Raw genomic sequence first — 72089 nt, 5'->3', positions numbered from 1 at the left:
TAGACAATTTCTGTGTCTAAAGAGAAATGCTGTGGGGTAATAAATATTACAGACCATCCTCTTCTCATCAAAGCTGCAGGACCAGTGCACAGGCCTGACAAGCTTCCCTTTGATTAGTTGAGCTCAGGGTTGCTGACACTCCTAGCTGTGCACAGATCATAACGTATGGAAGATGATGTATATTTATGGGATAAAGAGATCTTATTGATTAGTGCATATGGGATCAAAATATATTAAAGTCAGGTAAATTGTTGGAGACCATCAGTAGATTATTTTTTACAGAGAGACTATACATGCCTTACTCCTGCTTGGAAACCTCTGCCTGTTCTGTTCCCTGAGCTTGGAATGCTCTTCTTCCAGATATTGCTCTTTTCCTGCTTTCCTACGTTTCTTTACTCAAATACCACTTTCTCAGTGCCGTCTCCAATCTGCCTATTCTATGGTAGGAGTTTCTCAGATGGCCCTGAAAGATCCTCATCCCCTGGTCTTTGTGTCCTTCTATAGTCTTGTCCTTGAGGGTGGGCAGGATCTAGTGACCAACTTCTAAGGAAAAGAAAACAGCAAGAGGGATGGCATGTCACTTCCAAGATTAGGTAACAAAGAATCTGGCTTACTTCCGGCTTGCCCTCCCTTCCTCTCTCACCTGCTCCCTTTGGTGAAGCCAACTGCCCCGCTGTGAACTGCCCTAGAGAAGCTGATGTGGCCAGGATAGGAGGGAGGATTCTGCCAACCAGTTGATAAAGAGCTGAGAATCTTGGTCCAACAAACTGCCAGAAATCGAATCCTTGTCAACAGCCATGTGAGTGATCTTGGAGGTGGATCCTCCCCTATTCAAACCCTGAGATGACTGCATGCCTGGCCAGCACCTTGATTACAACCTTGTGAGACCTGAGACCCTGGCCCAGCCTGCGACTTCCTGAGCCAGAGGATCCTGGGCATAGCTAAGCTGTGCCTGGATTTCTGAGTCACGGAAACTGTGATCATAAACGTTTCTTGTTTTAAGCCACTCATATTTGGGGTAGTTTGTTATTCAGCAAGAGGTAACCAACACATTATCAACAATTATAACATCTCACTCTCAGCTGGTGTTTCCTATCCTTCACTCTCACCACACGCCATTGTTCCTCCTTATCACTTTTCACTATATAACACATATTTTTTACTTACATATGTTGTTGTCTGTTTCCCCTAATAGAATGTGTGTTCTATGAGGGCAGGCATTTTTGGCTGGAAGTATACTTAGAACAGTGCTTGATACACATTCAGTGCCCAATAAATACTTGCTGAATAAATGAAGGATGTGAAAATGGGAATGGGAAGAGCATGCCTAGAGTTCTGGTGGCATTTGAGAGAGCAACTCCTGGATATGCTACCTAGACACATTCCGACTCACCTTTCCCACCACTGTGAGATCATTCTCCATATCCCTGCCCTACCTCCTATACTTCCCTTGACCTGGGCAAGCAGGGCCCCTGTCCCAGACCCCATACCTCAGCAGGGATCCCATCTTAGAGTGTCTTCCTCATATTTGTCTAAATCCTCTTCCAGCACCAGCACCTAAGAACAGCCTAGATCGGTAGTGCCTCTGTTGGGGTACCCCAAGCCCAGACTGCATCCCATGTAGACCCAGACCTCATTGCTCTTGTTCAGGTGCTCTCCAGCCACCACCCCCTCAGAACCCTGACCACCCCCAGTGAGAATCATTACAGCAAGGCACTGTTAGTGACAAGAATGCTCTGGCCAGGAGAGTAACAACAACAATAACAATAATGAAGGTTATAGATTGAAGGAGAACTAATAAAATAAATTTTAGTTGAATCCTGGTTTGAAAAAATCACATCCACAATGCCCTTCCTTACATTTTTCCCAGCCGTAAAACAAAGTCCTCATCAAATTGATGAGTCAGGAAAGATATAAAGGACATAGTTCTCTGTCCCCAGTTTCCTGGGGGTCAGGAATTTTTGTCAATTTCAAACAAATACACAGTTGATCGGTTTTCCTGGAGCCTATATACTTGTCATCATGAATGGGCCCCTACATGATTTAAGCCACTTCACAACAACAAAAGAAGGATGTTTCTTCCTTTTTCTTTATCTAAGCCTTTAAAAATAATTGAGATAAGCCCTCAGCAGGAATGCAGTCGACATGTGTGAGGCCTCTGCCAAGAGGTGACTTTTGCCCTATTTTGTTCTTGACTCCCACTTATCCCAGCCCTAATGTAGCACAAGATCTGGTTCTAAACAGCCTGGGTTGAAAATGCAACTCTAACACTTAGGTATATGACCTTGAGCATAACACTTCTCAGTTTTATCATTTGTAAAATGGTGTATAATCAGTTCATTTTCACACTGCCGATAATGACATATCTGAGACTGGGCAATTTACAAAAGAAAGAGGTTTAATTGGACTCACAATTCCACATAGCCAGGGAGGCCTCACAATCATGGCAGAAGGCAAGACGGAGACAACCACATCTTATGTGGATGGCAGCAGGCAAAGGGAGAGCTTGTGCAAACCATCAGAGCTTGTAATATTCATTCACTATCACGAGAACAGTGCAGGAAAGACCTGCCCCATAATTCAATCACCTCCCACCAGGCCCCTCCCATGGCATGTGGGAATTGTGGGAGTTACAATTCAAGATGAGATTTGGGTGGGGACACAGGCAAACCATATCATTCTTCCCCTGGTGCCTCCCAAATCTCATGTCCTCACATTTCAAAACCAATCATGCCTTCCTAACGGTGCCCCAAAGTCTTAACTCATTTCAGCATTAACTCAATAGTCCACAGTTCAGTGTCTCATCTGAGACAAGACAAGTCCTTTCTACCTTAGAGCCAGTAAAATCAAAAGCAAGTTAGTAACTTCCTAGGTACAATGGAGGTATAGGCATTGGGCAAATACAACCATTCCAAATGGGATAAATTGGCCAAAACAAAGGGACTACCGGTCCCATGCAAGTCCAAAATCCAGCAAGGCAGTCAAATCTTAAAGCGCCAAAATGATCTCCTTTGACTCCATGACTCACATCCAGGTCAAGAGGTGGATTCCCATGGTCTTGGGCAGCTCCACCTCTTTGGCTTGGTAGGGTACAGGCTCCCTCCCAGCTGCTTTCATGGGCTGGCGTTGAGTGTCTGTGGCTTTTCCTGGTGCATGGTGCAAGCTGTCAGTGGATCTACCATTCTGCGGTCTGAAGGACAGTGGCCCTCTTCTCACAACTTCACTAGGCAGTGCCCCAGTAGGGACTCTGTGTGGAGGCACTGACCCCACATTTCCCTTCCATACTGCCCTAGCGGAGGTTCTCCGTGAGAGCCCCATGCCTGTAGCAAACTTCTGCCTCGACATCCAGGCATTTCCATATATCCTCTGAAATCTAGGCAGAGGTTCCTAAATCCCAAATGTTGACTTCTGTGTACTGGCAGGCTCAACACCACGTGGAAGCTGCCAAGGCTTGAGGCTTGCACCCTCTGAAGCCACAGCCTGAGCTCTATGTTGGCCCCTTTCAGCCACAGCTGGAGCAGCTGGGATGCAAAGTATCAAGTCCCTAGGCACCACACAGCACGGGGACCATGGGCCCAGCCCCTGAAACCACTTTTCCTCATAGGCCTCTGGGCCTGTGATTGGATGGGCTGCTGTGAAGACCTCTGACATGCCCTGGATACATTTTCCCTATTGTCTTGCAGCTTAACATTCGACTCCTTGTTACTTATGAAAACTTTTGCAGCCAGCTTGAATTTCTCCTCAGAAAATGGAATTTTCTTTTCTATCACATTGTCAGGCTACATATTTTCCAAACTTTTATGCTCTGCTTCCTTTATAAAACTGAATGCGTTTAACAGCACTCAAGTCACCTCTTGTATTGCTTTGCTGCTTAGAAATTTCTTCTGCCAGGTATTCTTTTTTTTTTTTTTTAAATTATTATACTTTAAGTTCTAGGGTACATGTGCATAATGTGCAGATTTGTTACATATGTATACTTGTGCCATGTTGGTGTGCTGCACCCATCAACTCGTCACCACCCATCAACTTGTTATTTACATCAGATATAACTCCCAATGCAATCCCTCCCCCCTCCCCCTTCCCCATGATAGGCCCCGGTGTGTGATGTTCCCCTTCCCGAGTCCAGGTGATCTCATTGTTCAGTTCCCACCTATGAGTGAGAACATGCGGTGTGTGGTTTTCTGTTCTTGTGACAGTTTGCTGAGAATGATGGTTTCCAGCTGCATCCATGTCCCTACAAAGGACACAAACTCATCCTTTTTTAAATCATCTTTCTCAAGTTCAAAGTTCCACAAATCTCTGGGGCTGAGGCAAAATGCTGCCAGTCTCTTTGCTGAAACATAGCAAGAGTTGCCTTTGCTCTAGTTTCCAACAGGTGCCTCATTTCCAACTGAGACCACCTTAGCCTGGATGTTGTTGTCCATATCGCTATCAGCATTTTGGTCAAAGTCAGTCAACAAGTCTCTAGGAAGTTCCAAACTTTCCTACATTTTCCTGTCTTCTGAGCCCTCCAAGCTGTTCGAACCTCTGCCTGTTACCCAGTTCCGAAGTCAATTCCACATTTTGGGGTATCTTTTCAGCAGTGCCCTACTCTACTGTTACCAATTTACTGTATTAGTCTGTTCTCATGTTGCTGACAAAGACATACCCAAGGCTCGGCAATTTACAAAAGAAAGAGATTTATTGGCCTCATAGCTCCATGTGGCTGGGGAGGGCTCACAATCACGGTGGAAGGCAAGGAAGAGCAAGTCTAGTCTTACATGGATGGCAGCAGGCAAAGAGAGAGATCTTGTGTAGGAAAGCTCCCATTTTTAAAACCATCAGATCTCATGAGACTCATTCACTATCATGAGAACAGCAGAGGAAAGACCTGTCCCCATAATTCAATCACCTCCTATTGGGTTCCTCTCACAACATGTGGGAATTGTGGAAGTTACAATTCAAGATGAGATTTGGGTCGGGACACAGCCAAACCATATCAAATGGACACAATAATAGTGTGACAGGAAAAATAATGGCCCTTAAAACTGCCCATGTCCTCATCTTCAGAGCTATGACTATGTCACCTTACCTGGAAAATGAACTTTGTGTGTTTAAGGTTACATGCAGACCTTGAGGTGAGTGATTAACTTAGATTATCTAGGTGAGCTAAATACATTTGCATGAGTTCTTAAAAGCAAAGAACATTTCCTAGGGGTGCTCAAAGAGAAAGATGCTATGATAGCCAAAGGACTTTCTGGGTAATTGTGGAAAAGGACATAAATATCCCTGAAAATTTACTTCATTTGATTAAAAATTTATGTGAGTTTTCTGGTGAAAAGATATCACCAGAAAGTACTGAAGAAGACCTTCCCGAACCTCAGAATTTTATATTAGCCACATTTTAAAAAAGTATTAAACATACTTTAATAATATATTTTATTTAATCCAATGTGTCTAAAAATAATCCCAGCACTTTGGGAGGCCAAGGCAGGCAGATCACGAGGTCAGGAGATCAAGACCATTCTGCCTAACACGGTGAAAACCCGTCGCTACTAAAAATACAAAAATTAGATGGGCATGGTGGCACGCACCTGTAGTCTCAGCTACTCAGGAGGCTGAGAGGCAGGAGAATCACTTGAACCTGCGAGGTGGAGGTTGCAGTGAGCCGAGGTCACACCACTGCACTCCAACCTGGGTGACAGAGTGAGACTCCATCTCAAAAATAAATAAATAAATAAATAAATAAATAAATAAATAAATAAATAAATAATAAATTATTGTAATACATGATATATATAAAAAAATTAGAGATATTTTACACTATTTCATACTAAGTATTTGAAAGTATTGAGTACTTGACACTGACAGCTCATCTCAATTTGAACTAGTCACACTTCAAGTGCTCAATAGCCACACGTGGCTGGTGGCTACTGCGTTAAATGGTGCAGCTTACAGAACATAATCTGGACTGAGGGATACCGGGCATAATTGAAAGCAAAAGACCTATACTGAAAATGGGGTCTAAGTAAAAGCTTAAATCCTAAACGTTGACACCTGTTTTCCTACTGCACTATCCCCCTACAGCCTTCTTTCTTCCATTGGTTTTCAAAACCCAAGTGGCCAAGTTTGTAGCTTTAAGACAGTTCTTAAGTATAAGTAGATAACCAAGGATTACTAAGCCCTCGAGGAAAGTGTTTAATATGAAATATAAAAACAAACAAATGTTGGGAGATAATTCCCTTTGGTCTTTCATATTTATGCATATCTTTCAAGCAGAAGCACAGAATGCTTTTCTAGGCTATTCTTTCACGGACCTTTGTACAGCAAACAGCCTTGAAAGAAGCAGTATGCCCTACCACAGCAAAGGGCAGATTCATTTGCTGTTCAGTATACTGTCTCACTCTGGAACAAAAGTCAGAGAGGCTCACTGTCCATTATAAAAGACTGGAGTCCCCTAAGCTTGGGGTTCCTTTTCTATAATGACCTACTGTGCATACAGGCATTACCCAGGCTTCTTTGTGTTGCCCTGTGGGAAGTAATGCTCAGGAAACTGATACAAATGCTGAAACTGTGCTGTGGCCATCGCTGTGAATAACATAGTCCTATCTCTGACCCAGAAGTCTAATGCCTTCTTAAAGCATCCAAGCAACTGTAGTAGGCTAACTTGTTAGACTGAAAGTGGGCTAAAAGTCTTAGACTCTTCATAATTCTTGACAAAGCAAGCAAACAAACAAACAAACAAAAAAACATACAGGAAAAGACAAAAGCAGCTTGGAGAAAACAGAAACTGTAAAGGTAGATACATTTTTTTTTAAATTAACTAGATCCTAGAGAGATTTTTTAAAATTATTATATCCATGAAAGGAGAATAGGATGCCACAGAAACAGAATAATCATGGACTAAGAAAGAAATCTGGGGAGTTAAAACTGTGATGGCAAGAATGTAAAATGCATTAGAAAAGTTGGAAAATAAAATTGAGGAAAACAGGAAAAAAAGAAAAGAAAATTAAAGGACCCATCCAGGAGATCTAATATCTAAATAATAGGAGTTCCAGAATGAGTATAAAATTGAGGGAAAGAAATTAACAAAGAGAATAACTTAAGTAAATTTGAAACATGAGTTTTGAAGTTGAGAGTCCCACTGATGCAAAGCCCAATGGACAAAAGTAGATCCACACCAAGGTATGTCATCATTAAATTTCAGAGCACTGGGAAAAAACAACATCTTGTCAGTTTCCAGAGAGACATAACAGTTCCTGCATAAGGCCCAACAATTAGCATTGCTTTGAATCTCTAAACATCCTCAGTGGAAGTTAAAGGACAATAGAGAATTTGCCTTTAAAATTGTGAGAGCTCTCTTACCCAGCCAAACTTTCAATTTAATATGAGAGCAGCATATAAATATTTTCAAACATGCAAGGTCTTAAAAAGAGAGAAGTAAAAGGGACACATGGAATTATAATGAAGAGAGATTCTCAAGATGACAACTGTGTACTAAGGTAGAGAGCAACCAGTCTAGAATAGAAAATATCAGAACAATTCCATCTGGAAAAGATGTCTTCGAGAAGTTGAAATTAATAGAATATTTGATACATTTGAAAATATAAAGAGAACATTTAAACATTATGAGAGTATTTGGAGCTGAGGTTTGTGAAGAGTTCCAGAGGCACTTTTTGGTGATATCTATTTACATATTGGTTCTAATTAATGATAAGTACATTGCAAACTAAGCAAATTATAAAATAAGACAACTAATCACTAACTTTTAGGAAAACAGAAAATGTATAAGACAGAAAAAGTAAGAGTGTGTATATATATATATATATGGAGAGAGAGAGCGTGGTTCCATGGTGAGCAGTGTTTACATAGTCCTAATTATATAAACACTGATTATTGATACATTCTACATTATCCTATAAATATACTGTATCGAGAGAATAAGGGGATGAGAAGTGGGCTTGTAGGAGGGGGTTGATGCTATGAAAAAAAGTTAAATCTTGATTCTTTAGTTTTAGACATTATGGGGAATGGACTAGCAATATAAGCATGTTACTCAGAAATATGAAGGTAAGTATCAAAAGTAAGACTTAAAATTGCCGCGTTACTTACAGAAGACATCATGGCTGAGGCAGACTTAGAGGCAAACGCAAGTTTCCCATAGGCAAAAACGGTGGGAGATTTCAGCCAATAAGAATACACTGAGTCAAGATATAGGTATTTGGAAAGAAAAAATTCAGCTGGAATACCAACTATGTGTCATTATCAATATCAGCCTCATATGGTGCTAAAGACCAAGCTTCCCCTTCTGTAAATCTACCCAGAATCACCTATTAGTCTGTGGCAGGACCAGGATTCAAACCCTGGTCTGCCTATGCAAAATTTGTGTGTTCCTACCATCCTGTGCTGCCTCTTATATAAACATAACACAGTGTAAAGTTATTGGAAAAATAACTTTGGGTTCCCCCCCAAAGCCAGACCAGATAAAACTCAAGTGCAAGTAATTTATTTTGCAGTTGATTCCAGGAAACTTTGGTAAAGGAATGGGGAAAGGAGACAGAGAAGGAAAGAGAACTGATAAAGCATTCTTTATTAAGCAAGTTGCCACTATAGCTAGAGCTCAGTCCAGCTGCAGAATTCAGGGATTCAGTGCACACAACCTGCTCCTCCTGGCTATACCTCCCCAAGGGGGTGAGGGGGCTGGGGAGTTATGAATTCCAGTTACTGGCTAAAGGATGCTGAGGGGGTTGTTAATTCTCTAACACTTTAAGCAGCCTGCCATATGGGTGACAAAGTAAGCTCTGTGGCCCAGAGAAAACCCCCAGGTAAAAAAAAAAAAAAAAAAAATGCAAGCACTGTAAGTTGGACAGACATATTGAAGTGGTGAGGGGAGATGAGTAGGAGATCAATGAAAGCTCCATGAAAGCAGGGACTGTATCTGTTCTATTTACCACTGTACATCCATTACCTGACACATACAAGATGCTTACTAAATAGCTGTGGAAGAAAGGAAGCAAGGGAAAGAGGTAAGAAAAGACAGAGGATTAGCAGAATCAGGGCAACCACATTGCACATCTCCAGGACACTAGAGAAGAGGCCAGAAGGAAGAACATAAAGGTCCTGAAAGACTTTGTTCGGTGTGCATGGAGGGCTTGTGAAAGCTTTGCAGGTTAGAAAGTTTGCAAGAACTTTGGAAAGTAGAGCAGAAATATGACATGACCACAGCAGAGTTTTAAGGAAATGAATCTGCTACTCTTCTGTTCAGCAAATGTTTACCAATCTTTTGGAGTCAAGAAGCGGATGGGGCAAAAAGTAGAAGATCTACATTGCTGGAGAACATTTTTAAGTTATCTCAATTATTCATGGAGGAGAACAACTGCCAAATATTGTCAGCTTTCCATCTACTTCTTAGAGCTCGTTTGAAAGTATGAAGAGTAGCACTTACCAAGAGACTAGGGACTGTGAGGACAGAGACTGACAAGGCCCTCTGCTGCCAAGATCAAAGAGGAGGCAACAAGAAGCATGTCCCAAGTGATCTGAGGGTTGTCTCTGGAATAACATCTGGTACATCTCAAATTCACACTTTTTTCCCCGTAGTTGTAACACTGGTAAACTGGTAGAGAAGAAAACAGGAGGTGACGCTTTAGGAAATATTGGGAATAGAACGAGTGTGAACTCCACAAGGGAATGGAGTCTACATGGGGATATTTAATTTCGTTGTATCACCTCCCTAATAGGCGATTCACTCAGAGTCCCCCATGAACTTCAAGTCCCAAATCCCTTCTCCACAATTCAAAAAATCCCAAAACTCTAAGCACTGATTTACTTTCATAAATTTGCACAAATTCATCTGACATCAAAACTTGACCTTGCTGTGAGTTCATTCATAGTCTTCCTTTTCCTGTCCTACTTTGGGTGAGTATTCATTTTCCTCTAGAAAATTTTGTGGCTCTGAATTCCAAAACACATGTGGCCCCCAAGGATATCAAACAAGGGATTGTGAACTGTAATTAAAAATCAAGTATTTGGCTTTTTTGCCTGCAAATAGGCAAAAACGTTTGTTGTTGTTGCTGTTGTTGAAAGGCAAGACATGGAGCATCTGTTTTACTGATGTTGATTATACCAAATGTGATATACTCCTGGCACTTGGCAGCAGTAGGGACATCTCCTGACCAGGGAGGCTCCTCTCAATGGCTGCAGTGGTGACAATGATGATATGGTTTGGGAGCCAGCATTTTCCCGATCTTAAGAAAGGTAGATAACTTCTTGGAGGCCTGATCTTGGGGTATAGTTTTGGGAGTCACTATTGGAAACACAACCTGAAATTTGTTCTCAAACCTCCATTTTACACCCTGTAATAAATAATTTCTTGCTCAAACTAGCTAGAATAGAGTCTGTCTTCTGTAACTGAGCCTGAAATGGTATCCCAGCCACACAGCAACACCGATCCAACCATACTATAATTTTTTTTTAACTCAAACTGTTGTCAGATACATAACTGCCAGACCTCGTAGCCATAAAGTAAAATAACAAGATAAATGTAAAAATAAGGCAGGTGGCATGTGCCTGTAGTGTCATGTGCCTGTAGTCAGGAGCTGAGTTGGGAGGATTGCTCAAGCCCAAGAGTTTGAGGCTGCAGTGTGCTGTGATAGTGCCTATGAATAGCCACTGTACTCCAGCCTGGGGAACATAGAGAGACCCTGTCTCAAAAAATCAATCAAATCAAATCAATCAATCAATCTATCAATCTGCTCACAAAACAAATGTTTCCTGCTACCAAGACTGAGACTGCCCAGTGGAAGCAGATGCGGACAAAGATCTTTCAGCAATTGTTGAAACCACTACATTGCCTCCAAAAGTGATCCTGTTAAAAGAGAACTATTCATCCGGATGTAGGCTTTCTGTCACTGTGTTAGTCAATAGAAATCTATTTGGTAACCATTGGAGAGAATGGAAGTAATACAGAGAAAGATAATACAGAGTATTTATTTCCAAAGAGTTTCTTCTCTCCTAGGCTTCTGGTCAGACACCCAGCCAAGCATTATGCCCACTCTAAGTGCTGTAATGGGTATGCACAAAGTGCAATTACTTAGCCATCTCCTCCACTCAGCATCCAGGCGTTTCACAGCTTGTACAGCCTGAATCCACAGCTCACTCCTACAGACAGATGCTTAATGTAAACACTTAATATCCATGTGTCTGCAACAGTAATAACATCTTGAGAACCCTAAAGGCAAAAAGCCTGTAAGGAGTAGCTAGGCAGAGAGTAACAGATTTATACCAGGAAAATGTGTTTAATGGGGAGTCTGAGTACATGAAAATAACATCAAATCAACCTTATCTCTAAAAATGAGAGAAAAATTAAATAAGTAAGACCGATACTTGAAATATTAGTGTTTATTAGCAGAGTTTTTAGTGCACAAACATACCCACCCCAATTTTGTCTTGAGAATTGGATTCTGAAAAACTGTGATCAGCACAAAGGCGTGTCGGTACTCTGGTACCCTGAAAGCATTGAAAGGGAGAAAAATGATTGGATTGACAAAAGTCTTGACAAGAGAGGCCAACAGAAACCAAAAGGCTTCGCAAGTGTAACACAATTTGTTTTTGAGCTCAGAAGAGAATGACAGTGTGCTAGATGTATTTCAGTTTTCCTTCCAGATCTGCTCTCCACTTCTCCACACGGACCCGCACCCTTCATGTGCTTCTCACAAAGTTGAGAGCCACAGAGGAGCATGCAGGGTGAGCTGTGATGAGTGATTTTCATTTACCTTTCCAGATCCTCTGTCCACTCTGCTCTGCTGATAGACATTTACGGACCATAGCGACAAGCTCCTTTGTCCCCTGGCTTCTGGTTAGATGGCCAATGAGATACACAGGCAGAGACTGCATGGAGGGGGAAAAGTGAGGTTGGGGCATTGCCTGCTCTCCCTGCAGGGCTGTGAGTCTGAGTCCGTGTTCCACCATCTAAGGCCAAGCACCTGTCAAGCAGGTGGCTCTCTTTCATACCTTTCAGGTCCAGTGACCTTCCCTCTAAAGGTTGTAACAGCACTCCATGCTTAGCAATCACTATTCCTCGCTGGTTTCTTTTAACCCAGTACAACTTTGCAAATTAGCCCTTTTTGAAACTCTTCAGTTTCCCTAATTCGACTGCTTCACTTGTTTCTCATGGAAACCCTGACTTGGGGATTATTATTTAGTGAGCGTTTCCACAGTATTTTTGAAGAGCTAATGGGAAGTTAATTTGCCTACCCTTTATACACCTCAGTTAGATCAGCTTTTGTCTGGAAAGGAGTCTGGCAGGGCTTGGCTTTGTATCTTGTTGGGATGATCATCTCTTCAGTGTGATGACTAAGGGTTGCATCCAGTTAGTGCACTAGCAACTGAAGTTAGGAAGGCTGGGGTGCATGCTGCCAACCAGCAATCCAATCTGCCTGATGGCCAACCCTCTGACCACTGGGAGCCTGGGGCTTTCTGAATCAGACAACTTCCAGACTTCACATGTACTGCCAAGCACAAGGTATGAAAAAGATTTCCTTTCTTTAGATTCTGCTTTTTCACTAAAGCTGCATCTTTATCCAATTAATTAGAGAAATGTTACTCAAAGCGTAGCCTGGGGACCACTGCTGGTATGCACAGCAGTGGAGCTTGCACCAGAATAAGTTCACTATGTTCCACTGACAGACGTTTGTTGTTGTTGTTGTTGTTGTTGGTGGTGGTGGTGGTGGTGGTAAGACTTTTTTTGATGACTTGTGGATTTACAATTTCATAAACTTTTTTTCTTATCACAGATGAGGAACAAATATTTATCAACCTGCAACCTGGTGTTTGGGTACTTGCAGTAGCACTGAATTAGCAGACTGTGAAATCAAGCCTAGGCAATAAACTAGGTCAGCATTTCCCATGTTGTGCTCCATGGAATCCTAATCTTGTGATGGCCTATTAAAAGGAGGAAATGCTTAGACAGTCACAAAGGACATGACCATGTTAATGGCTCTGATAAGTCCTGCAGTTAAAGAATGTGCTTATTTTTGTTCAGCACAGAATTTCCCATACTTGTTTGAAATAATTATGTTATGTCATGGCTATTGCCACTTGTGAAATGAGTGTTCTGTGAAACTAACACTGTTGGCAAGAAAATACTTCAGGAAGTGCTCAGCCAGAGGATCTCTAGAGTCTCTTGGGAAGATTTATCTTCTCAGGGCCCCTGTTTCCTTAACTATCAATTAATGTCTAACATCTGACTAGTGGTAAGCATTTTCATATGCATGTCCTCAATGAGACTCAGGGTTATGCTGTGAGAAATCATGCAGGAATGGTGCATCCCAGTCCACACAGGAGTAATTGAAGGGTCAGACAGATTATGTGACTTACTCAAAGTCACACAACTTGGAAAAGGTATGAAACTAGAATTTGACACTCAGGTCTTCAAATTTTAAAATCTATTGTTTCCTACTATACTGCATTGAATCTTTGAGCTGGAAGGACTCTTAGAGCATAATATGTCTAATCAGGAAAGTAATACTCTAGCAAAGGAATGATTCAATGTGAAATCAGTGCTGGTCATTTAACTTTTAGCTGAAGTTTAAACTTGTTTCTTTACATCATTTTGACATCTTCCTCTTGTTATGGTCAAAGGGAGTTTTTCCAATGTCCTGTGTGCTCACCGTCTCTGGGGATGGGTCACATTGTCATATTCTTCTTCTGAAGTGAGTAGAAGACTGCCTGCCACAAACATTGGACCTCTGCGTTTGTTCACAGAACAAGGCAATGACATTGGGGAGACAGGAGGGCACTCTACATTTATATTCTGTATTCCTCAGTCAAGAAAAAGGAGTGTGGCATTTAATAGCACTTGGCTAAAACAATTAAGTCACAGCCTATCTACTTGTGGTCAACTAAAAGAAAAGAAAGTGGGATTATTTTTGTATTTTTAAAAACAAAGGCTAAGAAATAATCTGGTCACAATGTTCTCCATTCTGTATGTGTGTGTTTCTAACTAGTTTTTTAAATTCTAATGATTCATTAATTCATTTGTTCATGTATTCAGTAAGCTTTTCTTGAGTACTTACTTTGGGCCAGGCAATGTGCTAGGGGTTCAGGAAGCAGAATGAATAAAATTAATTTGTCACCCAAGTCAAACATGAATCATCATTACCATCATAAACAAATATTGAGCATCTTCTGTAAAAGAGGCCAGTACTGGGCACTTCAGGGATCTATAATAAGATATAGCAAGGCACGGTCCTTGTCCTCCAAGAGTTCGGTCTCCTTCAGGAAATAGCCATGCCCATAAAAGGCTAAGCGTCATTGTGCAATGCTGAGTGCCAGCCCAGTAGCATGAAGAATAAGAGTAATCAGCATTCCAGGGATAAGAGGTCACTCTTGGTCCAGGCAGGTGGGAGCTGTCAGAGTGGCATAATTGTGGCCAAAGCTAATAATAACTCTATTATAAACCACAGCATTGCAAGGAAGAAGGAATAATTTTTCTGAGAGAATGAAATCTTTTTGGTTTAAATCGACCTCACGGAAATAAATCTGGCACTTAAAAGAGTTTCAGCTTTCATTTATGTCATGAGGGTCCATTTGTGGGTGACTAGCTCCCGAAATAGAGAACTCGTCTCTCTAGGCTGGACTAATCTTGAATCTGAGAGATGAAAGTTCATAATTCTTTTGAAACTTAGTCAACGTTAATTGTGTTTGGCACTTTTTAGGTAAGGAAAATTATCCTACACTGGATGGTTACAATTACATTGTTATGTCTGAGAGGCTTTTCTCATGTAATTACTATGTGCTGACTCTCTAATTATAAGGAGGGCCTGAATTTTCTTCCTGTCACTGAAAATGATGTCTCTACTATATTGAAAAAATAGTGAACTTTCTTATCCTCAAAGAAGGTATCAAAACTGGTAAACTATGAAGAACTTAAAAATACCGTTGATGATATAGATATTTCTACAGCTTTGTTTTAAAAGTTTAGGTATTGTATGCTATCGGATTGGGAGAAATTTTGATAGTTTGATATAAAATTTTATGTTTATGTTGTTACATTCTAAGTAGAAAATCAGATCCATGCTTAGTATGGGTCTTAAATTTTATTTCTAAATTCTTAGAAAAATGCACAGCTAATATATGACTTACTTGACCTCAACTTCAACAAGCAAAAGAAGCTTGTAAATTTAAAGTATTTAATAAAATGCCTCCCCACCTACCTTGAATTCTCATAGAAAATACTACAGGGTTTGACTATAAACAAGAAACACTAGAGGTTTCTTCCTTCCCAATAAGGACAGTTTTTAAAAAGCTAGGAGAAATAATTTTCTTACTTATTTTTTTCTTAAAAAATCCAAGAGTTAATAAGATAGTGAAGATTTAATCTACAAAAGTATAGAAGATAAAATCCCAGGAAGGTAAGTTGAGTACACAAAGCTACTTTGACCCCAATAGCATTTTCCAAACCTGAAGAAACATGCAAAACTGAGGTGCTGTCTTGGTGGCCTCACAAAGCAAGTAGGAAAAAGTGAAAGCTTGGGTCCACCCATGGTGGGGAGCCCATTCTCTTCATAGATATTAAACTGGGTCCGAGGTCTATGCCCTCAGGGAAATGGAAAGCCTAAAGGAAACCAACTTTTGCTTGGATTTGCCGTCCAGGTTTGCATCAACTGGATGGTCCAAGGAGCCTCAATCCTTGAACTTAGACTAAGCAGATCCCTTACTGGTAACGCTCCAGGAGCAAATAAGAATGGTCTCCAGAGAAAAATTCTGTCATCTCAGAGTTCAATCATTCTCAAATTATTTTTCAAATACAACAACTGGTCTACAGTCAAATATGACCAGTTGCACAAACATGACAACATAAATGAGAACCAGCAGAAAAAAATAGACAATAGAACCAGATCATAAAGACCTAAAATATTAGAATTATAAGATACAGACTACAAAATGTGTATTATTATTATTATTATTATTTTTTAGATGGAGTCTCGCTCTGTCCCCCAGGCTGGAGTGCAGTGGCCGAATCTCAGCTCACTGTAAGCTCCGCCTCCCGGGTTCACGCCATTCTCCTACCTCAGCCTCCCAAGTAGCTGGGGCTATAGGCGCCTGCCACCTCGCCTGGCTAGTTTTTTGTATTTTTTAGTAGAGACGGGGTTTCACCATGTTAGCCAGGATAGTCTCGATCTCCTGACTCAGTGATCCGCCCGTCTTGGCCTCCCAAAGTGCTGGGATTACAGGCTTGAGCCACCGTGCCCAGCCAGTGTATTATGTTTAAAGAAATAAACATGTTTCCAAGGAATGAGAAACTACAAAGAGTCCAATAGCACCACCCAACTTTTGTAAAAACAAACAAAATGCCTTTAAACACTTCCTGGGTTCCTTCCTGGGTGACTCATATCCAGTGACTAATGAACATGGGGACATAATATCCCCTTTCTCTCCTCTTCTCCATGTGGGGCACCTCTAAAGATGATTTCACCTTCAGAACTCCCTGCAGGGTTGACCGTGTCTTCCATTGAGATATCCAGCATCACAGTTCAACCGTGCCCAGTCCTACTTTCTTCTCTTCTCTTACACATGTTCAATCCCCAAAGCACTCCTGTGTAAACTTCCTGTGTTCAAGTCTGTTATTCAGGAGACTCAGCCTGTGACACTCGAGTCTTCATTGAGTTGAGCCTCTGTACCTTATTGGGGTACAGATGTTTCTTCTTCAGACATCCTCTAATTTTAAGAACCTTATCTAAGGGACAGGAAGTCTTTGTTCTTTCTGACAATCTGGACAAGCTTTCAGGACATTTCCTAGAAGTCACTCTGCAAGGAGAGTTGTGATATATGCCCTACCAAACTCATCCCACTTCTTCCCATATTTGACAATGACTTCAGAGAAACCAACAAAGTCCAGATTCTTAGGAGGGGGAAGCTAGTGACCATCCCTCTTCACAGTCGAAAACACTCAATTGATTCAAAGTATTTGCATTTTAGCTTTAAGAACCCAGGCCATTTCTCTTAATGACAGTGGGCCACTCTAATGCCAGCAGCAGCTATAACGAGGTGGAAATTGTAGGAATAGCACTAAAATAGGGACATGGGGGACAAGCCGCTGGCTATCCCATGGAGAGCTTCAGATGTGGTGCCCCTAGAGAAGGCCACTGTATGACCAAGTTGCTTTAGCTAAAATCACTAAGTGACTAAGGGTCACTTACTATGAGCGTTGGTAGAGACAAAGTTTTATTCCTTCCCCACAACAATGCCCCATCCCCCAAACCACTGAAAATAGACTCTGATTAAATTAGCCTATATTCGAGGACACTCACACATTCATATCATTTTGAGATTAATGTAATCAAGTAGAAACGACAGCTGTGGGAACCACTTTAATGCAGAGCCCATTTCTTCTTGTCCCCTCCAGATCAATCTAAATGCAATTTCTTGGCATTAGGTTCTTTGCTGGTTTGCAAATAAGCTTTTAGATTTTTTAATTTTAACAAACACTAAATTTAGAAACATCTATTTTTAACAAGAAAAACAGACACTCTTAAAAACAGAGCTGGCTATTTTTTGGTTTTGGGAGTGGAGGTAGAAGAGCAGTGGGGAAGTTTAACTGACCACGGCCTGTTTTACTGGTTCCAGTATAACATAGGTGTTTTCAGTTATGAGCTACCTCATGGACTTATTTACCTTTAGATGTTTTTATTGGTTTGGGGAGCCATTGGGTTAAAGGAAAAGAGGGAACAAGTAAGTTAAAGCCTTTTAAAGAAGACAACCAGTGGTGTCATCCAGGCATCCCAGCATTAAAACTAAATAGGATTCTGTAAAGTTTCCCTGCAAATTGGTTACTTGGAACCCAGAGCCCTGGAGAAAGAGACTTGCCCAGGCTGCCAGTCAAAGGAATACATATGCATATGAATTCCCTGCAACTAATGCGAGGGGGAAAGTCTATTAGGATTGTAAATGATCTAAGTGCTTAATGCACTTTCTTGACAGATCCAAAGCAAAATTGTTTCCTCAAATTCAGGCCTCAAAGGCTGTGAGCCAAGCAGTTGTCAGTGGGTCTTGTAGTTAGTAGATACTTCTTCCTCTCCCCACACCGACCTTCCCCAGCTTCCCCACGCCGTCCTTCCCCAGCTGTAAAGCTGAGAACCTTGCCCTTTTGCGCTCTGGCCTGCTGGCAGCAGCAGCTCTGCACTTCTGCCTAGAGGGCAAGAAAAGGAGGGGCTTGAGGCTGACGGGACTCACAGAGTTGGAGGGGCGGGCCACTTTGCCCGTTTGCTTATTTCATCAGTGACTGGTTTTTCGTGAGAGAAGGAAAAATGAGAGGCGAGAGTGAAGGTAAAAAGGAAATTCTGCAGCCTTGGGAGAATGTGTCTGAGGGACATTCTGATTCCGGAGTTTACAGCTTGGGCAGGTTGGCACTGATACTCACATGATGCATGAGAACCAGGCTGATGAGTTGAAAATTAGCTTCTGTTTTGATTTTGTCCCAGAATACGAAAACATTCACTTTCCTCTTGATAGAAAGCAGAGTTGAGAAGACTTTCTATCTGGCAATATTTATAAACTTTATGGGATCCTTACATAGTGAGATGAAACAAAGTTTTATTATCTTAATAGCTGTTGCTTAGAAATGTGTTGGGACCCCAAGGGCTTGGGTGTTTCTTGGCCACAAAACTTCAAAGTATAATGTAAAACTGGTTTGCACTGGAAATGAGAGAAATTCACATTTTGCTTTGAGGATAAAGGGAGAAGATACACAAGAAGAGAAGAAATGCAAGGAGGAGGGAAACAGAGCATGGAGCCAAGTGGACAGAGAGGACCAGGTGCGGGTACCGGCAAGTGAAGCACGCAGTCATGGGGGTGGCTGAGGCTGTGGGAGAGGCATGGTGAGGCTGCTCTTCCACATGAAGTTCCTTACCTTGCTGTGTCATGAGACTCCATTTCTGCTCCAGAATCATCCATCAAGACTCTTCTGTTCATATTTTCTTTTCCGTGGAACTCAGAAAGGGGGCAGGTGTTCTGTTGTACGGTCCTCATGGTACAGCACGTAGTGTGGGACAAGCATAGGAGGAAGACCTCATGAGAAAGTAGAGACTCGTTGGACTCATGGGCTCCTGCCAGTGGTGGATTTGGGAGAGCAGGGTTGAGTTAATTTGATCCAGATCTCCAAGGGCCAGGGACTCAGTACACAACTTTTGAGTAATAAAGACGATGGGAAGTAAAATATCATTTGGTAAAATCTGTATGACGTCCCAAACAGTAGGATCCAGAATACGTGGGAACACTCTCTTCCAATACATTTAGGCTTGCAATATCATCAGTGCTAGGCCCTGCCTGGCACAGAGTGGAAGGACACTGACCCTGCTCTCAAGTAAGAGTGGGTATGTAAATAAATGAATACAAGAAGACGAGTACACTGATACAGCAATGAGGAAAAATGCAGCGGTCGTAGAAGGCAGTTCATGCCTTATCGGGTATAAACACACTACAAAGGACCTCAGCCTTGATGCGTCAACCCTTCTTAGTGTGAATTTTGTTAAGAACCTGTGTCTGAAGTACCTTTCTAGGCACTGCAACTTTCTGAGTGTTTCCCTTCAGGACTGTATGTTAAAACAAACAAACCCAAACAAACAAACAAACAAAAAACACTTTTGTATTTCCATGGAAGTGATTTTTTAAGAAAAAAATAATAATAAAAATGAGTAACTCTTGGGTTGCCGTATCAAGGCAAAAATAAACGAAATAATGCCTAGAAAGGGATTGTGAAGGCAGTGGCACCCTCTTCAAATGGCACCTGTTGCTACAGGTACAGGATTTCTTGGGGAAGAAGATTTCTTTCTGACAGGCAGGTCCACAGTGCAGTGCAGTCCATGCTGATACAACCTGGAACATCTCACCATTAAGGGATATTCCACATTAGGCAACATGGACATTTAGAGATTTTTTTTTTCTATTCTTCTAACATTTATACCTTGCATACTTTTGCTTTAGAAGATATAATTGACATAATTTTTTAAATGGCTTGCTGTGTGCTATGATGACAAGACAGGATTTAGAGCCAAAAGTCCTGGATTTTTATCCCAACCTTTTAACAAACCAGTTACCGGCCGGGCGCGGTGGCTCAAGCCTGTAATCCCAGCACTTTGGGAGGCCGAGACGGGCGGATCACGAGGTCATGAGATCAAGACCATCCTGGCTAACACGGTGAAACCCCGTCTCTACTAAAAAATACAAAAAAACTAGCCAGGCGAGGTGGCGGGCGCCTGTAGTCTCAGCTACTCCAGAGGCTGAGGCAGGAGAATAGTGTGAACCCAGGAGGTGGAGCTTGCAGTGAGCTGAGATCCGGCCACTGCACTCCAGCCTGGGCGACAGAGCAAGACTCCATCTCAAAAAAAAAAAAACAAACAAAAACAAACCAGTTACCTGAACTCACACAAGCCACTGCTTTCTGAAGCCTCAATTTCCTCATCTATAAAACCGGCTGCTAATAACATCTGACATTTTTACAAAAGCCTTTCTCAGGCTCAATGCTAAGTGTCATGCAATTGACAGTCTTTAATTCAAACCTCCTAGGCCTCAGGAAAGCAGTTTGTTAGTTTATTATTTATATAATCCTCTCTGTCTTTTTGAAAACTTTCTATACTTCAGGCACTGTATCCAGTGTTTGAGTTGATTGTCTCCTTTCTTTTCACCACCACCCTATGAATTTGGCACTATTATGACCCCATTTTACAACTAGGGACACTGGGTCTGAGAGGTCAAACAGTTGGCCGTGATCACCCAGCTGGGATCCTGGCCTGACCCAGAGCCCACACCTCAGAGCCCCCTCCAGGAAGCAGTCACCTAGTTCTGTATCTGTCTTGAGTTCCTGTCTAAAGCTGTCCTTACCCCTCCTCCTTTGCCTGGAAAGACAGAAGTTGCCCAGCGCCATTCAACCACTTACATTTACTATAACTATGTCACCAGCATCTCTACTTTATGAAACCTCTGAGTGGTATCATCTTGGGCCCTCAGTGCATAGATTTGCTACAGAACCCTCGAGCACCCTTCAGTGTTTGGAGAGCTCCGTGTGATGAATAGTACCATTGGTCTTTGTGTACTTGACGCTGGAGCCCCTGATGTTGATTAGACCAGGGCTGATGAGCTGCTTGGCTCCTGCCCAGCTGGCAGGCACTAGCCCCCACTTCTCACACCTAATTGGAACCTGCAGCAACACAGCCCAGGCTCTCCAAGACCACTCGCTGCCAAATGATGAAAAATCCTCTGACCTGCTTCCTGATTGTTTTCAAATTAAAAGGTACTTTGGGGACAACTGAAATTCCCCCAAGTGCTTGTCTGAGTGATTTTGGCAGCTTCTCCCAAAGTGCTCTGGCTCCCAGCACAACCACCCGGCCTCAGACTCTCCACCTAATGCAGGGCCCAGACCCTGTCTGTTTTCTGAGCTCAGGCCCTAAGCACTATGCCAGCTCCTTGCCTGCTGGGGGCTTCCTTCTGCCACAGCGGAACTGATACCTTTGCCCCACATTGATATGTGGAAAGAAGAGCAAGGGGAAGGACCCTGGAATCTGCTCTGGGCTTCTGGGGGAGCAGCTTCTAGTACCACAGCTGAGGAGCAAACCCATCAGCACTGGGCATGGGATGCTTGGGGGCCTGTGCTTAGTCCTATCTGTCAGGGAGGACCCTCACTGATTGAGGGATGCACAGAATCGTTAGTTTTCCTCCTCACCTTCAAGGATCAGATCCACAGAGAGTTAGAGCTGAAAGGGGCACAGAGGAGCTTGCTTTTCTCACTCAACCATATGTTTTGAGATTTATATCTATAGATACATGCATCTCTTTATCCATTTTAACTACTGTAGATGTGTCCATTGTGAATATGCGGCGTTTATTTATTTATTCTTCTGTTGATGTACATTTATTTTCATTTTTTTACAATTATGAATATACCACAAATGAACTTTCTCATTGATGTATCTTTATATGTGTATGGGAGTCTTTGAGGGGTAGATAAATAGAATGAAATTTCTGGGTCTAAGAGTAGGCACATCTTTATTTTTCTGTGTCGTCAAATTCTCCAAATTGATTGCACCAGTTTGGATCATCTCCCACATTGTGTAAGAGTTACCATTTCACACTCATTAGATTGACAAAAGTGGAAAAGTCTAACATTCCCTAGTATTGGAAATATTGTGGGGAAATGGGAGCTCATGGCTGTTTTAATTTGCATTTTCCTACTCTTAGTTGATTTCACATTCTGGTTTCTTTGTGTGAGTGTGTATGTGTGTTGCTGGTTTATATCCATTGCCCATTTTTCTATTGAATATTTTGACTTTTTATCCTACTGATTTATAGAAAGTATTTTTATGTGTTGGATACTTTTCCTTAGATGATTACACGAAGATCAGTTATCTTCCGCCAGTCAGTGGCTGGTTTTTCACTTAGATTATATTAAATTTTAAAACTTAAAACAACAAAAACTCTATAAGTAATCTTTTGCTTTGCAGGTGCTGCTTTTGTGACTTATGGAAAAAATCCCTCTCTATTTGGAGATCATATTCTTCTTTTTTTTATATACAATTGTAATCTGATCTGGCTGCAAAACGAACTATAGCAGTTTAAATAGCAGGAAGTAGTCAACAACTCATTAAAAGCAAACAGAAAACACGGAAATGTGCATCAGAAAGTCCCACCAGTTTCTTCCAAGTGTTTAACCTTGAGAAGATCACTGAACTCTGTAAAGCAGGCAATATGTTTCCCTGTGTTTCTCACTGGTTAGTTGGGAAGCCCTGAACACATATCATGTAGGGTTGCTATTCATGTGGCCTGCCCTCAGCTGCTATTGTAGTCTTGTCCTCTGGGATTTTCTGGACTTGTAATACCTCAAGCTGCAGTTAAAACACCATCCTCCACACCCTAAGCCAGAATGCCTGGTGCTCACCTGGCTGACTCAGCTGAGACATGGCAAAAAACACTCAACACTTTGAATCTGAGCCGGCTTCTTTCATTCAAGTAAGGGCCAGTTTACAGAGCCCCTCCTAGGGAGATGGTGCTTGGAGTAGGGAGGTAGAAAAGGGTTGATACGGTTTGGCTCTGTGTCTCTACCCAAATCTCATCTCCTGTTAGGGAGGTGCCTGGTGGGAGTTGATTGGATCATGGGTGCAGTTTCCCCCATGCTGTTCTCATGATAGTGAGTGAGTTCTCACAAGATCTGATGGTTTTAAAGTGTAGCACTTCCCCCCTCGCTCTTTCTGTCTCCTGCCACCATGTAAGATGTGCCTTGCTTCCCATCACCTTTTTAAGTTTCCTGAGGTCTCCCCAGCCACACAGAACTATGAGTCAATTAAACCTCTTTCATTTGTGACTTAGCCAGTCTCAGGTAGCTCTTTGTAGCAGTGTGAAAATGGACTAATGCAGGGGTCCACAATGAAGTCCTGGGTTCCTCAGAAGGAGGAGTGGGGAGAAATGAAATATTAGTCCTCACTGTCTCCCTCAGCCACAGAAATCCCTGTAGGCTTTCTGGAGTAATTGATCAAGACTAAGTCTAGGAAAATTGGAGATAGAAGAGATGAAATTTGTTTTGAACTGAACTTCAGCTTTTGCTATTCTGCAACTCTTAGCTCCTTTTTTGGTGCTCTTTCTCTTTCTCCCATGTCATGCTCATAGCAGTCCCACCCCACCACCAATCTCTCCTGTTCTGACTACCAAAACTTGCACTTGGAACAGCATCTGGCCTAAAAGGCCTCAGTAAATGTGGCCATTATTAGCAAGGAGTGGCATCCTTTTGTAATGTACTTTACATGCAGGTACTATGATCATCACCCCCATTTTATAGATGAAGAAAATGAAGAAAGAGAGGATACATTACCAGCCTAGTTCATGGAAATATTAATTAAAGAAGCAGATTCACATTAAGGTGGAGCCCACACTCTAAACAACTCTGGCTTCTCAGGCCATGTTGGCCTGCAGGTGCCTAGTTCCCTCCTAGGGAAATGGGTGAGTTATCCTTAGTGGAGTCTCTTCTTGGGGTGTGTGTGTGTGTGTGTGTGTGTGTGTGTGTGTGTGTGTGTGTGTTGTGTATATTCAAACAGAGGAATAGGGATGAAGGAAATCAGAGAGCAGTGAGAATAGAATTTGAGAATGTTGGCTCTGTAAGGATCAGCTTTGAAAAAGAATTTTAAATAATAATGGGAAAAGAAAGGCCTTATCTTATTTAAAAGGCATTCTTTAAAAATCACCATAACCCACAATAACAACAGATAAGGAGAAGGCAGTAAATACTGATGGATTTCAGAAAAACTTGGGAAAATGTTTAGGAACAGGGAGTCCATACTCATGCCCCTACTGAATCTACCCACATGCATATCACCAGCCAGTTGTGAGCAATTGCCCCAGAGCCTCTCTGCAGGGAGCCCTAAAGGACCGGAAGATAGATGGAAGAGCAAGCTCCTCCTGCCCTGGGTCCAGTGGTTCAGATTGTAGTCACTGGTTCTAGAAGCCTTGTTAGGAACTCCTAAAGGAGAAGGAGCCAAAGTCCATTCCCAGCTGAGTGATTCCAGGCTCTGGAAGGTGGGAAGTTTGAGGGGAAAGAGGAGCCTCACCAGCTCTTAAATCTATCCCGAGACTCTAATTCTTGCCTTTCCCATGTAAAGACCCATAACAGAGAACATCACAACATGGAAGAGAGAAAACATCCACCTCAGCCTAGAGAAAGCTTGATTTAGAGATCATAAAACAATTGCGTGTGTGTGTGTGTGTGAGTGTGTGTGTGTGTATGTTTCTTTTTAACACCACTATAGTTGAATTCTGACTCATTTTATAATGTGGGGTGTTCATTCAATATTTTAAAGTTTAAAAACCAGTGAGTGGGGCTTCAGGTTTTCAGCCCAGCACATAAGGAGCTTAGAATTCATCACTCCATCCTAACAATAAGCAAAAAGCTGAACTAGCTGAAAAATTAGCATCTCTTCTTAGGTCTGCCAAAGAAGTGAGGTCACAAGGAAAACCACTGTCCCCAAAATTAAAGAGACAGACAACCACATCTACAGAGAATCATAACTTAACCGTGGCAGAAATCCAGAAGTAGAAACGTCTATAGGAATCAGTTCTGTGTAGAGAAACCTGAACTGTAATTGATAAATTGCTGTAGACTGGATGTGAACAAGTGTGAAGATTAAAACTCCAGGAGGACCTAGTCGTAAGGGAGGTGGCACACTTTCATGGGTTTTACCTCCAGGAACTCTACCACGTTCTTACCGTAAGTATCAGAGAAAAATCCTCTTGGGTTTCTGGTCAGGGAAGGGGAAAGGGTACCATCTTAACATATACCAGAGCATTCTGTTCTTCTTAACAAGGCCTGTTCCCAGAAGAAGCTATTGTACTAGAGTCTCACTTGCTGTGGTTTTATAACAGCCTAAACCTACTGGAAGAAGGAAAATAACTCAGCTGTAGCCAGCTCTAGCCTTCTACCTGGGGAAAGGGAAATATACAACTACAGTTCTTTCTAGCCTTTCACATGCGGTGAGGTAATTACCCAATTCCAGCTCACTCTAGCCTTCCAGGTGGGGAAAGAAAAATACCCAATTTCAGTTCTTTCTAGTCTTTCATATGGGGGAAAATAATTACTCAACTCTAATCCACTCTTCCCCACTCGGAGAGTGAAAAAGAGAGAGAGGGGGAGAGAGAGAGAGAGAGAGAGAGAAACTAAGAAACACTGGCAAAATTCACAGCCCAGGGTCACAGACTCACCAAAAGACTGAGATCTAATTACAGGGCTGTAGAATACCTCCTCTCCCCTTACACCTTACTGCTACATTACTAAAGACCTACTTACCATAGTTTCCTTTGCCCAGCACATTGTGTCCCTTTTTCAAGAAAAAATTATAAAGCATACTAAAAGCCAAAATACACAGCTTGAAAAGACTAAATAAGCAATGGAACGAGTGTCAGATATGGCAAGAATGTTGAAATTATCAGATTCAAAATTTCTTAAACCTATAATTAATATGCTAAGAGCTTTCATGGAAAAACTAGACAACGTGCAAGGACAAGTGGATGATGTATGCAAAGGGATGGAAATTCTAAGAAAACACAAAAAGAAATTCTAGAGAAAAAAACATTGCATAAGGAATGAAGAATGCCTTTGATGGATTCATTAGTGGACTGAACACAGCTGAGGAAAAAAATCTTTGAGCTTGAGGATATGACAATAGAAATTTCTAAAACTAACCGAAAAGCAGGGATTAAAAAAGAAAGGCGGGGGGCGGGCGGGGGAACGTAACAAAATATCGAAGAACTGTGGGGACAACTACAAAAGGAGTTATTCATATTTACATAAATAACTAAAACAAATTAAAGAAATGCCAGATGGAGAATAATGAGAAAGGGGAATAGAAAAAGTATTTGAAGCAATGGTGACTGAGGGATTCACCCAAATTAGTCAAACACCAAACGACAGATCCAGAAAGCTCAGAAAACATGAGGCAGGAAAAATAAAACATACAAACAAACAAAAAACCCAACTACATCTAAACATATCATATTCAACTTCAGAAAATCAAAGATAAAGAAAAAAATATTGAAAGAAACCAGGGGGAAAATACATCTTACCTACGGAGTAGCAAAGATAAGAATTACATATGACTTCTCCTCAGAAACCATGCAAGCAAGAGGAGAGCAGAATAAAATATTTAAAGTGCTGGGAAAAATGACCAGCTTCGATTTCTGTATCCTGTGAAATTATCCTTCAAAAGTGAAGGAGAAATAAAATCTTTCTCAGGGAAAAAAAAAAAAAAAAAAAAACAGAGGGAATTTGTTGCTAGCAGATATGTTTTGCAAGAAAAGTTAAGAGAAGCTCTTGAAATGAAATGAATATAATAAAGGTCAGAAACTCAGGTTTCCAAAGAAAGAAAGAGCATCAAAGAATGAATAAGTAAAGGCAAAACGAAGACTTTTATTTTTCTTATTCTTAATTGATCTAACAGATAACAGTTTGCTCAAAATAATAGCAATAATGTATTCAATAGGTATGCATATATCCACAAGTGAAATGAATTACAGCAATGATGCAAGGGATGGGAGCAATGAATTAGGAATATTTTCTTGTAAGATACTAGTACTACCTGTGAATTGGCATAGTGTTATTTAAAAGTGGACTCAAATTAGTTGTAAACTTCAAACTCTAGAGCAACCACTAAAAAATGTTAAAGAAATATAACTGATATACTAAGAAAGGAGAGAAAATGGAATAATATAAAATGCTAAGTTAAGGCCACAAAAGGCAGAAAAAGAGTGGAAGACAAGGAAAGGAACAAAGAACAAGGGCAACAAATAGAAAAGAGTAATAAATATGATAGATATTAATCTAATTATATCAATCATTTTAAATGTCAATCAATGGTCTAAATACACCAATTAAAAGACAGAGGCTGTCAGAGTGGGCCAAAACATAAAAATAAAAACATTAAGATTCAACTATATGTTGTCTATAAGAAATCTACTTTAACTATAAAAACCATGACATGTATAGATTTAAAGTGAAAGGATGGAAAAAGATATACCATGCTAACACTGATCATAAAAAAAAGAGAGCAGCTATATTAATATCAGATAGAACAGACTCCAATGCAAGCAGAGTTATCATGGTTAAAGAGGCACATTATATAATAATAAAGGGATCAGTACTCCAAGAAGACATAACAATCTGTAATGTGTAAGCTTCTAACAACAGAGCATCAAAACATGAGACAAAAACTGACAGAACTGCAAGGAGAAATAGATTATCCGCTACTATAATTGGAGATTTTAACACTCCTTTACTAGAAATGAACAGATCCAGCAGGCAAAAAATCAGTAAGGGCATAGCTGAACTCAACAGCACTACCAATCAACTGGATATTATTGACATCTATAAACTACTTCATCCAGTAACAGCAGATTACACATTCTTCTCAAGCTTACATGAAACATTCACCAAAATAGACCACATTCTGGGCCACAAAACACACCTTAACAAATTTAAAATAATAGAAATCACACAATGTACTCTAAGACCACATTGAAATTAAACTAGAAATTAATAACAGAAAGATAGCTGGAAAACTTCGGACCTCAGGTGAGCTACTCACATCAACCTCCCAAAGTGATGGGATCACAGCCATGAGCCACTGTGCCTGGCCAACAACACATTTCTAAATAACATGTGGGTCGAAGTAGAAAAGAGAAAGTTAAAAATAATTGGAAGCAAATGAAAATAAAAATATAACTTTTCAAAATTAGTCAGATGCAGCAAAAGCAATACTTAGAGGGAAATTTACAACATTGAATGCATATATTAGAAAACAAGATTTAAAATCAATAATCTAAGCTTCCATTTTAGGAAACTAGAATAAAAAGAGTAAATTAAATATAAACTCAGCAGAAGGAAAGAACTAATAAAAATTAGAGCAGAAATCGATGAAATTGAAAATAGGAAATCAGTGAAGAAAATTAACAAAACTAAAATGTGGTTCTTTGAAAAGATCAATAAAAATCAATAAGCCTCTATCCAGGCTAAGAAAAAAAGATTGAAGACACAAATTACTGATATAATTGACAGAGGGAGCATTACTGCAGATCCTGTGGATATTAAGTGACTAATAAAATAATATTATGAACAATGTTATGTCCACAAATTTGATAACCTAGATAAGATGGATCAATTTCTTGAGAGATATAATCTGCCAAAACTCATACAAGAAGAAGTAGAAATCTAAATAGGCCTACATCCATTAAAAAAAAAGGAATCAACAATTAATAAGCTTTTGAAAGAGAAAGCACTAGGCCAAGATGGGTTCACTGGTGAATTCTACCAAATATTTAAGGAAACAATTATACCAATTTTCTACAATTGCTTTCAGAAGATGAAAATATAGGGAACACTTTGTAATTCATTCTATGAGGCCAGCATTACCCATTACCCTAGTTACCTATTACCCTAAAACCAAACAAAGACATTATAAGAAAAGAAAACTACAGACAAATAACTCTCATAAATATAGATGCAAACTTCTCAACAAAATATTATCATATCAGTTCCCACAATGTTTAAAAACAATTACACACCATAACCAAGTGGGATTTATCCAAGGTATGAAAGACTGGTTTAACATTAGAAAATCAATGTAATCCATTGTAATAATGAGCTAGAGCAAAAAAATTACATGATGATATCAATAAATGCAGGAAAAGCATTTGGCACAACCCAACACCCATTCATAATAAAAACCTTCAGCAAACTAGGTAGAGGAAAGCTTTCTCCATTGATTAATAATATTTACAGGAAGCCTACAGTGGCCAGGCATGGTAGCTCACTCCTGTAATCTCAAAATTTTGGGAGGCCAAGGCAAGAGGTTGGTTGAGCTTAGGAGTTCAAGACCACCTGAGCAACATAGTGAGACACTGTCTCTACAAAAAAAATCAAAAAATTAGCTGAGCATGGTAGTGTGCACCTGTAGTCCCGGCTACTCAGGAGGCTGAGAGGGGAGGATTTATTGAGCCTAGGAGGTTAAGGCTGCAGTGAGCTGTGATCATGTCACTGCATTCCAACCTGGGTGACAGAGTGAGACCCTGTTTTTTTGTTTTGTTTTGTTTTGTTTTTTAAAGCCTACAGGTAACATCATACTTGATGGAGAAACTAGAAGCATTCTCACTAAATCAGGAGCAAGATCAGAATGTCTCCTTTTGCCATCACTTTTCAACATTTGTACTGAAAGTCTTAACTAATACAGTACAACAAGAAATGGAAATAAAAAGTATGCAGATTAGGATAGAAGAAATAAAACTCTTTTTTCACAGATGACATGATTATCTATTTAGAAAATCCGAAAGAGTTGACAAAAATAAATCCTGAAACTATAAGTGATTATCACAAGTGATTATCATGCTGGATGAAAGAGAAATATACAAGGCCCATTGTTTTTCTATATACCAGCAATGAACAAATGGAATTTGAAATTTAAAACACATTACTTTTTATATGAACACCCCCAAAATTAAATACTTAGGTATAAATCTAACAAAATACGTATAAGACCTATATGTGGAAAACTACAAAACTCTGGTGAAAGAAATTTTAAAAGAACTAATAGAGAGATGTTCCATATTCATGGATAGAAAGATTCGATATTCTCAAAATGTCATTTCTTCCTTACTTGATCTATAGATTCAAAGCAAATCCAATCAAAATCCCTCCAAGTTATTCTGTGGATACTAAAAAATTTATTCTAAAGTTTATATAGAGAGGCAAAATACTCAGAATAGTCAACTCAGAACTGAAAGGGAAGAACAAAGTTGGAGGGCTGACCCTACAAGACTTACAATAAAGCTACAGTAATTAAAACAGTGTGGTATTGACAAAAGAACAGACAAATAATCAATGGAACAGAATAGAGAGCTCAGTAATATAAATATAAATATAGTTAACTGATCTGTGACAAAAGAACAAAGACAAAGCAATGAAGAAAAGATAGTCTTTTCAAGAATGGTGGCAAAAGAACTGAACATTCACATTCAGAAAAACAAAAATAAAAAAGAATTTAGGCATAATCTTATACCCTTTACAAAAGAGTAACTCAAAATAAATCATAAACTTAAACATAAAACACAAAATTACATATAAAACTCCTAAAAGATAAAAAGTAGGGAATAACCTAGATGACCTTGGGTATGGCAATACCTTTTTAAATATAATATCCAAGGCATGATTCCATGAAATAAATAATTGATAAGCTGCACTTTATTAAAATTAAAAATTTTTGCACTGTGAAAGAAGATGTCAAGAGAATGAGAAGTCAAGCCACAAAGTGGGATAAAATATTTTCAAAAGACATATCTGATAAAGGATTGTGATTCCAAATATACAAGGAACACTTAAAACTGAAGCATAAGAAAACAAGCAACCCAATTAAAAAATGGGCTAAAGATCTGAATGGACACCTCACCAAAGAAGATATATACATGGCAAGTTAGCATATGAAAAGATGTTTAACATCATATGTCATTAGGGAATTGCAAATTACAACAACAATGAGATACTACTACACACCTATTAGATTGACCCGAATCTAAAACACTGACAATACCAAATGCTGAAAACAATGAGGAGCAACAGGAATTCTCCTTCACTGTAGGTGGGAATGCAAAACAGAATAGCCAATTTGGAAGACAGCTGGGCAGTTTCTTATAAAATTAAACATAGTCTTACATTTGATTGATAAATTGTGCTCCTTGATATTTACCCAAAGGAGTTGAAAATTTATGTCCACATAAAAATCTACCATGGATATCTATTGTAAATAATTGCCAAAACTTGGAAACAACCAAGATGTCCTTCAGCAGATGAATGGATAAATAAACTAATATACATCCAGATAACATAATATAATTTAGCACTAAAAAGAAATGAGCTATCAAGCCATAAAACACACGGAGGAAATTTAAATGCATATTTCTAAATGAAAGAAATCAATTTAAAAATGCTGCATGCTGCGTGAATCCAACTTTCTCTGATGAAAGATCAGAGGTTGCAAGGTGTTTTAGGTGGAAGGAAGGATGAACAGGCAGAGTACAGAGGCTTTTTAGGGCAGTGAAACTGTTCTATAGGATACTACAATGGTGGATACATGTCATTTTATACCTGTCCAAATCCATAGAACGCAAAACATCAAGAGTGAACCCTGATGTAAACTATGGACTTTGGGTGGTGATGTTGTGCCAATGTAGGTTCTTCAGTGTAACAAATGTACCACTGTGGTGAGTGATGTTGATACTTGGGGAAGTTGTGCACCTGTGGGGACAGGGATGTACAAACTCTCTGTACTTTATACTCAATTTTGCTGTGAACCTAAAGCTGCTCCAAAAATAGTTTATTAATTTTTTATAAAATGAGACTTCAATTTGCTTTACAAAACTCAAGCTCTGGATAGTTTGCCTATGGGTCTTTATTTATACTCACGCTGACTGGGTAAAAGGTATGCTAACTTTTGAAATAATTTTTCTTTATGGAGAAATGAGGAATGGAGAATGAGGAGCTCTGTGAGTAGGACTTAACTAGTTCCTTCTTTTCTCACTTCTGTCCTCCAGAAAAATCTCTATACATCCAGCAGTCACAGCAATTCCAGAGCCCATTGATGGATGGAGCCACTCCATAAAGATTTGGGGCCAACTTTTTCTCTAAAGCCAGCTTTTTCTCTTTGCCAGTTTGGATTTTCATCTTGTCTGTCCTCAATGAAAATTTAAACTAGAGTTTAAATTCATTCCAACCTCTGATGCTTTCTAATTATAGGATGGCTTAAAGAAATTTCTTGATTGTTCAATATTCAGAAGAAATGACTCCATACTGGAGATTGCCTTTTTAAAATAAACATCCCACCTGGCTTCAGAAAGCACTTAACAGATAAAAAATAAGAGTGACAGGGAAATCAGTGTGTGCTTGGATCCATTGTGGGACACTGTGTTTAATGCCAAATTATTACATTCTTCAAAAATCCAAAGAATCAACATTGTGAGACACTTAAGAGGAAAAAATGTAAAAATGGAAGGATAAAAGTCAGTTGATCCAAAATAAAAAGTAATGAATTGGAAAATAAGAAAATTAGGATGGTTTAGATTAATGTTCTCCCAAACTACTCCTCTCAACTGAATACAGATGATACCAAGAAAGGAGGATTTTTTTTTCTTTTTAATTAAAACCATTTGGCAGGAATTATTTCCCTAAGCTACAAATATATGAGGCGTTCCCAAAGCAAAAATGCTGGAGTTGTTCAAGAATGAGCAGCTTTATTGGTGAGGAGAGATCAGAAGGCAGATCACCCTTCCGAAGAGAAATGTTCCCTCATTCGGGCTTGTCCGATATTCACACACTCACCGTCCATCACGATTATATTCCTGAAAATGTTCTTGTCAGGTGAATTTTCGGACAGCTCAATCTGGGTCAAGATGACCAAATGTACTTTGATTATAGCACTGTTTTTGTCCTCGAAATCCAGGACAAACATGGTGAAACCCCTTCTCTACTAAAAATAGACAAAATTAGCCAAGTATGGTGGCGGACACCTGTAATGCCCGCTACCCAGGAGGCTAAGGCAGGAGAATTGCTTGAGCTCAGGAGGCAGAGGTTGCAGTGAGCCGAGACTGGGTCACTGCACTCCAGCCTGTGCTGAATAACAACAACTGTACTGGTGAAAAGTACCAGTGCCTGCCACACCCACCTTTGTTGAAAGTTTGTTTTGGGGTTCAAAAGTGAGTTGCCAGATCAAGCAATTAGAGAGAACTGAGCTTGGCATTTGGGAGTTCCTGGATTTAGAGGAGGAAAACAGTGCTAGAATCAATGTACATTTGGTCATCTTGACACAGATTGAGCTGTCCGAAAATTTGCCTGACAAGAAAATTTTCAGTACTATAACCTTCTAGGCATTAGTAGGATTGCTCTTCCCAGCCTTCCTGATGTTAGACACATAGCCATATGATTTGCTTTAACCAATGACATTTAAATGGTAGTCATATGTATCTCTTCCAGGTGGAAGTCTTTAAGGGTTTGCCAGTGATAGTTTGCCATGGTCCTTTCCCCCTTGTCAATGTGATCAGCAATGTTCCATTTAGTGGAGGCCCATCAGCCTACCTCCCTGAGTGCCTACGTGGAGCAGAGGCTCCTACTGGAGTGCAATGGACATGTGGCCTGAGTGAGAAATGAACTTTGTTGGTTTAAGCTACTGAGAATTTAGTTTGTTACTGCAGGATAATCCATTCTATTTTTATTTAGAGTAACTGATCAGCAAGGCAGCAATAACTAAAGCCAAAAACTATTTCATACTTCTTTATTTTCAGAGAAACTTATTTTTGGAAGAATCAGACATTTTCCCATTTACTAGGGACCCTGAAAAGTCAATCACTTTAAAAATGTGATTCACCTACTGCAAATGTTATCAAAGTAAATGTTTATGACACTAGCTAGGCTTGTGAGATATTATATGCATGGTTAACTATTGCTGCCTAATCTATCCTAAGTCTTGTCTGCAAAATCTTGCCTTGTTTTCGAAATGCTTTTCTGATCTTTATTCACTGATACTATACTGTCTATTAATACAAGAATAACTATTTGTACTTCAGTGTGTAAATATGGAAATATTTTAAAGCCACCACAATTTTATTTAAAATGTTTCAGCCTGAAATTAACCAAATCCCCTTAGAAAGGTAATTAGATAATTAGATGGTTATAGTGATAAAGATAATTATTACAGATATTTGAGTACAAAGATATTTTCTAAGTGAATGGAAATGTGGGGCTACACATGGATTACTGTCACCCATAGTAAATTTCAGACTTATTTACTTGTATTCAACTTAGAATTATATTTCCAATATTCAGTCAAGAATAAGTTTGATTATTGAGTTTGTTATACCAAAGTCATCTTAATTTTGGACAAATATTTGACAAGCAAGAAACTGAGTTTCATGAGCTGTTTTATGGACTTTTATGTTTTTAAACAAGGAATTAAAGAGAGATGATTTGAGATTTAAAATATGCATTTGAGACAAGGGCTAAAGTTTACACACAAACTCTAATTTAGTTTTTTCCCTTTGGGAGATAATCCAGCATGCACTTTTAAGTTCAATTTAAATTTCAGGTACCCCATGTTACCCTATACTCATCCATAACATGCATCTTCTGTAAACAAATGCAATATAGCATCACATAAAAAAATTTTAAAGATATGGATTTCATATAAAATGTTTTTATTATCCCCAGATATTTTTTTAAGAGGAAGATGATTACAATAGGCATCTAAGATTTTGCTTTGAACCAGGTCTAACTATCCATGTATTTTTGAGAGCTTTCCAAAAGGGAGCAGAGCCAGATGACAAAATCAGTTCCCCTGGGGCTAAACTAACTCAGAATATCTCCATATGGATGTCCCAAAGCAAATTATACCCAACATGTCCCCAAATGAACTTGTCATTTGCCTTTCAAAACCATGATCTGAGAGTCCGCTTCAACTTTCCTCATGCCTCTCATATCTAACCATTCACTGATTCCAGTTTTCAACTCTCACCTCTAGTCCTGTGATTACCCCTCTGTCCTGGCCCTCTCTCCCTGAAGGTCTTCCTGCCTCCAATATCTGCCCCCTCCCATCCTCATTTCCACTGCTACCGTATTAGTCTCTGTAAAGCACAGGTCAGAGTGTGCTGTTTTCACCTCTAAAATGCTGCTATCTTTTGTTTGCCTTTGGAGACTCATTCTGTGCCCTTCTTCCCATTTTCTGTCCTGATGGCCAATCTGTATCACATCAGCGAACTCCCTCCCCTCTGGCTACTAGTTCAGTTTTGACGACGTGGAGCCCTGGGGAGGGAGAGTGAGTTCAGGGTATATATTCCTCAGCTACCTCCTTGCCTTACACACAAATCGTCTGCATCTCTCACCCGAAGGCACAGATCCCATCTAGAAGCCTTCCCCACACACTTGGTTTAAATGTCATGTACTCTATACTTCTTTGCGTCCCTGCTTTTGTCTTTCCTTTATTTCTCTGTCAGTCTGAAAGTCTCTTCCTTCTCTTTACTGAAATATTTTCCATTTAATCCTGCATTATCCTTTGTATTGGGTTTATTAGGAAGATTCCAGAACTGCAAAATAGAAGGGGTCTTGAATTACTGCTTGGGGAGAAGACGGCCCGCAGGTCAGGAACACCCCTTGCAGACTTGACATGAATGAGAAACAAACAACTTTTACTGGGTTAAGTCACCAAAAACGTGGGGATATATCTGCTTCAACTGCTAGCATTACCTTAATTCATGAGTAAAATTATTTTAGGAAATAGAAAAGTTCCATTTCTCACTGAGGTTCCCAAGTGTGGCATTAAGGTAAGTTATAAACATCCAGGCAGGAAGACTGTGATCATGAGAAAGCTATAGGAGTTCACAAAGAGCATGTTTCCTACTGTGATTGTTTACTAGATCGGTAGAGAAAGAAAACCCACCAGTTCTGGTCTTTCTGGACTTGCCCAAATCATTTGACAAAGCTATGATATTCTTTTATTTTAGAGGAAAAATTATTCCAAGATAAAATGAAGTTAAGTGAATTATTTACAGGTTGAATTAATTTATTCAAAGATAATGGCTCATAGATAGGGATCAGCCTGAAGAAAGTTTTCTAGTGGTAGCAGGTCTTGGTTCTGTACCACGACCTTGGAGGCATTTTTGTTAGTTTTAGCTTTAGATAAAAAAGAAATAGGCTTGTTTATGAAATTTGCTCACATTAAACAATGATCTGAATTGAACAAATACAATTTTATAAGATAAATGGAAATTCTGATGCTTAGGCACACACACACACACAAACACACGCACACATACACAGTGTGAGTAAAGGATGGGGGAACCATAGATTAAAACCATTTAATACTCTGAATTTACTTGTGGGTAAAACCTAGGAGTCAATAGTGTGATGTTATCACCTTAAGGTCTAGTGCCACCTGAAACTGCATTGACAGAAGAATAATAGCAATTGATAGGCAGATACCAGATATTGACACCCCTTTATACTAGGCACTGTAGTAGGCACTTTATGTGAAGCTACATATTAAACCATGCTTCCTAGAAGGGAAGTAACTTGCCAAAGCTAGTGAGCGGCAGTCTGTGAAATCAGATTTAGCAGAGTCTCTTCCCTTCTGCACTGGTTAAGTCACATGGAATTATTTCTATTCTAGACGGCCTATTTTAAGAGTAGGAAAATAAAGCTTCTTAATGGGAAAAGGACCAGGATAATTTGAAAACCTTATCCCATGGAAATGTTTGAAAGGCTAGGGAGACAGAGGCCCTGGAGAAGAGAAGACTCGGATAACTTGGCCCCTGTCTTCCAATATTCAACAGATTGCCAAGAAGGAGGATTAGAATAATTCTGTTCTGCCTCTCTGTCTCTCATGCAGGATTTATTGGAGCAATAAAGAAAAGCTATGAAGTAATAGATTTCAACTCAATATCAGGAAGAGCTTTCTAACAGAGTTGTTCAAAGACAGACTTGGCTGCATCAGAGACTGGACACTTCCAACCTCAACTTGCAGCGCTTGGCAGGATTTTCCTGGGCAATTGACCTCGGGTCATTTTTAAAGGTTCCTTCCAGGTTTGGGAGCCTTTGATTTTCATGCTCACTGTGCTATACTTGGGCAACTCAGGAAATTTGCAAACCAGCTGGCAGTCGCCTGCATCATTTTTGTGGTGACTTGGCATTGCCAAGAGATAGTTCAGGAGGCAAATAAAATTCTCCTCCTAGAGATCAGAGTTTATGCTTATAGAGTGAATGAAAGAAACTATGAACCAAACATTTATGAACAATGTCTGTGAACCAGGCACAGTGCTGAATATCTTCCATGTCCTGTGCCTTTCCTCCCACAGAGTGTGGGACTGAAGTTATTTCCTTTGAGAAGTAATCATTTTAGTCAAGGATAAAATGCTGTTTTTGTTTTCTGTTTCTCTTCAAGAGATTTGACTGAAAAAAAAATCTCATCATTTCATTTTCATGCCTTATCATGATTGCTGTTGATAACAATAATGGATTAATTCTTTCCAACCTCCAGAGAAGACCTGCCAGATAATGAACATGGGGAGGAATGCTGAGAAAGCATTTTCCTTTTTGAGTAGTGTCTGGATTTAGATAGGGAGGGCAGGGGCAGAACAACCAGAAATAGAGAGATTCCTGTCTTCAAGAGAGGCTTGAATGCGGGGCACAGAGTGAAATTCTGAGAGTGCGTGGCAGTCTGGACACACACACACAAATCCACTTTTAATAACCACCAAGAGCACTGGACCTCGGACAGAGCATGTACACTGTGAAAAGGTATGCTGGTGGTTTTCAAGCCTTTGTTTGTCCAAAACAGTTCAACATGGTTGAATGGGGTCTCTAAAGCACCTCTGGAAAACCTGAGGGATTTTTGAACACAGTTTGAAAAAGCACTATGATAAATAAGTCCAAGTGAATGTAGGGCAAGTAGATGGCAATCCCTGGGCTTGTTTATTTCTAAACAGAGTTCTCTCCCAGGCTCTCCTAGTACAGCATAGGCTAAACTGAAAGACAGCCTCTTGGTTGTCTGTTCTTTTTTGTTTAATTAATTTTAATTTTTATTTTAAGTTCTGGGTACATGTGCAGGACGGGCAGGTTTGTCACATAGGTAAACGTGTGCCATGGTGGTTTGCTGCACAATCAACCCATCACCTGGGTATGAAGCCCAGCATGCATTAGCTCTTTATCCTGATGCTCTGCCCCCACCCCACCCTCCAACAGGCCCCAGTGTGTGTTGTTCCCCTCCCTGTGTCCATGTGTTCTCCTTGCTCAGCTTCCACTTATGAGTGAGAATATGTGGTGTCTGGTTTTCTGTTCCTGTATTAGTTTGCTGATGATAATGGCTTCCAGCTCCATCCATGTCCCTGCAATGGACATGATCTCATTCCTTTTTGTGGCTGCATAGTATTCCATGGTGAATATGTCCCACATTTTCTTTATCTAGTCTGTCATTGATGGGCATTTGGGTTGATTCCATGTCTTTGCTCTATCTGTTCTTTATTCTCTGTTTTCAGGGAGAGCACTCTGTTCCTTGTCCTCACTACTACTAAAATTCCCTTGCCCTTCTCCCTACCTCTGGTCTCTGTCACTTCCAATGCATGCTGAATATAGGAAACAGTCTGTTTTTTTTTTCCTAAAGTATATTTATAAGGTCGTGCTCTTGCCCAAGAATCTACCGAAGTACCCTATTACCACCACTTTATTCAGGCTTCCCCACTTCCACACCCTTGTCCTCAGGCAATCTCTGTTGCAACCCACCTGTCCTCTCTCACGCTCACCTTTAGGCCTCACCCAGGCTGTTCCTTGCCTGGAACACTCTCTGCAGACCCAATCCCACCTCTTCTTTCCCTGATCACTTCTGCTGCTCACTCTTCTACCTTCCTTTGTACAGACTAGGAACAACCCACTGCCCCAACCACCATGTGCACTATAATAGCACTCTATAACTTTCTATCCAAGGCAATCTAATTATAGTGCTTTTAGGGTTGCTTTATTACTTGTATCTCCTACTAAACTAAATAGCAGAAAAGGAATTTCTGTACTTTATTTACTCTTGTACCTCCAGATCCTGGCAGTATAATATTTGTTGAGTAAGTGATTAACTTCGATAACTATTTGTTGAACAAGTAAATGAATGAATGAGTGTATGGCTGTTGATAGGATGACAGCTGATTAGTGGCCTCTTAAAGGTGTATTTTTCTTTGTGACACTCTTTCAGGTGGTCTTTGTGTTGTGATCCCCACAGTTTTGGAATACCTAGTAAATGTTCCTTTTCTCTGTTTATAGATGGGACAGCATGACAGGAGTCATGAGCCTTCTGGAAATGAGACACTCTGAGTGTGGAGGAGGCTGTTGAACACCTATGGGAAAAAAGAAGGAATTCAGGACACAGTCTCCCTGGTAGCTGGTGGTGGTGGTGGGACAAACCCTGGAGGAGCTGGAAAAATGGATTTTGTGTTCCTTCTTGTTTCCAAATAGATACATCCAGGTGGTAGCAGCCATTGTGCCTTATCTTGTTACCCAGAACCTCCCCAGTTTGCCATTGAAGAAATCAAGGTGTAGAGAAGCGTAAGGACTTGTTCAAATATGATGGCAGTGCCAGGTCTAGAGCCTAGTTCTTGCAGCAATACTTTCTGCCACCCCTTCTCTTCTCCCCACCGCTCTCTGAAAGCCCTCTTTCCTATTTGCTAACTCAGTTATGCATGCAATGCTTCCTCCAGGGTGCTCACCACCACTGACCTGTGATGCTGTGAAAGCAAGAGGTCAAGGCCAGGGCACTTCCTCCTGTCTAGCATTTCCTGCCTACACATTTTGCAATAATGTATACGCAGAGCAGAGCTGTTCCTGTGTGCATAGTAGGTGGGTGGGGCAAGGACTGGGACAAGCAGCACCAGGGGAGATTGCAAGAAATCCATCCACATTTATGCAGATTTTTTTCTCCTGGGGCTTCGGTAACAGCAGCGTCACTTTTTTTTTTCGAAACTCCCAACAGAAAATGTTGTCTTAGATGGGTGCATGTGTGGAAGTACAAATAAATGCACATAACAACATCAGATACTCATGATAGGCATACTGTAAAGGATGAAAGGCCCACACCTACTTCAACCACCTTCATTCCCTTCTTCTCATGATTCATTTGTGGAGCAGGAGGCTGCTGACATCTTCAAATACAAGCCTCTCTGAGCTTGGAGTCAAGGGGCAACATTTCTGCAGAGGGCACCTGTAGACATCCATTTCCCCAGTGCTTTATTTCCAAGACCCAGATTTACAGATGGATAAATTAAAGTTTCTTTTGTTTATCACATGATAAGAAATGCAAGTTCATTTGCAGGATTCTCTGTGAGTTGTTCCTTGCTCTGCAGATGTCATAAGTTCTGGTGGAACTGAACTCCTTTCCACTAAATGAGCACTGTTCCTGACCATGGATTTTGGTATTGAAGATTTCTCAAAGGATCCAGCTCTTTAATTGGAATGTCCATGAATCAGGAAGAGCAATGAATAGCTAGTTAAATAGCAATGGCCTTAAACAAGTCCTCAACACGTATGAGCAACAGATTTCTTTTTCCTTTTGTCTTTTTGTCCTTTCATTCCTTCAACTAGTTTTCTCTTAGGGATCAAGGAGCTCACAATCTAGGGAGAGAGACAACAAAAAATTGGACTATTATTGCAAAATGTATATGTGAGATGCTTGTATTGCAAGCAACAGAAAATCTGGCTCAATCAGGCCCAAACCAGGAAGGAAATTGATTGGTTCACATGACTGAAAACTCTCAAGGAAGGTTTGCCTCAGACAAGCTCACTCCCAGCAGCTCAGCCATTGGGTTTCTTTTCCATTTCTCCACTTGCCTTCTGGGATATTGGCTGCATTCTAAGGCTGGCCCCACTCAGAGTCCCAAAATGGCCATAAGCAACTCTCAGAGTAATATGCTTCCTTTTTCAAATCCCATGAGAAAGAATGTGTCTTTGTCCCAGCACTCCTGGAAAAATGTCCTGAGACTCAGTGTGGTTCAGGGTGGGGCTGGTGGCTAACATGATCAAAAGATGGTCACAGGCTCCACCCTGGAGGCAGGTGTGAGAGTCAGCTGCACAGGAATCCCTAAATGGAAACAGAGCTATGGGACAGGAAAAAGCAAGGTAGCAAGAAATGTTGATTTCAGGGAAAGGGTTTTCACAGGGGTATTAATGTGATTGCCTGATGGGTTCTTCTTGCTGGCTGCACAGATAAACCCAATTTCCTGAGACAGCAATGTTGCAATAAAGAAAGAATTTAGTTAATGCAAGACTGACCAAGCAGAAGGACAGGAGTTTATTATTATCAAATCAGCCTCTCCAAGAACTCAGAGGCTAGAGTTTTTATGAATAATTTGGTGGACAAGTGGGTAGGGAATGGATGCTGCTGATTGGTTGGGGATGAAATCATAAGGGTGTGAAAAATGGTCCTTGTGTACTGAATCTGCCTCTGAGGTGGGACCACGGGTGTGATTAAGTCATGAGTTACGTGTCCAGGTGGGGTCAGTCAGTTGCCAGAATGCAAAAGTCTGAAAAGTGTCTCAAAAGACCAATATTAGGTTCTACAATAGTGATGTTATCTATAGCAATAATTGGGAAAGTCACAAATATTATGGCCTCTGGCCATATGCTCTTGAACATACGGATTATAAAAACTATGCCTACATTTTAGCAGAATTTGGGCCCCTTCCATAATCCTAATCTCATGGCTTTCCATTAGTTTTACAAAGACAGCTTCTGTCCCTGAGCAAGAAGGAGGTTAGTTTTAGGGAGGGACTATTATCATCCTTGTTCTAAAGTTAATCTATAAACTAAATTTCTCCCATGGTTAGCTTGACATATGCCCAGGATGAGCAAGGACAGCCAGCCTATGAGACTAGAAGCAGGATGGAGTCAGCCATGCTAGACCTCTCTTGCTGTCAAAATCTTTGCAAAAGTGGTTTCAATCACAAGACACATGGAAGCACAAGAAGAGGGGTCCCCGTCAGCCTGAGTCGACTCAGGGTTTTCTGAGCCAAGAATGAATCATGGAAATGGAGGAAATTTGAACTGACCAACTACTAGAATTTATTCCTGTTGTACTTGAGGTGGAAGCTACCCTAGGTTAGAAAATGATGACAGTGTGAAATCTGTCTAAAGAAAAGACATCTGAGAACAGACTTTATGCCAGGACTCAAGAAGCTGTGTGTTTGGGAGTTCACATTCATCTCTTAAATTCTCAGCAAAGAGGATGAAAATATTTGAATATGTCCTAAGAGAGCTGTTCCTGCACAGATTCCGGTTCCAGGGCCTGTATAATACTGAACTGTATTACACAAGACAAGCCTAGGCTTGATTCCAACCAATCTGGGTTTGAGTCTTAGCTTGACCACTCATTGTGGCCTTGGAGAAGTCACTTAACCTACTTACTTGGCCTCTTTGCATTTAAAATTTGAATAACAGCACTTTCCTGGCAGTGACTGTGAAAAGTAGAAATAATGCCTCACAGTATATGGTGTGAAACCGGCATTAAGCAACTGTGACTATTGCTATTTAAATGGAGCTGCCTCTCTGGCATGATGCAAGGTCAGAAGAGGAATGTGAACTTTCTGGAAAAGCCTGGCTTTGGACAAGATCTAGGCAGTAAACACAAACATTGGGGAGGTATTAAGGACCTGCTGATATGGGTGGAGTCTCTGCTCGGGTTCACGCCATGTTCCTCATGGATTCACACAAGCCTGGACATTCCTGGAAGATGGTCCTCCTTTTGGGAAAGGAGCGTTTTAGGGATATAAAGTCTAGCATACAGGCTTGGTTCAAGGTAATAGACCCATATCAGAAAGGAAAATTCATAAACTCCACACTTTCCTCAAAATCAGAACATTTCTGGTCTAGCCCCCCACAGCTGGGTCCTAAAGAAGAGACACTGTAGGAACATGTAAGACTAAGAATATGACTGTCAGGCAGCCCAGAAGGCAGTTTTTGGATGGTCCAGAGGTGAGCACAAGAAAGTGTCATGGTGCCATCTGGTTGGAGTTGGGATTGGAGTTGTATGGAGTCCAGAAAAAACAGTTTTCCCTGGGGCCACCTTGCCCCAATCTGGGCAGAAGAAGGAGAGGGAGGCATCACATTTGGTGGGCATGAGAGAGACAGAGAGGGGTCAGTGCCAACAGCTGCAGCAGCAGGGGATACATTTTATGGCTTTGAAGCATAGCCATAGCGGCTTGGAGGTGTCAGTATCCTCACTGGGGGTGGTTCTGTCGTGCCCTAACACAAACATCACTGCAGTGAACTGTAGCATGGGGAAGCTGAGTGCAGGGTCATGTGGTAGCTGAAAGGGCCATATGGTAAGCACACATGTGCCATCCCCTGGGGGTTCCCAGGAGCAGCTGGAGGGATTCTGCAGTGTTGATGAGGGTCAGGGCCAGACAGACCCTGCTGGTTATTCTAACTTTGCCCCAGAGTAGTGTGACCAAGGAAACTCAGGCTACACAAATCCATCACATCCTCTAGGACACTACACAACTGCTTCAAAGCCAGGAGTTTGTCTATTACATTGTGCCTTTAAGAAACCACGACTTAATGTTGTTATGCCTTTGCCTTCTGCCAGGGATCATTGAGAATGTTTCACATATACTATAAAACCTCCTATAATGACAAATTCTATTACAGTGTTTAAAACCATACATAAAAAAAACCCTCCTGATTACTTTCTCTTAATATGCTAGGAATGTTTTTCTCTCATGTTGCACTAGCACACTTCCTTCCTTTTTTTTTTTTTTTTAAATGAGCTAAACAATTTATGAAGTTTCTTTTTGCCTTGGCCACCAGGATGGTAATAGTTAGTTAAGTGTGGTGCTCAGTTTGTTTAACTTTCTTTAGCATAGACAGATTTTATGTTAAAACTGTCACCTCTCACCCCTCTTGTCATCAACATGGCTCTTGTTTGGGGTGTTGTGGTTGTCATTGCTGTTTTTGTCATTATTTTGATGTCTTTTAGGTAAGCTACCTACAATACTTGTTGGAATTAGCTTGTGGATGGCCCAGAGTTTATTTCATAAATGCACTATTTGCTGAGAGAATCTGTAAAAATTTAATCTTTCTCAGGACAGAAAACTCTTTTAAACCTCATATCATTTTTCTCCTAGGCGTTAGGAGTTGAGAATAATACTGCCTTTTTCTCAACATATTTTCATATGAGGTAATTCTTTGTTCTGTCAAATAGATTTATTTTCTTTATCAGGCAGATATGTGGGCAAAAGAAAATGATCTCATTGCATATGATTCCTGACACAATACCCGGGGCTCCAGACTGCAATAAAATTTAGTTTCACAAATGACTTAGGAAACCTTTTTGGTTTTGAACACCTGTTCAAAGAAATCTTGTTTGGAAGTGTTCACTGTTGTTACTTCCTCTCATGGCAACACAGACATGCTCTTGTCCTGATCCTTACATTACTATTGAATATGGAAGGGCTAGTGTTCACGTTCTTGCCCCAGCTTTTATAAAAAGAAAAAAATTATTTACTGAAGTCAACAAATTTCTAAGTCTTTATTTATAAGAATAAGCACAAACCAGCTGGGCACAGTGGCTCATACCTGTAATCCCAGCACTTTGTGAGGCTGAGGTGGGAGGATCACCTGAGGTCAGCAGTTCAAGAGCAACCTGACCAACATGGTGAAACCCTATCTCTACTAAAAATACAAAAATTAGCTGGGCATGGCTCTGGGTGCCTGTAATCCCAGCTACTCAGGAGGCTGAAGCCAGAGAATTGCTTGAATCTGGGAAGCGGAGGTTGCAATGAGCCGAGATCACACCATTGCACTCCAGCCTGAGCGACAAGTACAAAACTCCATAGCCCCACAAAAAAAAATATTGGCACAAATCAGTGTATAGCTCAAAGAGGTTTTGCTGTAAACACACTGATAGAACCATGACCATAATCAAACAAACAAAAAGTTACCAGCACCCCAGTAGCTGTCCTCTTGCCCCGACCCCAATCCCTACATCCTCCCAACAGGTAATCTTAACCCTGCTTTCTGATATCATTATTGCTTGCCTGTTTTTAATCTATGTAAAAGTAATCATTCAGTATTTGCTTTTCTGTGTACTTTTCATTAGTTTCAGCCTCGTTGTTGCATGTAGCAATTATTTATTCATTTTTATTGCTCTACATTAGTATTTAATTATATAAACAAACCTCAAGTCTTGTATGCACTGTACTCTTGGTTTCCACTTTCATTTTTCCAGTTTTGCTCCCTTACATATAAGGTTGCAATGAATATTCTTGTATATGTTTTTTAGTGAATATATACATGCATATCTTTTGTGGATATACCTATTTGTTCTGGGCCATAGGTTTTGTATATGTTCAACTTTAGTAGATACTGGAAAAGTTTTCCAAAGTGGCTATACCAATTTTCATGCTCACTAGCAGAGTATGAGAGTTCCAGTTGCTCCACATCTTCATCAACATATGTTACTGTCAGTCTTTGTAATGTTAGTCATCCTGGTGACAACCAGTGAAGTTAGATGCCTTATCTTATGTTTATTGGCCATTTGGATATGCTTCTTTTATGAAATGCTTGTTCAAGTCGTTTGTTCATTCTTTTACCTTATAGCAATGCCATGAAGATACTTTCCTATATTTTCTTTAGAAGCTTTGTTTATTTTGCATTTAGGCTCATAGTCCAAATATAATTATGTGTGAGTTACATGTTAAGATTTTTTTCTGCATAAGAATACAATTGACCTAGCATGATTTATTACAAAGATCATCCTTTTGCCACTACTCTACAGTGCAATTTTTGTCATAAAATCAATTGTTCATATGTGTGTGGGTCTATTTATGGACTCTTTAATATGACCCATTGTTCTAGTTGTCTTCCTTTCATCAATTAATATAATTTTGAGTTGCAAACATTGGTCTATAAGACCTGATGCTCAGGAATGCCTGACTACAGGTAACAGGAAGGTTTGTAAAATGCTCGAATGCAGAAAATCCACTGAAATATCACAACCAGAAAGGATAGTAGAGATCATTCAATCTAATTCCTTTATTTTAAAAATGAGAAAGCAGGTCTACCCAGGTGTGCTTGATATCTCTACTCCACCCGTTATTCCCCTGGAGATGGGCCTCCAAGGTTCACATCAATGGGCTCCCTTATTTTCTGATTTATGGTTGGTTCAGCTTATAGGGAGCATCTATTTGAGGATGCAGAAGAGTGAAGGGTCAGATATTTGTTTTCTTAGCTACATCCCTGTAGGCTACTAGTTCTTTCCATAGAAAGTTATGGCTCCTGATGGGAGGCCCTCTCCAAGAACACTCTTCTTCCAGGTACCCAATTAAATACCTCCTTTCTTTTGCCCCAGGCCTGGAGTGGTAACACTATCTCACTGTTACTAGTCCCAGGGTACTGCACTGGGATTCTGATGACACATGACTAAAGGCATCTATGTTCCAAACCAGAGGATGAGAGACAGAACCCAAAGAATAGTCAAAGGGCACATTGCATCCATCTCTTAACAAAGGTTTCTAGAATCTGCCACCTGACACTTCTGCCCAAATTTCATTGACTGTAACATGATCTCTTGGCCATACCTAGCTATAAAGCTGAGAAATGTTCTAGTTAGCTAGGTGTCAAGGTAAAAATCTTATAAGTTAAAAATACCACTAACCAGGGGATAGCAAGTAGTCTCTGTCACCCATGCCATTTAATTCAAGTCTAACCATTAAACACATATGCAGTGCCACTCTGAGCCATCATGATTCTGAGATTCAGGAATGAATAGTGCATGATCTTGGTCCAGTCTAATGCAGGACAGAGATTCTCACGTCCAGAAAATGACTGTGCCATATCTATACTTTGCATTTGGGATTCAAGAGGGCATGAGACATTGTCCCTGTCTTCAGACAGATGACCATGAAGATATATCTGTTAGAACTCTTAGTAAATGCAGGTTACCCAGGGAGACACAGACAGGAATAGAAGAAGAGAACCGTTCTCTGAAGGAAGACTGGGACTTTACCACAGGGACAAAGCAAAGACAGACCTTTCAAGCTTAGAAGCAGCAAGAGAAAGACACAAGGAATGAAAGCACAGTGTTTCAAGGGATCAGCAAGAATTCCAGGGATCTTGGAATATAACCTGGGTAAGGATGAGGCTGGGCAAGTCCACAGTGGCCAAGGAAGGTAGGACTCTTGTGTGCCAAGCACAGGCATTTCACAAACGCCTCCACCCACCCATCCCCCAATCTATTCTGTAGTACTTGCCTGTGGAAGATTTCCACTAAGCCACCAATGAACAGTAACATCATATCCAGAAGGATGTCAGACTCAGGCCCAATTTGCATCCCTCAGTGAATTTACCAGAGATGCAAATCTTGGAATTTCACCCCTTTCCTGGCTTGAATGATCTGATGGAATTCTGGAATAACTTACTTGGCCAGACTCATTCTCAACCTTGGGAAAAAAGCAAGCTGGTGAGGGGAGAGGTGCAAGAGGACTCTTCCGCCCATCCATTTAAAAATTGCTCCAAATGGTTTATTTTCCAATAAAAACAAACATTTTAAATAAAAAATTTTTTTTCTTCCCACAGATATACTCTGAAAAGAAGAGGAGGAGGAAGAAGAAAGACTGTAAAGGAAGGAGCAGTACTGTTTTCATGAGGACCTACTATGTGCCAGACATTATTCTAGGTGCTGGGGTCACCATGGTGAGCAAGACAGTCCCTGCTGTCTTTAGGAGTTCATATTCGAATGGAAGAAAACTATTTAAAATTGTACTTATTATCTCAGATTTTTTCAGGTATTGATAAATACTATGAAGAGTATAAAATGGCATAGTAAAGAGTGACTGAAGACTCCTTAATTGGGGTATGAAGAAGTTCTAAGAGGTGACAATTGAGTTATGACCTTGTATTAGTTTCCTATTGCTGCCATGGTAAATTACCAGAAATTTAATGACTTAATCCCACACATTTATGAGCTCATCATTCTGAAAGTCAGATGTCCAACACAGGTCTCATTAAGCTAAAAGCAGGTTGTCAGCAGGGCTGCATTCTCTCTGAGGGTCTAGGAAGAACCCATTTCCCTACCTTTTCCCGCATTGAGAGGATGTCAGCATTCCTTCCTGTGATCCTTTTCCTCCAACAGCAAAACCAGCAGATTGGCATCTTCAGACCCTTCTCTGCTTCTGATACTCACTTTCTTATCTTCTTATACTTAAAAGGACCCTTGTGAATACATTGAACCTACTTAGATAATCCTCCCATCTCTACATCCTCAACTTAATCACATCCGTAAAGTTCCAAGGATTAGGACATCATCAGGGGTTGGGGGTAGGAGGGCATGGGGGCAGAAGAGAGTTGTTATTCTGCCTATCACAGATCTAAATGATGGAACAAAGGCAGTTATGTGAAGATCTTAGGAAAAACCATTCCAAGCAGAAGGAAAAGTAATGCAAAGAACCTGGAGTGCGAATGAACATAGTACTTTTAAGGGACAGAAATATGAAAACAAGGCCACATCTCTGGAATCTAGTTTTCTCTGTCATATCCTGGAAAGGAGGTTTTTTCTGTGGGCATGTCACATCTCAAAAATCAGAGAGAAGCACAGCAAAGCCCCCTGGCTCAGATAACACGGCTGGCAGGTATTTGCCTATACATAGACTTGCTTGTAGCCTATCTCTGACACTTTGCCAAATTCTTCAAAATCTTACATTCTATTAAGAAATAACAAATCGAGTGCTATTTTTAACACACTTGAAAGTTTTCACTGGAAATGCCCACCTTTTGATTTCATGTTGGAACCCATTAGCATTGATTTTTCAAACATACCACCATTGATTCTCTACCAGCACGTCAGATCTCCAGCTGAAGGAAAATAGACTCTGAAGAATAAAATGATTAGAAGGTTTAAAATGTCTAGAAAATAGATGTTTATCTTTCCACATGGATATGTGGTTCTTTTAAAAAGTGAAAGCATACAGTTTGAATCATAAAGTAAAATAAATCAAACTGTATTCTACAAACCTCATAGAATAGATGTTTTCAATATTTCACATCAGCAGGACGATGGAGCAAGGAGAAGGTCAAAACTGAACTTCTCCAGGGTTTATTTTTCTGTTGTTGATTCTCTCACACCAAATGAGCTAATCAAGCTTGTCCAACCTGTGTATAAGTTGCTGCCCTGCATGAAAACAAATGGACACCCTGTCAGGGATGTCCAATTTTTTGACTTCTCTGGGACACAATGGAAGAATAAGAATTGCCTTGGGCCACACATAGAATACAATAACACTAATACACTAACAATAGCTGATGAGAAAACAAAACAAAAATCTCATAATATTTTAAGAAAATTTGTGTCTGGCTGCATTCAAAGTTGTTCAGGGCCACATGTGGCCTGTGGGCCGCAGGTCAGACAAGCTTGATAATATGTTGAAATCCGAGCTCCCAGGACCTGAGAATGGGACCTTACTTGGAAACAGTATCAATGAAAACATAATTAGCTCAGTTAATTATTCTTTCTTTCAAAAGAAAAATATTTTTTATGTGTGAATTTTCCCAGTTTTAGTGAACCTCAGTATCTACTAAAATGCTATGGTATATACATCCTAACAACCACCACCACCATAGTAGTAGTTCCACATGTGCTGTAATTATGATGTCAGAAGGTAGAAGAGATGTTGTGGAGACTTCCAGAAGGCTCAGTCACACCCCAGCAATGTACTCTGAGCTCCTGACAGCTCAGTGTATGGTATCAAAGGAGATGAGACAGTACATGAAGATGTTCACATATATGGAGTCAACTAATCGCTGGTGGATGAGCAAGTTGGGGGTGCTGGGGTCCATTCCCACTGGACAAACCCAGCCTCCTTACCTGCTATTCTTTACAATGTGGCAACTCTCTTTTCTTCTCTATTTTCCTTACTTGTTCATTTTATTATTCTTAATATTGCTAACATAAAACCTTTTGAAATATAATATGTAAAAGATACCATCATCCCCAATTTATTCTTCCAAAAAGCAACAATTATTAACTGTTTCCTTTGGGTCTTTTCAGAATTGTCCTTCTACATAACATAATATAATATAGTATTGTATCAGGTCATAATACATCTTATCGTATCTGTTTTCCCCTGTGAATGGTGTCACACTGCACGCATTGTTGTGCAACTTGCATTTTTTTTCACTTTGCTCAGTACCCTGGGCGAACTTCCATGGCAGCAAGTCAGCATTTTGAAAGTGCCCCATGCAGAAATGCAGACTTCATGCTTTCTCTGTGGTTCACTGTTTGTGGCTGAAGAAGAAAGTTACTGAAATGTGTCCAGACCACGGCTTTCAAGAGAAAGGAATCTATTGTGTATGTAACTGACTTCATCCCAACGTATGATTTTGATTTGTCAGTTAGGATATTATTTTCCTTATCACATCATCTGAGATAATTAAAGGACTCTGAAATGTCGCCTTCATTCCTCTGATGACTTGTGAACAGAACTGTTGAAAGGCTTTCAAACTTGTCATCTCAGTACATACCCATTTTAACACCCCAGGTCAAGTAATTTTTCTAAGAGAATGTATTACAAAATGAGCTACAACATGAATTCATTACCATAAATTATGAAACAAGAGGTCATCCTGCTTGTGAACTTAGAAGAAACTTTTAAAAACAGAATGAATATTTCTTCATAAATCTTATAATGTGATGATCCACTTTGCATTTAGAAGGACATAAAAACAGTATGAATTCCTCCTAGTGTATTTGGTGATTCCCTCTTCAAAGTGGTACCAGTGCCTTAAATAAGGGATTAAATTAAGATTTTTATTAATATCACACAAAACATAGTTTTGAAAAGTGATGAATCTGGCCGGGTGTGGTGGCTCACTCCTGTAATCCCAGCACTTTGGGAGGCCAAGGCGGGTGGATCATGAGGTCAGGAGTTTGAGACCAGCCTGGCCAACATAGTGAAACCCAGTCTCTACTAAAAATACAAAAAATTAGCCAGGCATGGTGGCACATGCCTGTAATCCCAGCTACTCGGGAGGCTGAGGCAGGAGAATCTCTTGAACCTGGGAGATGGAGGTTGCAGTGAGCCGAGATCGTGCCATTGCACTCCAGCCTGGGTGGCAGGAGAGACTCCGTCTCAAAAAAAAAAAAAAAGAAAAAGAAAAAAGGAAAGAATAGTGATGAATCTAAGTTAATGTCCAAAGCACTAAAGCCACATTGAATAAAACTAAGTGAATTTTCCCCTTTCTTAAGCAAAGCGGACTTCAGTATGGCCTTAGTGCTTTGAGGAGACAATGTAACTCTTTATGGAAGTCTCATCCCAGTGAATGCACAAGTGTAAAATGTTTTTGTTTTTTTCATTTTTTTTTCCAAATGCAGAACTTTTATCAGTTTGTTTTGTCAGGCCCTGGCCTTTGAACTGTTTTTAATAGAAAACTAATAAATCTCTGCTTTGGGATATATCACACTCTCTTAAAAAGGAAAAATGCGACCTGAAGTAACCTATTTCTTCCTATCAGCAATAGCCCAACTTAAACCAGATATATTCTGTGGTGTATGGTATATGGGTTTTATGACCAAACAGACGTGTTTCATTTTGTTTTGTTTTGTAGCCGCATTTTTGAGATAAAATTCACATGCCGTACAATTCACTCAAACTTGGTTTTGAGTCCAAGTTTTTCAGCTTCCCTAGGCTTCAGTCTTCTTATCTGTAAAATGGTAATAAAAATAGTACCACCCTCTGATTTGCTGTGCAAATGAGATGCTTGTGTTCAGTCTATCCCATGGCTAAATAAATGAAAGCATAACAGAAAGAATAGTTTTTCATCTTTTACACACTCAACTTGGTCATAGAACTTTATAAGCAATCAGATCTCTGATTCTGATTTTCCACTTCGACAGTGAAAACCTTAATTCTGTTAATTTATGTTAATTTCAGGTACCAAATCTAGCTTAATTGAGTACTTTATCAGTCTCTGCTGATTAAATACTCGATCAATGATAGATTCTGCCCCTCCCCTGCCTTGGGATGGACCTGGGTTCACAGGCAGCCGCTATGGCAGTGTGGCTGGTTTGCATCTGTCCACTGGTGCTGCTGCAGTGGAGACTTCCATCTGGTCTCTTGGGATGGGCAGTGCGAGGAGATGAAGGTTCCAGGGATCTTGCTGGTTTCCTCTGTCATCTTGGGCCCCAGGAGCCACTTGTTGCTGTCTTGATGCCCTACAAATACTCATGGCAACAGGGGACATCTACAGGGCTTTGTCTCTCAAGGGGCCCCAGCAGAAAATGAGAAGTCAGGTAGAGGTCCACCATCATTTTATTTATTTTTTTTTTTTGAGACAGAGTCTCTCTCTGTTGCCCAGGTTGGAGTGCGGTGGCACAATCTCAGCTCACTGCAACCTCTGCCCCCCAGGTTCAAGCTATTCTCCTGCCTCAGCCTCCCGAGTAGCTGGGACTACAGGCACCTGCCACCACGCCCGGCTAATTTTTTGTATTTTTAGTAAAGACGGGGTTTCACCATGTTAGCCAGGATGGTCTCGATCTCCTGACCTCGTGATCCACCCACCTTGGCCTCCCAAAGTGCTGGTCCTCTTGAATGCCAAACTACAAGCCCCCTTCAGCACTTGGAGGTAGGCGTGGAAGCAGGGCTTTTCACCATTGCACCTGACTTCCTCCTCTCTCCAAAGTCTCTCTGCTCCCCTCTCTTGTTCAGGTTTGCTGGGGAGCACAAGAAGCTGCATTTTTTTGTTCTGTTGATTTCCATTAACACCCCCTACCCACCCCACCCTCACCCCTGGCAAATAGAGGCCACTAAATGGAGGTGAGCATGAGGAAGAAAAATGGAGCAGGCCCAGCAGGTTGACGTGTCTGATTTGCCACTACAGCCACAGTGGTATTTCACATTAATTTATATTCTACATGTTTGACGGTTATCTTACCTCTACTATCACAAAAAAAGTTCTGCATTTCTTTCTCTGTATGCAGGTTTGGTTACTTATTTTTCTCTCCTGGAAGATGAAATCTGAAGGAATTCATAATTCTAGTTTATGATTCTTTGCCCTCGCCTCTCGCCTCCATTCTTTGATCTCTGATACCCTGTGTATGATGTACTGTCCTATATGAAATCTTATGGGTTGGGTAGACCCTTTCAGGGGTGTCCAATCTTTTGGGTTCCCTGGGCCACATTGGAAGAAGAAGAATTGTAGTGGGCCATACATAAAATACACTAACGCTGGCCGGGCACAGTGGCTTACGCTTGTAATCCTAGCACTTTGGGAGGCCGGGACGGGCAGACCACAAAGTCAAGAGATCGAGAGCATCCTGGCCAACATGGTGAAACCCCATCTCTACTAAAAATACAAAAATTAGCTGGGCATGGTGGTGTGCACCTATAGTCCCAGCTACTCGGGAGGCTGAGGCAGAAGAATCGCCTGAACCCAGGAGGCAGAGGTTGCAGTGAGCCAAGATCATGCCACTGCACTCCAGCCTGGTGACAGAGCAAGACTCTATCTCAGGAAAAAAAAAAAAAAAAAATACACTAACACGATAGCTAATGAGTTAAAAAATAAATCACACAAAAAATCTCATACTTTTTAAAGAAAGTTTACTAATTTGTGTTGGGCTGCATTCAAAGCTGTCCTGGGCCACATGCGGCTTGCAGCGGCCTCGGGTTAGATAAACTTGATTATATGTTGAAATCCTAGCCCCCAGCACCTCAGAATGAGACCTTACTTGGGAACAGTGTCATTGAAGATATAATTAGCTCAGTTAAGATGAAGACATATTGTCATATGGTGGGCCCTAATCTAATGTCACTGATGTTCTGTATAAAAGAGGGAAACTTGCAGCTAGTTGGGAGGCTAAGGTGGGAAGATCACTTGAGCCCAGGAGGTCGAGGCTGCAGTAAGCCAAGATCGTGCCACTGCACTCCAGCCTGGGCAACAGATGCTGTGTGAAGATGAAGGCAGAGATCAGGCTGATGCTTATGGAAAGCCAGAGATTGCCAACAAACCACCAAAAACTAGGGGAGAGACCTGGAACAGATTCTCTCTGAGTCCTCAGTAGGAACCAACCCCGCCAACACCATGATCTTGGACTTCTAGCCCCCAGAACTGTGAAATAATAAATGTCTGATGTCTAAGCCAGCCAGTTTATGGTAGTTTGTTACAGCAGCCCTAGAAACCTAACATATGGTACATATAGTTTTGTCTTCCCAACCTACTTATTTTTCTGGGAAATCTCTCTCCCTCCCCAGTTACTGCAGGAGCAGCCATGTTGATCAACATGGCCTCCTGCCCCGGTAGAGTTCATTGAAAATTGGCATTTGAAACCAGAGAACAAGTCTTCAGTGACTAAAGCTGAAAAGTATGAAACTCAGGAACTGCCAACAACCATGTTTTCTACAACAAAAAGAAAGCCAGTCTGCAGAAGACAAAGCTGGCATCCAGAGCGGCAGAGGTGAGGCGAGGGGAGAGAGCTGAAGGTTTCCCGCTCCAACTCCACTGGTGCCCGAGGTCTCAGCTCTGTCCTAACTTGGCTGTGACTTGAATTCCAAGACACTAAAGTGGCCATCCAGTAAATTCTTTTTTTTTTTCTCAAGCCAATTAATAAACAGTCTGTGGTACTTACAACTCAGACTTCTATTTAACATCTCCAAAACTCACTCAGTCTCATTTTTCATAACAAGTGGAAGTTTGCTGCTCTAAGTAACTATGTCCTTACCAGACATGGGTGCAGGATCCAGAAAAGAGCATTAATAAAAATTAATGTTAGCCAAGAAATATGGCCAGAGGCAGTGGCTCACGCCTGTAATCCCAGTACTTTGGGAGGCCGAGGTGGGCAGATCACTTGAGGTCAGGAGTTCAAGACCAGCTTAGTCAACATGGTAAAACCCGGTTTCTACTAAAAATACAAAAAAATTAGCCAGAGGTCGTGGCGGGTGCCTGTAATCCCAGCTACTCCAGGAGGCTGAGGCACGAGAATAGCTTGAACCTAGGAGGAAGAGGCTGCAGGGAGTTGAGATTGCACCACTGCACTCCAGCCTGGGTGGCAGAAAGAGACTCCGTCTCAATTAAAAAAATAAGTAAATAAAAATAAAAGTCAAGAAATATATAATAACTTTTGTTGAACTTTCTTTCTTAGATTAAACTTTAAACCATCATAAAATACAAGAAATTAGATTGATTTCTTTACCTTTTAAATTAAAACTCAAAATAATTCATTAGCAAGCAACTTTGATTTTCCTTAACAGATGGGACTCTTTTTTAACCTCTAAACACAGCATAGTTCCTTCATTAAGATAAAGAGTCATTTTGCAGAGTTGGTTGGGATATCTGCGAAGGAATCATTTCAAAGATTATGTTTTCATTAGCTTTATTTTCATTATTTGTTTATTTTATTATTAATTATTATGAGAGATGGAGTCATACTGTATTGACCAGAGTGATCTCGAAGTCCTGGCCTCAAGCAATCCTCCTGACTTGGCCTACCAAATGCTGGGATTACAGGTGTGATCCACCATTTCCAGTTAGCTTTATTATTAAAGGACATATTAGTCCTATGATAAGTTTCAAATGCCTGGCATTTTTCCTGAGAAAATAGATTATATTTAGAATGTTAACAATAAGGAATTTTTCTGTCTGCCCGTTACCACATTTTTTTTTAAATCTCAGAAACGAAGTACTTAATCTTAATTCAGATTTACACACTTCTTAATGCCTTCTGATATGTCTAGAGATACAATCTCAAAGGCTACCAGCTTCATGTCAGAAAAGGACAAGCAAATAAAATTTGATGCTGGAGACTAGGAAACAAAATTCAGCAATTCTCATGCTATTTTGTATACTAATCAGGGAATGCATTAATTTTCTGTTGCTGCATAATTACAATTTACCCCAGAACTTAATGGCTTAAAGCAGTATTCAATATTTATGATCTCATATGGTTTCTGTGGGACAGGAATTCAAGAGTGATTCAGATGGGTAGTTATGGCTCAAAGCTTCACATGAGGCTGCAGTCAAGATATCAGCCAGGGGTGGAGTCTCCAGAAGGATTGACACGGACTGAGCCCTTCACTTCCAAGGCGGCTTGCTTACTCATTCATATGGCTGGCAAGTCGATGCTGACTGTTGGCAAGAGGCCTCAGATCCCACCATGTGGACCTCTTCATTGTGCTTCTTGAGTGTCCTCATGATATGACAGCTGGATTCACCCAGAGTAAGTGATCCAAGAGAGAGCAAAGATAGAAGCTGCAATTTTTAAATTACCTAACCTTGGGTGCCACATACTGTCATTTGCACGATATCCTATTGGTTACACAGGTCAGCCATATTCAACATGAGAGGGTGACAATACTGGGAGGTAAAACTCATTGGGGGGGTATCTTGGAAGTTTCCTATTCTTACTCTGGGTATCAATGAGAAAAACATTATTATGTTAAAAAGTATGGAAAATGCTTTCCAAAATGAACACACCTAAGAAAATTTCAACAAAATTTGTAATAGAGCCATAGAATTCTAGAATCAGAAAGAAACTTGGTTATCAACCAGTGTAACTTGGTCTTGGAGACTGAGTCTCTGAAAGGTGAGAATTTTTTTAACTTTGTATAGCAAATTAGTGACTGGATCAGGCTTAGATCCAGGCCTCTTTACTTCTCTGGTTAGGGCCGGTGGTGAATAGGCTGGCTTGGAAATTAATATCCATTCCACTTTCCTTATAGTATGCCTTCCTACTGCAGCAACTGGAGAACCTAAAACCATATGTTTCCCAAACTCCTTTGCAGCTAGGGTTTTGGATATGATTTGGGTTAAGGCAATCAGACAGTAGGAGTGAGAGCTGGAAACTGGAAGTGATATAGGAAATAAGCTACTGGAACTTGCGCCGCTGCTGTTAGCAAAGGTGGTCATTGCAATGTTGGGTTATACTGTGGCAGAGGTAGCAGAGGTTGTGCTGCTTTGGTCACTACTGGTGACAGCCAAGAGGCAGGACTCAGAGGAGTTACTATGGACCTAGCAGGTGTTGTACAGCTTTAAAGGTAATCGTTAAAATTAGCCTACAGTCCTAGCTAGCTACTTGGGAGGCTGAGGTGGGAGAATCTCTTGAGCCCAGGAGTTTGAGGCTGCAGTGAGGTATGATTTCACCACTGCACACCAGCCTTGGTGACAGAGAAAGACGCCATCTCTAAATAAAATAACACATACAAATATAATAAATGAAACATTAAAAAAAAATAAAAGTAGACCGGGTGCAGTGGCTCTTGCCTGTAATCGCGGCACTTTGGGAGGCCGAGGTGGGCGAATCACAAGGTCAGGAGTTCGAGACCAGTCTGGCCAAAATGGTGAAACCCCGTCTCTACTAAAAATACAAAAATTAACCAGGCGTGGTGATGCATGCCTGCATCTCAGGCTACTCAGGAGGCTGAGGCAGGAGAATCGCTTGAACCCAGGAGGCAGAGGTTGTTGCAGTGAGCTGAGATCGCTCCATTGCACTCCACCTTGGGCAACAGAGAAAGACTCCATCTAAAAATAATAATGATAATCAATCAATAAATAAAAGTGATAGTTGCAACAGCAATTTCCTGATTCCTGAAGAACAAATTAGCTAATGTGTTCTGGAGCCAAGAATTTCAGTGGTGGTCACCACAATCACAAAGGTGGAGAAGGAATACCTGGCAGCTTCCATGGAGGACTAGCTCTATGGAGTAGTTCTTGGAGTTGTTCCTGGATTCCAAGCCAGAGCTGTTATTCCAGTCCTTCCAACAATTTTGTAAGCACCTAATTCCCTATATTAAGTCACGCTCTCATGAGATAGCTAGAGTGGTATCTGTTGTCTGCACCTAAATTCTATTACAGAGCATGCTAATACATAAGAATGAGAAAAGCAGCCTGACCTCTGGAAACTGGCCTGACACTTACACTTAGGTCTTGTTGTTGTTAGGAACTAGCCTGGCACTTAGAGATGGGTCATAGTGTTCTTCTGTTGAATATAAACAATTTCTCAGAACATCAGCATCTTCAAGGTCGTTCTGTTGACCGTGATGGATCAAGACATAAACAAGACCACTGTGTATCATGTCTGAACACAGACAAAAATATGAACATTGCCCAAACCACAACAAGGACCAAATATCCCCCTGTTCTTGCTACTCTGAGTGACTGCTGCTTCTTTACCAATTATAATCTTAGTCTCCCTCTTTTTACAGAAGATTTATTAAGATACCCAATCATAGAATTACCCCTTCTTCCTGAGATCATCCAACCCACACAAAAGCCCTATTTCTTTTACTGCTCCCTAAGTCACCTAATGTAAGCCTAAATCCTGTAAGTCCTTTCTAACTCCCTCTTACTAAGAGGGTTCCCCATGGTGTGTGGTTTCCTTCCTTGCAATAGTAATAAAATCAACAGATGTGTTCCTGCCGATCTTTGGCTGAAAGGCATACTAAAGTTAAAAAAAAAAAAAAAAAGTCTGGGTAACTGTCTTCTGTCACCCAAAGCACAATCATATGTATCAAATGATAACAAGAAAATTATAAAAGAAAGGACAGACAGTAACATATAAGGCAATTGAAAATTACAGGCAAGCAATTATACAGGGAATTGAACAATAATACAATTTCTTGAATGTCCATTATAGTAGCATTCTCCAGAGAGACAGAACCAATAAGAGAGAGAGAAAGAGAGAGAGAGAGAGAGACAGACAGACACAAGAGGGGATTTATTAGAATTGGCTTATATGATTATAGAGGCTGAGAAGTCTCATGACATGATGTCTGTAAGCTGGAGACCCTGGGATGCTGGTAGCATGGCTCAGACCAATTCTGAAAGCTTTTACAGAACTAAGAAAGCTGATAGCATAATTCTCAGCCCAAGGTTGAGGGCCTGAGACCCAGAGGTGGGGGCCTCTGGTGTAAGCTCTGGAGTTTAAAAGTAAGAAAGGCTGGAGTTTTGATGTCCAAGGTCAGGAGAAGAAGAGTGGCCCAATTACAGGAAAGAGAGAAGAAAAATCACCTTTTCCCTGCCTTTTTTGTTCTATCAAGTTAAGTCCCCAGCCAATAGGGTGGTGCCCACCCACATTGAGGGCAAATATCCCCCACTCAGTCCACAAACACACAAACCAGTCACCTCTGAAAGCATTCTCATGGACCGTCCCAGAAGTAATCCTTCACTGGTTCTCTAGGTATTCCTTAATCCTGTCAAGTTGACACCTAAAACTAACAGTCACACTCACACTATGGCAGGCACTCATGACAGTCATTTACATACATCATTGACTTAATCATCTCACTACTCTGCATAATAGGTATTTTAATTCCCATTTTATAGGTGAGAAAAACTGAGGCTCTGCAGTCCAGTGACCTACTTGACAGAGGCCTACCACCTACTAAATAGCGGTTCTGGTATGCAAACTCAAGTTGCTAACAACCGTGTGTTTCCACCCAGTAATAGAAATAATGCCGATTTATTTCTGAATAAAAACAGTATTAGGTCTTCCACTTCAGTCTTATTTATCAGACTAGGAACACATCTATTCTACATATATGTAATGGGTACCTACTATGAGGAAATGTTTCAAAAAAAGTATTTGATTGAGTGCCCATTTCCTAGTTAAGGCTGAAGGTTAGTTAATAGTTTTTTGATCTCTGTCCTGGGAAAAATATAAAATCCACAAAATGAGAATATAAGTAAGCTACACAAAAATCTGTGTGCCTCTTTCTTAAAAGATAAATTTCATATGAAATGGACAAATAATGTACCAGCTTGATGCTTAATGGTAAAATTGAAGAAATGAGAGGAGTTCGCTACATGGAAGAAGTGTCATTAATACATACAATGTGAGTTCATGATTGAATTTCATCACCACCAGTCATTTCTGCACTAGGAGAGGTTATAAAAGTAATTAGCTACTTCCTACATTTTGAAATAATCACATGGTTGTAAGTAAAAGCCTCTGTGATCATCCCCTCAAGTCTAGGAGAGTGAGGAGTGTCTAGATCAGCTCAGGTATCTGGGGGTAAAAAATGAGCTTTTACAAGCAGAACAAAGAAACCAGCATAACTAATATTTGAACATTGTTTATTTTTATATGGAAAACACTGAAAAAAAGAAGCATAGTTACCCCTTGTCCTGACTCTTGTTACCCTGTGACAACAGAAATTGTTCGAGAAGCTGCCAGCGATCCAGAGTAACCAGAGGGGAAAGGAGGAGGTAGGGGACTGTGGTGTATACTTTGGTTGTAAGCAACAGAAATCCAACCCCATTTGACTTAGGCAAAAGGGGGCTTTACTGGTGGTGGAATCAATGAAAGGGTAGGAATAACTACGTTGCAAGGAAAGCGGGGATGCAACGGACTTCAGGAGTGACTGAGCCAGTACCTGGAACATACTAAGCCTTCAATAAATAATGTTGAATAAAAGAATGAACTAGAGATTGGAATGAAGCTAAGACTATCTTTGTCTGGCTTCATCCGTCTCACAGATTCACCTTCCCTACTTGAGATAATATATGGCCACTGACTGCTTATGAGGCTTGCATCCTATAACTTCTGCTGCCAGAGAGGACTAATGTCAATCACTCTCAGTTACAGGTGGAAAAATCCCAGGAAAAGACTGATTGGGCCAGCTGGGGTCAGGTTTTTGCCTCCAAGCCAATTAGCTGTGGCCAGCATGACAAGGTCACATAGTTCCCACAATGGCCATGTGAATTTCAGTGGGATGTGGGGGCAGGCTTGGGAAGTGGGGAAGGAGGAATCTGGGTACCTTAGGGTGCTATCTTCAACCTGAAAAGAGGGATAGCACTAGAGATAGCCCTTAGGAAACATATTACTGTATCTTTGTATTAGTTTGATAGGGCTACCGTCACAAAGTACCACAAACTAGGTGGCTTACACAATAGAATTTATTTCCTCACAGTTCTGGAGGCGAGAAGTCCAAGAAGAAGGTATCAGCAGAGGTGATTTCTTCTGAGTCTTCTCTCCTTGGCATCTTCTTGTCTTCGTATGGTTTTGTCTCTGTGCCTGTCTATATCCTATGGACACTAGTCATGTTGAATTAGGGTCTACCCTAAAGATCTCTCTTTAACTTAGTTGCCTCTTTAAAGACCTTATCTTTAAATATAATTACATTTTGAGATACTGGGGGTTAAGACTTTAACATATAAATTTAGGACAAGGGGTGGGATGCAGGGAACACAAGTTAGCCCGTAACAGTCTCCAATAAGAATATTGTTAAAGATGTTTATTACATAGTGTCTTCTTTAAGTTCTTCCTGATGTGAGTATCAGAAAGAGTTGTGTGGCTTCTTTTTAGATTATTGGAACTACAGTTTGCCCAAATGGCCATGTTTTTCCTTTATTGCTGGCTTTTCTGAGCCTTATTTACTGATGTGCAACCCATTTGGAGCAAGTATATAGGACTTCATGGTATGAATTTCTGTGAAGTCCTATTTTACAGCTATATTTTATGTTACTAACTTGTGTTTCCTTTTTCCTTTCTCACACATTTGTAATTTGTGTTACCTTGTTGTATGGCGTAAGTATCTGTATATCTTGTACATACCATTTATGGCAGCAGTCTGCAAACTTTTTGGCACCAGGGACCAGTTTTGTGGAAGGCAATTTTGCTACAAATGTGGGGGGAGGTTTTCTAATGATTCAACCATGTTATACTTACTGTACACTTTATTTCTATCATTATTACATATTCACCACAATGGAGAATCAATGGGAGCCCTGAGCTTATTTTCCTATAACTAGATGGTTCCATCTGGGAGTGATGAGAGGTAGTAACAGATCATCAGGCATTAGATTCTTATAAGGAACATGCACCCTAGATCCCTCACATGTGCAGTTCACAATAGGGTTCACCCTCCCATGAGAATCTAATGCCACTGACCTGACAGGAGGCAGAGCTTAGGCAGTAATGCTCACTCGCCTATCACTCACCTCCTGCTGTGCAGCCGGGTTCCTAACAGGCCGTGGATCTGTAATGGTCCATGGCCTGGAGGTTGGGCACCCCTGTTTTATGGAATAAAGTAAAATATCAATACCTAGATAAATAAGCTCTAATTAATCAACTATAGTTACATAAGTAGAACATTATCAAGAAAAAGCAGAGAAAACTTCCATGCTAATAATAAGTGTCCTTTGTAATAAGTCACCTCAAATCCTTTTTTGGAAGGAAACAGAACCTATGAAAGACTATATAAATCAGGAAAAAAAACAAGATGTGTCACAAAACATCTTTTAAAAATCCAACAGTAACTAGGCAAATTGATGCTTAAATTAACACAAACTGGTAAAAATAAGCATCCCTAAATTGATTTTTCCATATAGTTGCCTCGAGGCAGACAAAGTGTGGAAGGAGTTGGATTGTTGCCAGACTGAAAGCGTTTTTCTGAGCTCCATCAACTTCTATTAATGGGCAGTGACGCCACTCTGGCCCCAAGCCAGCCACCCATCACACTTCGATTTGTTCGACAGGCTGGCTGGAGGCAGGCATTGCATCAGAAACCTGGCACCATAAACAGCACTGGTTTAAGCAAAGCACCTCCAGAGAGAACTGACTTCCTGTGCCATCAGCAGAGACAGCACAGGGCTTCCTCCCAGGGGGCTGCTTGGTGCTGAGGGGCAAACTGACTGGACCCTCCCGGGGTCTCCGTGGAGCCTCTAAATCACTGCCCCCAATCCCCACACTGTGAACAGCCAAAGTAGAAATTAACCCAAACAGCCTGGGAACTGTTGGTTCTATTTCATTTGGTTAATGTGGTGTCCTCTCAAATGTATTTTCAAAGGTACATGGGCTTTTTCTGAATTCTCTGCTTCATAGGCTGTCCCAAATTACATTCAGTGGTGCCTTGGCATGAGTTCCAAAATGGCAGTTTAAAGGGAATCCAGCAAGTGCCCACAGTGCTCCAAAGGGTGATAGAGGTATCAGTGCTCCTAATGGGGACATGTGTGCTCTGGTATCCTTTCCCAAGTAAGTTGGAGCATGAGAGATAAAGAGAGGAAGGCGAGGGGAGGAAAGGGTTTGAAATGTCATACAGGCTTCCTAGACCCGAAAAACTCACAGATAATAGATGAAGTGGAGCATGTATCCCAAGTCCACAAGGACTTGTAAAGGCAGAATAAAATATCCCTCCAACAGGCTCACGCAACGCAAACAAGACATTAGGGAAAAACTGATGACATCTGAAGAAAGCATGGACTTTTGTTAACAATAATGTGTCAGTACTGGTTCACTAATTGTTACAAATGTACCATCCTATTGTAAAATGTTATCAATAGGGGAAATAGAGTGCAGTAGAGGCAAATTTTTTGTACTACTTTTAAAATAATTCTTTAAATCTAAAACTGTTCCAAAATAAAAAGTATTTCTAATACACAGGTACACATACATACACATGCTTCCAATATGTTTGCTTTAAAATAGTCCAGGAGGCAAGAGGAGATATTGATGGGGGCATTGTCAGAGGAAACAAGATTAACCATGACTTACTAATGATTACAACTGGGTGATGGATACATGGATGGATACATTACATTATCTCTTCTACTTTCATACATATTTGAAATTCCCCATAATAAAAAGTTAAAAAATAATGCTCCCATTAAATTGCGAACTAAAAAGATAAGTATATAACATACATTTACCATATGTATATATTCATCTCTTACAAAAACCACTTTATATATACATATACTTAGACATATACAGCCAGCCCTTTCATATCTGCAAGCTTCACGTCTGTGGATTCAACCAGCTATGGATCAAAAATATTCAGAAAATATTCAGAAAAATATACAAAACAATTAAAAAATAAAAATACGACAATACAAATAATGCAAATAAAAACAATACAGTATAGCAACTATCTACAAATCATTTACATTTTATTAGGTATTATAAGTAATCTAGAGATGATAAAAGTATATGAGAGAATGTGTGTAAATTATATGCAAATACTACACCATTTTATACAAGAGAGACTTGAGCATCCTCAGATTCTGGTATCCATAGGGGTCCTGAAATCAATCCCCCATGGATATTGGGATGACTGTGTGATATTCTGTATATACATATATGTGTACACCAATTTACATATCATATAAACCATTTATATATACATATACATACATATAAAACAGCAAACAGTAAGAAGAGCTTTAGTCCAGGCCACTTTTTTGCTATGTGAGTATATGCATACTTTGCAGCCAAAGAGTAGTGACTTTTATTGGTGCTACAGAGTGTGGACTTTTCATTTTGTATGGCACATCAATCGTATTAGCCTCTGTCAAAGAATATGCTTTGGTGGCTTTACTTTGATTGGGATGTCAGGCCAAGTCCCAGCACCATCCTCCCCCTAGAATCAATGGCACACACTGGCTTCTTCGGTGTGATGAAGTGTGACCCCAATGGGGTCAGAGCCAATGGAGTCATAGCTTTGGAAGGACATTTTTCTCTGTGGTGTTAAAGCAGGCAGCTTCCGTTCTGGGGTTTGATCTGAGTGAAAGCTCTTTAGCGACCTACGCGTGAAGCTGGGACTGATAAGCTCCCCTGCACTTTGCCTGCCACACCCCTCACGGCTGATAGAGCAGTGCCATCAACAGTTGGAAGCCATTAGTAAGAGAGAACCTGGCATTCTCTTTCTGGGAGTACCCTATTAAGCTCTTCTTCCTACATCCCTTTCAAATGAGAGGCACCAGCATTCCTTCAGGTGCCTAAATAATAAACTGGGAACCATTCACCCTTGACTTCTCCATCTCCTTAATCTTCGAGAATCCAGTCTCCAAGTTCTGCAGATCCTGCTCCCTTCACTTCTCTCAAATCTGTTCTCACCTCTTCATCCCTGTTGCCTGTTGAAGTTTCAAGCCTTCATTCTTCTGGACTATTGCAATGACCTGCTACTTAGCCTAACCCTGTTTTCAACCCCTACTGTTCAATTTGCTGCTGTCACGAAGACAAGAAAATATCACTCACTTTCTGGGAACCTCCTCAGTATTGCCCCCACAGCCTTCAGGATGATGACTTTAGTTCTTAGCTTGGAATACAGCGTTCTCTACAATCAGGCCTCTGCCTAGCTCCGCTTCCTCTCATGCCCCATTCACCACCAACTTCAGCTACTTATAGTTCCCAGACCATGCCAGGCTACGTAATATCTCTTTGCCTTAGCTCCACAGTCCTCTCTTTCCAGAATGCTCTATTCTTTCCTCCCCTCTAGGTGAACACCTCTATACTTTTCAAAACTGAGATCAAGCATCACTCCTTAAAGAAAGCTCTCCTGGGCCAGGTGTGGTGGCTCATGCCTGTAATCCCAGCACTTTGGGAGGCCAAGGTGGAACGATTGCTTAATGAGATGAGACAGAGATTTGAATTTATAGCCCAGTAAGGGCAATACTATCTCTTTCCTGCATTTTAACTGTTGCACCAGGCATAGTACTTGGCATATATTTGGCACTTAGTAAATGATTATTGAATAAACAAAGATGTAAATGATGCTCTAGTTCAGAGCACTATATTGTTAAATATCCTGAATATATTTATTTAAGGCATAGTTTGCAAACAAGCCGTGTATTAGAACATCAGAATTTCACATCTGACAAAGCACGATCTGGCTCAGTGAGCCAAGCTGGTAAATCTCCAGCTGATGACGAATTACTCTTGAGACCCTTGTTACAGGCAGCCTCAGGAAGAGGCACAGGCCAGTTATACTGCTTCGAGCCGCCAGTCCCAGCTCTCTTGGAGAAAGGCAGCACAGTTGGGAGGGCTCACAACGGGAGGCCTGTTGAAAACAAGTTGTAGTTTCACCCTGTGTTTGTATTTCTGTTCAGGGAAGGGCACTTCCTCTTGCATTTGTAGGAGCCAAGTAATACATTCTGGGTGGAGGGAACTGGGAACTATGGTAGAAAGCCTAATGTTGGACACATGAAAAGGTGGCAGCATCTTAGAACTGGCTAAACACATATCTTGGCATAAGAACTTGGGTGGCAGGCAACCAAGATTTGGGGAGTGCTTTTCCTGCATCATTTTCTGCTGGGATTGCAATATGAGGGAGGCCTTGTTGATGTGTGTAGTTTGTTATGCTTGGCAACACCTTCTAGTTAGTAGTGGTTGAGTGTTTGCTAACTTGTGAATTCTTCAGAAGAGAATAGAATATAAAAAGCCTTCAAGCCTCTCCTGTCTTCCCCTCATTGTGGCTAACTCAGGGCAACCAGCAGCAGTGAGCTGTGGACCCAGGCACTGGCTGGAGAAGTTGACAGACCACGAGCACGGGGCAAGCTGAGTCTTTCTGTTTCACTTCCGGCATGTTTTTCACCCACAGGGATATTTTGGTCTGTTTCAAAGAAGAGGAAATCAGCCCCTAGCAGACTGTTTCAGAAAAACAGCAGAAAAAAAGAAAAAGGATTATAGCCATATCTCTTGGAGAGAGAGATAAAAATCTGGATTTTGTTTGAAACAATGTTTCCATTTCCAACACCTCAATTCCATAAGAAGTAGGAGAAAAAAAGTCTTTTGGGGGTTTCAGTATGCACAGTGCATTTATTCTCTCTCATTTCTTAATTTGTCAGTTTCTTTCTCCAAGTACAAAATCCAGTAAATGTTCTTTAAATGGAAAGAAAAAAGCAATAATGAATGCCAGAAAACAGTTTCCCAACCAGCCAGCCAAACCACAAGTATCCAAAAATGTGATTTCATTTTTAATAATATAGAAAACTGAAGAATATCAAGTAGAAATATAAAGAGATGGAAAACAATGACTTATTCTAAACACCAATAAAAACTTCAGATTGTTTGTAGATGACAGATGAAGAGAAATAGCTACTCAATGAAGGAATTCAGAACCCGGTGTTCACAAAATTAAGAAGATATTAGCGGTCAATGAACTCTAAACCCTCATATGGGTTTGCCTTCTCTGAATCCTTTGAAATTCACTCTCTATTCAATGTCCAAATTTCCTTTATATGTAAAATGGAGCCAAGGAACCCACATTGTGAACTCAGAAACTAAAGACAGTGTAGGGCGAAGACATTCATGTTGTAACCTGTGTCTTTTACGCCACCTCTTAGAATTTAAGGAGCAGCTGGGGAGGCCAGTAGGCTGACTTAAGCCCACAAAGGATGGCCTCTGATCCCTGAAGCTAGGGGAAGAAGCAAGATAATTCCTAACTACTCAGGTGACATCTCTTCCAAGAAGTTTCCTCTAACCTACTCCCTAGCCCAGGAGGGAAGGCTTAGACCCCTCATCTGTTTTCCCGGAATACATGGGCATATCTCTTATTTCATCCAAATGGTTCTTACAATGCAATGCAACACAATACACAGTATCTATATGTCTCCCTCTTTAGACTATGAACTCTAGAGCAGGGATATCTTTACTTCTCTGGTGCTGAGTATAGTGGCTGGAATATCAATTAACTAATTGACATGAATGCTTTCTTTCTTTGTATCTAAATAACTCAGGCCATTTTAGTTGTTCTATCCTATGGTTATATCGTTCTTACCATATTTTAGTACTGGCAAATAGAATTCATTATTTTCCGGGATATATCAGTTAATAATTTCATAAACAGAAAAACTAACTACATCTGGACCAGTGCTTCCCAAACTTTACTGTGCATGCAAATCACCTGTGGATCTTGCTACAAAGCAGATCTTCATTCATTTGCCCTGGAAAGGGGCCTGAGAAACTGCCTTTCTAACAAGCTCCCAAGTGCTGCCAATGCTGTTGGTCCATAAAATAAGAGTGGCTTGAGCCAGATAGAGTTTAATTTTGTTTCCTGAAAGTTAAGTCAGAGATTAGCAGTCCAGGCCTGGTATGGCAGTTCTGCCACATCATCAGAAGCCCAGACTCTTCTATCTTTCTGCTTTACTATCCTAGGATCTGTTTCCCCAAGGTCTCGTCTTGTCCCAAGATAGCAGCTGCTGCTCTAGCCATCACACCTATATTGTAGTCAGCAGAGAGGAGGAAGTACCAGAACAAATGGCTGCACAGCTGGGTCAGCCTCTTCTAAAGGAGCTGTCAGGAGGAGCCCACCTGACAACTTTCACTCATATCTCACTGGTCAAAAGGGTAGTCACCTATCTAAAGGAAGGCTTGAAATGTGATTTTCCTGTTGGGAATATGTTGCTGATTACAATGAATTGAGTTTCTCTTAGTAAGGAAGAAGGGAGAATGAGTGCTGGGTAGATGCCAGCAATCTCTGCTATGAGTCAGATGAGATTGTTGTGGATCCTCTGTTACTCATCTGTGGTTAGTAACCTCCGGAGTGTGCCCCATTCCTGAAGAGAAACCAGTTACTCTGTTAAGGTCCATGTGAAACATCAGCTGTCTTTGTGACAAGTTCTGTCTCATAGGCTCCTTGATTGTGCTTATTGACTAAACCTATCATCACCCTTGGCTGTGAAACTTGAAGTAAGTTGAGGGGGACCAGAACTTCCTACCCTCACTGCCTCCGCTTTGCAATAACATTAATTGTCAGAGCTTAGTTTGGCCCAGGGCTTATTTGCGTCCTTGTGCTCTCGGATGCCGGGGAAACGTGGCTACTGTGACATCAGATGAGATCCTGGTTCAAGGATACTGGCAGGGTCTCTAGCTTATTGTCCTTAAGGTTATGGCTTATAAATAAGGGAATGAGTCCAAGGGGATGTACTGTTCTTCTTGCTTGGTGCCAATCAGTTCATTCCTTGAGTAACAGTGGAGTCACCCAAAGTGAAGAAACAATTCCAGCCCATTGATTTCAGCCTGAGCACTCACAGTTTTTCCCTGGCTCTTTGCCCAGGATTTCCAGGGAGTAGGCAGGGGCTAAGAAGCAATATATATTCCTGAAAGGAAGGCTTCTTGAGTGATTAAAATGATGGTATCTGTCAGTGGCTCACAGGCAATAACAGAGAACACAGGCAGGGTGCCCTCTGAGATGCCCCCCCGATTCCTGAGTCATGATGTGGAAGACAGGGAAAGTGCACATCAGCCACAACAGGAGAGAAAAAGGTAGTTGTTTGTTTTCCTTCCCTTCTCCTCCCATCTCAAGGAATTGATCCCTCCAAAATCTTAATCTGAGATAACAAAAACAATTTCCAAATAGTCAATAAACAGTGCATTCATTCATTATTACTAGAACTATATTCATGGAAAATAATTTATATAAATTAACCAAAGTTGTTTTTTTAAAAAAAGGTAATATGATTTATTTGGATGGGTTCAACCATCAGATTTTGTGGGGGAGGAGGGTAATCCATGAATCTATATGTGTGCTAAGCATTGCTGTAAATTGAATGTGTTTTTCACTTCTATTTATTACTATTTTTCAAGTCCTATAGGTGCAGTTTTAATTAGTGAAATGCAAATTTATTTTAAGATGTGACTAAATTTTTATCTGAGAAAATACATTATGGCAAAAAGCAATCACTGGATACTAAAAATATAATGACCATTATGTGAGAGTATGTAGCATTCAAGTATTAAAAAAAGAAGTCCTTCTACCTGAACATGTTGGTGTAACTGAGCCCATGTTCAGCTGCCCACTGCTTGAAAGTGAGACACAAGAAATGAGGTTGGGTTGTTATCCCCCCTGCCTTTATAGTTTAGACACAACAACAGCATTAATGTTAAAGTAGAGATCATGAGACTGGCAGCACAGCCTGTGGCAATAAGATACCAAATTATAAACAGGACCTAAGGCCATACCCGGCAAGGGTTAAGTCTCCACCCCAAGATAAACGTGGGTCATGTGTTACATGCATGTTTGTTCAGTACACATGTGTCAAGACCACCTTCATAAATACTTATAGCTACTTCTGTAACCTGTTAAATATGAATGTTGAGCCAATCTATCATCATATCCCCACAGGAGCCCTAGATGCAATTGACAGTAGGGAACAAATGTATTGATTTTCTTGCTAATATGGTAGGCCATTCCAAGTTTCCACCCTGGTGTGAGAACCAACCAATGCTTTAAGAGATTTAACAAGTGCCAAATATGTTAAGACACTAGGTAGTATATTAAGTTTTGTTTATAAGTTTGCTTCTAGCAAAATCACTTATCCCATGGACATGGACCTGCATCCTTTTCAACCAAGAAATAGGTCCTCCTAAAGACCCAGAAGGAACAAGGGCCTGAACATCAGCTCACTGCCAGGTCAAAAAGTTTCATTCCACCATTGCCCCACATTGACCCTGTTCAGCAGGAAGTAGCCAGCTGAGAGATGACATCCCATTGTCCCTAATCCCACAGAATTGTGGAATGAGCCTTTGACAGTGGGGAATTGTAACAGTGAAACAGCAAAAAAAAAAAAACCTAACATAACTAATTCCATTTTTATTTAAGGGGCCTTTACCCATTCCTGCACGTCGGGTAGGGTAATTTTAGAGAACTGAGATAATATGCAAAAACAGGAACCAAATATTTTGTAAATGGAACTCTGGGATTAAAGGGGAAGTATATAAACAACTAATTATGTTTTGTTAAACATTTACAGGAGGATTGTGACCCGACCAAGGACAAAGAAGTTCCCAGCCTCCTTCTCTCAGACCTTTCACGGTTCCTGATAGTTGGGGAATGAGCCGCTGTGCTGCTGCTGTAGCATCGGCAGATCATATACTTCACCAATCTCCTCCATTTCTAAAGTACTCACTCAGGTCCGTCCCTCTGTCCCAGAGACACTGTCAGCCTTTTATTATAAAATCACCGTTTATGATTTTTCAAGAAGTCCTTGACTAGCTCTTTGGTTAAACAGATCTAAGGCAAGTTGCCACCAATCATTTTGAAAGGAAGTATGGAAGAGAATATTTTTGACTCAGCAAGGAACTGGGGCATGGCTGCTCTTGGTGGGAAGTGATAAGCAATGCTGCTGCATGGCACCTCCCACCCCCACACACATACACACACACATTCAGCACCCATGATTTTATAAGGGGCTAAGGAGCCTGTAGGAAAACGAGGTGCAGCAAAGCGTCCTCCTCAGTGTGACACTGTCGTTTCCCTGTCACTTCTCAAGGGATAAAAATCTTTGTTGTGCTGTGGGAAATAGTAGATACTCAAAGGTCTTTGAAAACCTTTGTGGTGCACCCTCTGCAGTGCATGCCCAAAACCCTGAGTGCAGTGCCCTAAAGGTGCTCTTCTCTGTGGGTGGCTAGGTTTGTAGGAAGACCCCCCAGCCTTCCCTCCACTACTCCTGGCAGAATGGCTCCAGCCCCATCCCATGCCAGCTTCAACCAGAGAGCTCCTGTTTATTTTATGTGCTGAGATTCCAAACACAATTCTATTAATTTTTTTTAAAAAGGCCTCTTTTAAAAACATTTTTGAAAGCTACTGGTCTCTTGTATCCACTGAATTTGGGGAATATCACATCATATACATGTGTTTATATGTATGCGTGTGTCTGTATGCACACACATACATATACATATATATTATAATATGTAATAATACAACATCTATGTAAAAATATATCAGGATATGACAACAATACGGAAGCAGCAGTGGTTGGTGCACACGTCACACCTGTGAAAGGACTGTCTTGCGTTTTTCTGGCCTGACTCTGGTGAAGAACAAGGTGGTATTGAACCCCTGGGTGAGTCTCAAGGAAAGAAACAGAGTGACGGGACCATGTCAAGCTCTCAGAACTTCTTTATACTCCTTCCTGATTTTTTTTTTTTTTTTAATGAGACAGATTCTTGCTCTGTCATCCAGGCTGGAGTGCAGTGGCACAATCTCGGCTCACTTCAGTCTCCGCCTCCCACATTCAAGCAATCCTCCTGTGTTAGCCTCCCGAGTATCTGGGACTACAGGCACGTGCCACCACACCCAACTAATTTTTGTATTTTTAGTAGAGATGGGGTTTCACCATGTTGGCCAGACTGGTCTCGAACTCCTGACCTCAAGTGATCCTCCCACCTCGGCCTCCCAAAGTGCTGGGATTACAGGTGTGAGCCACCGCACTCAGCCTCCTGATTTTTTTTTTAATCAATCTGATTTTAATAGACAGATTCCCAAGCCTTGATTACCCATCCTCCTCTACTGAAGGGCCCTAGGAGAACCCTCTTTTGAGT

The 72089-nt window shown here is 40.7% G+C and overlaps 1 long non-coding RNA gene across 1 annotated transcript; it reads left to right on the top strand.

The window, feature by feature from the left end:
- Window positions 1-12342: 12342 nt before the first annotated feature.
- LOC105509865 lies at window positions 12343-54190 on the top strand. Its single transcript, XR_001001492.1, has 3 exons — window positions 12343-12499; window positions 47642-47758; window positions 53888-54190. It is a non-coding gene; the product is annotated as an uncharacterized LOC105509865 (long non-coding RNA).
- The last annotated feature ends 17899 nt before the right edge of the window (window positions 54191-72089 follow it).

Source organism: Colobus angolensis, unplaced genomic scaffold, assembly GCF_000951035.1.
Source record: "Colobus angolensis palliatus isolate OR3802 unplaced genomic scaffold, Cang.pa_1.0 Scaffold180, whole genome shotgun sequence".
NCBI classification, from domain to species: domain Eukaryota; kingdom Metazoa; phylum Chordata; class Mammalia; order Primates; family Cercopithecidae; genus Colobus; species Colobus angolensis.
This window is presented reverse-complemented; position numbering and strand designations above follow the sequence as displayed.